Source organism: Labrus mixtus, chromosome 13 (genome assembly GCF_963584025.1).
Source record: "Labrus mixtus chromosome 13, fLabMix1.1, whole genome shotgun sequence".
Lineage (NCBI taxonomy): Eukaryota > Metazoa > Chordata > Actinopteri > Labriformes > Labridae > Labrus > Labrus mixtus.
In genome coordinates this window covers 19396464-19468552 of record NC_083624.1, presented here as the reverse complement: position 1 = coordinate 19468552, position 72089 = coordinate 19396464, and the positions used below count along the sequence as shown (strand labels likewise).

Sequence of the window (72089 nt, the reverse complement as noted above, 5' to 3'; positions counted from 1 at the left end):
GCCTGTGATGTCGCAGGTTATAGCCCGAGTTCTTCCACCTGAACAGAGCATGAGCTGGGTGCTGTTTGTCCTTGAGGATGCTCTGTGCTTTTCCTCTGCAGCGCTGTGTGTACAGTGTGTCCATGGAGGGGAGGTTGGAGCCAGTGATTCTCTCTGCAGTCTTTAGGACTCGTTGAAGCGATTTCCTCTCAGACAGTGTGGTGTTTCCGAACCACACAGTGATTCCACTGGTGAGGATGCTTTCAACGAGTCCTCTGTAGGCCTGGGTGAGGGGCTGACGTTTAAGTCCAGTCTTCTTCAGCAGCCTGATGAAGTAGAGCCGCTGCTGTGCTTTCTTCACTGTTTTAGCAGTGTTTTGGGCCCAGCTCAGGTTTTCCGCGATGTGAAGACCAAGGAACTTGTACCTGTCAGCCCGCTCCACCACAGTCCCCTTGATGGTGAGAGGCTGCAGAGGGGGGGCTTTCCTCCTGAAGTCCAGAATTAACTCCTTTGTCTTGTCTATGTTCAAAACTAAGTTGTTGTCCTCTCCATAGACAGTGCCTTTGTGGACCAGCTCCCTGTAAGAGGACTCATCCCTCCCTCTGATGAGGCCAAGGATGGTCGTGTCGTCTGCATATTTAATGATGATGCTGTTATTGTCCTGGGGGGAGACGCAGTCATATGTGTACAGTGAGAAAAGTTTTGGGCTGAGGCAGCAGCCCTGGGGGGGTTCCTGTGCTGACTGTGAGCTCAGCAGAGACCTTTGTTCCCATCCTCACCTCCTGGATCCTGGACTTCCCTGTCTATAAGGAAGTCCAGGATCCAGTTGCAGGTGGGTGTCGGTACTCCAAGGTCTGCCAGCTTCCCAATCAGCTTCATTGGCTGAATGGTGTTAAAAGCTGTAATCCAAAAAGAGGAGACGTGCGTACGTGTTGTTAGTGTCCAGATGTTCCAGTGTGGAGTGCAGTGCCAGGGCCACCGCGTCGTCCATTGATCTGTTGGTGCGGTAAGCAAACTGTAGGGGGTCTACAGTGTCTGGAATCACAGAGTTGATGGAGTGAAGGACCAGCTTCTCCAGACACTTAATGGCCACCGGCATGAATGCCACTGGCCTGAAGTCATTCATTGTGGTTGTATGTGGTTTCTTAGGGACTGGAACTATGACAGATGATTTAAAGGTGCGTGGGACGGTTTCCTGCCTGAGAGAGGTGTTGAAGATATCTGTGTACACCTCTGCCAGTTGTTCAGCACAGGCTTTTAGGACTCTTGGTGCCATCCCATCAGGGCCTGCAGCCTTGTGGGGGTTCACCTTCTTCAGAGCCCGAAGGACCTGTGCCTGTGTTACCTGTAGTGCGGTCTCCTCTGGGTTATGGGGGGACTTTGTAGGGGTGTCGCTGTTCTGTCTGTCGAATCTGCCATAGAAACTGTTCAGTGTGTCTGGTAGGGTGAAGTCACAAACTTCAACTCTGTTTGTGTTACTTCTGTAGTTGGAGATGGACTATATTCCCTGCCACATACTCCTTGTGTTGTTGTCCATGTAGCAGCTTTCAAGTTTTTGGGAGTATGTTCTTTTGGCAGCTCTGATGGACTTTTGTAGCTTGTACCGAGCATGCTTGTACTCCACGGTGTCCCCTGACTTGAAAGCTGCACACCGGCTCCTGATCTTCATGCGTATATCTGCATTGAACCAGGGCTTTTGATTAGGAAACACACAAATGGTCCGGGAGGGAATACAAACAGAGGTGCACCAATCTATATAGCTGCTTAAGGTGTCCGTGTACTCATCAATGTTTGTTGTGGCTTCCTTAAAAATATTCATGTCTGTGGCCTCTAAGCAGCCCTGCAGTTCTGCCAGTGCAAAGTCAGTCCACATCTTCACAGTTCTGACTGTGACTGGGTTTGCTTTCAGCTTTGTGGTTTAAGTAGGCTGTAGCAAGACTGCTAGGTGGTCAGACTTTCCAAAGTGAGGTTTGGGGACAGCAGCATAAGCATTTTTGATGTTACTGTAGCAGTGATCCAATGTGTTGTTACCCCTGGTGGGGAAGTTAATGAACTGGTGGAGTTTGGGGATACTTTTCCGGAGGTTACAGTGATTAAAATCCCCTGAGATAATAAAAGCAGCATCTGGGTATGGGTTCTCATGTCTAGAGATCATGTCGTGCAGTTCTTCGAGTGCGTTATCCGCAGTCCGCAGCCTTGCGGTAGGCTCTGAAGAGCGTGTAGCCTGCCGGTGTTATGGCTTCATCGGGAGTCCTGTCTCCGAGCCACGTTTCACAGAAACACAGCACAGAGCAGTCCTGGATGTACCTCTGCGTAGCCATCCTACTGAGAAGGTCGTCCACTTTATTTCCAAGCGACTGGACGTTGGCGAGAAGTATAACCGGGAGGGTTAGCCTACCCTTGCTAACCAGGTGTCGGAGTCTTCGCTCAGCCTCGCCTCCGTGTCGGTCTCGGGGTGCCAAGCAAACCCCTGGCTGCGGCCTGGCCCTGCGTTGTTCCGGCATGAAGGTGTAGCTCCGGGAAGGAGTCGAGCAGTTTGGCGTTAAAATGTCCTTTGTGACTCATCTCACCAAGCTGTATCAGTGTCGCCCGATCATACTTGACACTGGCCCTAACGTACCGCACATTAAACGAAAGAAAAGAAAACAATAACACGAAAACTACGAAAAACTTGACTCGGAGAGCTACGCTATGTCGCCCACAGGGGAGCGCCATCTTGGAAGCGGAGTGGAAATGTGAGTGTGGCTGGTTGTCTGTCTCTATATGTCACCCCTGTGATTGGCTGGTGACCATTACAGGGTGTACTCCATGTCTTGCCCAATGACAGGTAGGATCGGCTCAAGCCCCCCACGACCCCGTAGAGGAAAAGCGGTAGATAGGAACACGTCACATGTTATGCCGTTAATAGAGATTAGGGTTAAAATAACAGAGATGACTGGTAAGGATCGCAGAGATGATCAGTTTCAGTATAAATTGAAGGGAAACACAAACACTGTCTTCCTGGAATAAAGTCTGACTCAGCAAGTTCTCCAACGGGACATCTGTTTACGTTAAAGTGACAAAGCCCACAGGCGATGTAGTAAATATGATTAATGATAATTATTCATTAACTGCTGTCCATCTGGAGCAGATCATGTGTCCACAGATGGGGGAGGTTGGACTCTGACACGGGACGCTGCTGTTCATTTTCTTTGTGCTGATATTAACTGGATGAAACAAAATGTCCACCTTAAAGTCTGACTAAACTAAATGCCAACTAACTGAACTGATGGAAGGCGTGCTTAACGTTCCAGTTGGAGTCCATGACAGATAGAAATAGTCTGGAAAGGATGGGTATAGTGTTTTTTTAGTTAACAATGTTTGTGGTTTCTCTTCAAGCTTGTCAGCATTCAAGTGCTCTGGTCAGATTTAAAGCTACAAACGCCTTAGGGAATGCAGGGTGTATATTAATACTTAGACATTTCGATGATCTAACGTTAACTTTAGCTAGCTAAGTTGGCTTTGGAGTCCCATTGATGGCGGTCTCCATGCTGGAAATGCTTTCTCACCCTAACTTTCAGTCAACCTAACGACAGGCTGAGAGCTGGAGCTGAGGTGGGTTTTAAGCCTCTTAAACCGTTACACCGCGCCCGCCTGTCAATCAGGTCAGCTTTGCCTTATTGTGAATAACTCTTATCCTTCATCAAATCCAAACGGATGAGTCATCAAAACATTCACCCCCCCTACAGTGTGTCCCAATTTGGTTTGGCACAAGACATCAAAAGCATCATGACCTGGCTGTAAACATGTTAGTTTCTGCTGTAAAAACAGGCTTTTTGAATGGGTGTGTATGTGACTGCATGTGCTTCTGCAGTCACCTTCAATCGGACATTCAATGAATTGCAGCATTTCACACTTCAGCATTGGCTTAATTTTTCAACATCGGAGGTTGCCGCTGCTTTGGAAGGTCGCTCATGTGCTCATAACTTGTAATTACGGTAAAGTACGATATTTCCGAGGAGCACATGAAGGTAGCATTTTACCTCAACAAGTTCCGCCCGCCATGACGGACACAAACAAGCTAGCAGAAGTTCACAAAACTAGCAAACAAGCTAGCCTTTTTCTTACAACTGTAACTGCTGGCCAGGAGGATAAAGTCGCAGATTTATTTTCCACACGTTTCCTAGATTAAATCCGATGAAATGCTGAAGTTATTTGGCAAAGAAAAACCTACACCTGAGCTTAGTTTGGTGCAGAAAACATCATCTTTTGAGAGGAGCTTCAACTCCCGGATTTACAAGTGATAGGCTACCTGTGGCTGACAGCCAGGTTCAAGCATCACAGAGTAAGTCATTTAAAGTCTATCTGGCCGCCGTGCCACCTAACTTAACTCTGCTGCTTCTTCGGTTTAGTTCAAGTTTATGTATAATTAGATTCAAGAATAACCCCTGGTATAGGACTCTAGATTACCCTCCGGAGAGGGAATAAGTGTGAACTCCCCCCGTTTGTTTTTTTGTGGTAACTCATTCTCTATGCTGTTTTATTGATGCATTGCTGAGGCTGGACAAAGAGTCCTAATTTGTGTTTCAGAGGTTGAATTGTCAAAAGTAACGTTTGCAGTGCTGTAGGAGAGGGTAGCCTACAGTAAGCTTGGCAGGTCGATTGCTTTCTTCCAGTGAGGTAGGAGGTCTCAGAGGGGTCAGGTGGGGTCAGGCGGGGGGCCCAGGGTTAAGGGTCACAATGTGCTGCTGGTGGCTGCAGACTGAGTGCCAAAGAAAACCTAAAGTTGATATTTTTCTTTCTTATAAGCAGAGCGTAGAGGCGCTGCTTGCACGCTCCGGAGACGGACTGAGGCGCTCGCTGTGGAAACACAATCATTGACTTGAGTGGTAGCGATCGGCGCCGTAGTGCTCGGTGCTGACAGACCGCGGTGCACATGGAGTATGTGGAAATTGAGAGTCAATCTATGCTTTCAGTTTTGCTAGAGTGTGTGTGTGTGTGTGTGTGTGTGTGTGTGTGTGTTGATCAATGCTGAATTATCAATAATTCATCAGCAGCAGAGGAGGATCCTATAAAACTCATTTAGATTGATTAAAGCTTGGACGGGCACGATGAAAAACAGGATTAATGTTTGAATAATGAATACACAATAACTGCTCTGATGTATTTTTAATTTTTAATGTGCTTCAGATCAACACAGACAACTCATGTTGCAGGTTTGAAGTGTATTGAGTGTATAACATGAGTTATCATGATACTTTAGTGAGCATGTCATATCTGTATGTCTGTATTAGCTGCTCGTCGACAGCTGCCTCATCGATAGTTTATGTTATTTTGTGACTTACGTGTTTCAGATAGTTAACGGATTCAATGTTATTTTGTAACACTTAATGTCAAAGTCGAGTCATCACATCAGAAACAGTGGTATCAGTTCCTTTAATGCGACCAGCTTCCATTTACAGAAACACTAATTTAACCTCCGGGAACAAAGGAGCTGCTGGTCTACCTCTGCACGTCTGAAAATATTTAGAGAACTTCAGGAGGACTTCCCCTGAAATCCTCCTGACCTGGTTGTTCACACATGCACCTCACAGCAGGAGACTATGCCTGGGGGGAGGGGGAGGGGGGGGGGGGGTGGGACTTGACGTAAAACAATCAACGTGGAAATAGCAGACGAAGCAACAGGGTCCTCTATACGACGCTATAATGAGAATATTTGTCTTCCTATCAATGCTATGTGTAGTTGAACAGAATCACAATCTGATCTAAAGAGTGGAGAAGAACATACTGGAGAACAGGAAACATAATGCAGCAGGTTCATTAGAGCACAGAGATGGTAGAGGTGGCGTGCAGACAGTCTATGGTTGTGCAGCGATCACAGAGAATAAACGTCACCACCCCCTCCCACTCGCTCCAGGTGAATTCTCCTGATTATATCCTGCTGCGTTCTCACATCAGCTCACTCTGACTTTCTGCAGAATAAATACGAGGAGGCTGGAGGAGAAACTCCGGGTGAAGAGAGAAACATTCAGCTGGTTGTGTTCACACATGAAGCTCAGCATGGAAATATCAGGAGTTTAGTGCGAGTGTGAACGCAGCTTTAGAATAACAATCTGAGGCTGTCGGTGACTAAAACAACAACTTTTAGTGGACGTACAGAACTTTGATCGAGGTGAGGTTGTCGCCATTGGAGCCTGTTTCAGAAGAGAAGATTTCTACTGGAGACATTTCAGAACTTTTTGGTTCTTTTAGTCGTTTAAACTGAAAAATACAAAAAAAAAGACCCAATAGTTTAAAACTGTCAGAATTATGATTAATCGTGCCGCCCTAATGAAGTCTGATCTTCTCGCCTGTCAAAGAGATCACAAAGGCAGTGAGGAGTCTGTACATATAAGACGCACATACACATGCACACACACACACACACACACACACACACACACACACATGCACACACACACACACACACACACACACACACACACACACACATGCACACACACACACACACACACACACACACACACACACACACACACATGCACACACACACACACACACACACACACACACACACACACACGCACACACACACACACACACACACACACACACACACACACACACACACACACACACACACACACGCACACACATGCACACACACACACCCTGGATCAGCTGAGGTGAATGCGCTGCACGGCCGAGCATGAATATATATGAGGTTATAAATAATTCAGGCAGGATTTAGCACATGACGTGCACTTTCTGTCAAATCCAAATGAGTGTGACTTCAAAGCGGCTGATCTTAAATTGCTTCATTATTCAGCCTGAAACACGTCGTCTGTCAAACACCAGATTACATCGCTCCGAAAACATTTTCATGATAAGACATTTAAGAAGCCGACGGATTGAAGAGATCTGGAGGACAGACTGTTTGACTTTGAGACCAAAATCTCTGTCAACCTTTTAGTTCTTCAACACAAACATGTAAGAGGCACTTCTGTTAGGAGTCTGATTTCTAATATTATCCACCAGGAGGCTGTCAATCAAAACAATAACTAAAGATGACGTTGAGGCTGGCAGGGTAATCACGGGAGTGATTCTCTCTCCCCCGATGAAAACGACCTCCGAGTTGACCGTAGTCAAGACGACCGAGCGAAAACGACCTAAGGAAGACAATACGTTAACAGACGAGCTAATGTATCCGAGTATTATTTACCAGATGTTGAGAGCCCTCTGCACACTTCTCAACCAATCAATCATTATTTGTACAGCACCAATTTACAACAAGTGTTATCTGGAGACGCTTTACAAAACCGCATATGTGATAATATGCAGGAAGGATTTCGCCTTTGTATTCCTCGTGTTCCTGTTGTCCTCACTTCCTGGACGTCAGAGCAGGTCGTGCATGAATGAGGATGGCGGTGGTTGTGGGGTCGACACAGTCTGATCGTAGTGGCTGGGCGTCGGGCGGTGGATGGGACAACACAGTCTGCTCATTCAAACATCAGACCCTGAAATGTCCAGGGGATTCCCTGATCACTTCTGGGCGATGTCGGGACAAGGCGTCCTGTGTTTGATGTTCATGCTGTTGACTCCGTTGACAGCGTTTCTGAATATGCTTTGATACGATTCTGCTCTTTATATCTAAATTATCTAAGAATGGTAACAGCTTGCTGAGGAGAACACGAGGCAGACTAACAATCTAAAACTGCTGAAAGTACGAGATAGTCACTCAAACTGCAAACAAACAAACAAATAAATGTTTGGTGGTGTATGTTCTGCTTCAGGCACAAACTGTAAACAAAGTATGAAAATGGAGTTTGGACATCGTTTCAGTTTGAAGACGTGTGTTTGGTTCGTCCCTCCTTCAGATCGTCTCTCCTGTGAGGAGCTTCCAGACGCCTCGGGGGAAAGATGACTCAGACTCCCTCCCTCCCCCTCCACAGTCACAGCGGGGGGTCTTTGATAAAGTATGAAAGCTCTGAATCAGCTTCCAACTGGAGCATCACAATCTCTGACAGTTTTGAGAACGCATGCAGTCAGGAATCAGGACAGAAAGACATTTTATTGGACTGTAAGTGCTGCAGAAATATCTGGAGGTTATGAGCCAATCCTACAGTGAGGGAATACATCTATATTAGCTCAACAAAGTGCTGGATGGTACTTTATTCCTGCTCTTGCTGTTATCTCCTCCTCTGCACGGCTCTCTTAATTGAAAAATATTCTGATTTGACTGACCCTCGGGGAACAAGTGAGTGAACTGTCTGATAATACCAACCCCCCCCTCAGGGTTTCTCCACGAGACAGGAAACATCTGTATCTGTTTCTTACTCCTGCAGCCAGTGATGAGGGCTAAATTACCCCGTGCATGTGAAACCCTGCGTCTGCCTGTGGCTCCTGCTGCTGAAGTGATAGTGAGTTATTAGATTAACGTGGTGGAACATGTAATTTGCGGTCCAGGGCAGCACTCAGACAGGAGACTCGATCCATTTAGCATTAGCTCCAATCAGATTAGCTCTGCATGCTGCACGTCAGGCTGCACGGCTCTGATGTTATGGGCTGTTCCACTACAACAACTTGTGTCATGTCATCACCTCCTGTCTGATAGACTCGATCCAGTGGTTGCATCAACGTAAATGTCGTTTCTTTTGAAATATCCTCCTCTCATTGCAGGATGACCATTTGCCAAGAGAAACAGGCCGCCTTAGATTGAGTTTATGACCTCACTCCAAACGACCGAGATCACTGAGCTCCAACTCCAGAGAACTCTCAGGGTTTTATTCCCACTTTGGACATTTGGCTGAAGGATGCTGTCACTCAGATCAGAGGGGGGAGCAATGTGCCTGCAGGTGTGAAACGGTTCACCTTCACCAAACCCGAGTGTTCAGCCTGACAGGTTCACCTGTCCACAGTCTGCATTCAGAACTAATCCTGAAAATTCTAATTATAAAAACCGACCTCGTTCCTGCTGTGCTCCGTCGGCTGACAGAGTGAAATTAAACCTAATTAGGAAAGTGATCATTTTAAAAACTTTATTTTATTTGCATTTAAATCGATTAATTAAACATGTCAGATGTCATATTACTCGTTATGTTTTCATCTTTTAAAGACCAAATATGGAAACAGACTTTATTATTTAAGGGTTAATGAACATTTTGACTTTTAAACCATCTATGAAAAAGTTGATCATCATTCTGATGTCCACAGTGACGGCTTCATAGGGAGATATATCATAGACCGTATAGGAGGAGTGGACGTAGCTTCTGTCTTATGTCCAGCAGGGGGGGACTCCACAGGCTCTAACAAGAAGTCCATGATCCGACTCGTCGTAGTCAAACTATAGTTTTTGTTCTCTTTAGTTTCAAGTCTTCTTCAACACAGCTTGACGTCCATTTAGTAAATTATGGTCCGAGTCAAAGAGACCAGAAAGAGGGGGAAGTGAGAAGTGAGAAGCTAGCACCATGATGAACCCTTGTGCCCCTCACAAACATTACTGACAGCGCTAAATGCTAAAACTTAGTCTCTAAAGCTGGAGTCACAAGAAGGGATTTCCCAGCAGCCTCATTTCTGACATTAGTGATTCTGAATCCGACTAGTGAGGATGATGTTTAACCATTTAGTCGACTAAACGCACACATCCCTCCCCATCACCTCTTCAACACGGTTTAGTCGTATTTCACATAGAGACTACTTAACCTGACACACACACACACACACACACACACACACACACACACACACAGACTGTGATCATACTCAGGTCACTCTCAACCATTAACAGCTTTTTGGATTCTCCTTCAGTCTGATTAAACTGAATATCCTGACACACACACAGAGTAATGACATATTTATTAGAACTCTTTCACATCTGTTCGTGTCTGTGAAAATGGAGAAGCAGCTGTTTCATAGGGTAAAGAAAATGTTGCAGTGACTTTTCAGTTTTGAAGAAATAACCAAAAAAGTGACGACACACTTTCTGCTGTCCAAACCGAGGAGATGAAGGTAAAGAAGCGGAGGAGTGTGACGGCAGGAAAAAAGAAAGCGGAGAACTAATTCTACTTAATCTGCCTCACCTGCTGCTGAGGAGACAAACTGCCAAACAGCTTAAAGCAAAGACAGAGTGTGTGTGAGGAGAGAGACGGCCGAGTGGAAACAGCTGAGATCAAAAGGGAGGAGAGGTGCCAACTAAGAGGGTTGGTGAGGGGAGAGAGGATGGAGGTCAGGAGAGGTGACTGAGAGAAGGAGGGATGAAGAGAGGGATGCTTAAAGACCATTTACTGTTTTTTGCAAGCATGAAAGTCTTAAGTCTCTTTTCTTTCACCTTGTAGACTTTCTTCAAAGAAAGTGGAACACAAACTTGAAGCCTAAAGTCCTTTACCGTCATTTATAAGTTGGTTGATAAGAGGTTGCATGCACGTACAAGGGCCTGAATGATTTATAACTTTGTGCCATAGAGACACTGACTGTATGAATGTTTGAAGCCTGAGTGACGTCCCCCGTCTGTTCCTGCAGGGGGCGCTGGAGTCCCATTGATGACGGTCTCCATGATGGTAACGCTGCTCTCCGGACACAAGAGACCTGCTGTCTCTACCATGCATTCTTTTAAAAACTTGCCTTCGGAGAAAGGCTTGCTAGCCTTTGCTAATTTGAATGCCAGCAAAAAACTTGCCTTGGTAGTTGACTCTTGAATCGCAGTTTGTTGGTGAAAAAAATGTTGCTGAGTCTGTAAATTATCCTTCAACCTCTGAGCCGCAGCCGCCCGTTCTTGCGTGGACTGCTTGTTAGCGTAGTTAGCATGCTTCGTTGCAAAGTGACGGCTGATATTGTACTCTTTGAAAACTGCGACAGTTTCTTGGCATATCAGGCATACAGACTTTGATCGGACTTCAGTGAAAAAATATTTAGTTGTCCACTCCGTATTAAACACTCGGCACTCACTGTCCACTTTTCTTTTCTTTGATCCGCTTGTTTTTCCAGAAGGGCTCATACAGGTTCATAGGTCAAAGCGAAAAAGTGAAGAAGGGAATAATACACCACACTCTGAAGTGCGCCATCTATTGGGGAAACGCGGGCATTACAGGGGAAAACGAACGAGGTTTAATTATAATAAAATTTAATTTAATAATAATATAATTTGGACAAGTTCGGCGGGCCGGATTAAAAAGCCCAACGGGCCATATATGGCCCGCGGGCCGTAGTTTGCCCATGCCTGGTCTAAACGCAGAAACATGATGACAAAGTTTGAACTTCTGCTTCACATCAACAAGAACTTTTAGCCCTCTGATATCTTTTTGAGGACTTTGGTCTTTATTAGTTTTAACTTGAAGTAAAATGTCCAAAGTAAATCACTTCTGCCCAATCCAAAGGCATGAAGAAGAATAGATATGCAAAGCAAAGAAAAGCTCTATATGCCAGTTTCTTTGTTTTACCTTCTCGTTAAACATTCAGTGATAACATTTTACTGTTGAAGCATCTTTCAGGACATCAGCTGCTGTACATGCAAACATGATGAACAAGATGTTCTAAGTTTCAGAACAGAACAAAGAGCTTTTGACAGGGAGGAGCTCTGCTTCTTTTTCTTCATGAACTGACTTCATCCTTCATGGCGATCATTCAGGAAGGGAAAGGAGAGACGTCATAGGAGGAGATGTAATATATGTGATTAAAGAACAGATGTTGAACACTGAATGGAATCCTTATGGTTTCCTCTCTGCATCATTTTCTGTCTGATCCTCATATTTCTAAAATGTGCGTCTCTCAGAGGACTCGGAGCGGCTCAGTGACGACTTGAGCGTCCGCAGGTTTGCTCAGGTTGATCAGGATGCCGTTGCCATGAGAGCGCGTTTCTTCCACATGTGGTCTTCTGACTCATACCTGCAGGCAGCATGAGTCAGGGCAGCAGAGGAGAAAGAGAGAGAGGTATGATTGTGCTTTTAGCGAGGCACTGAGCTCATTGTGTGCAGAGCAGGGACATTATTTTAAATACAGGGAGCAGCCGTGTGAGACTCAGAGGCCTGAAAGTCACAACACGTTCATTCCACCGTAGGGAAAGGACAAGTATGTTTTAGCATGACTGAACTCCAGATACATAACGGCAGCCTGGTTTAAAGCTCAAATCATCTCAATGTGGTGAGTTCAGCGTGCTCAAACGACTTCAGCAGCCACAACATTTCAGTTCCATGTAAATCCTTTAGGATGTGATGGAAAGAGTGATTCACATCCTCAGAGCTCAGCAGACACATCTGCAGCATCTGTGCGATGTTATCACGTCAATATGAATCAAATCTCCGAGGATTGATTCTAAATCATTCCTGTAACAATTAGTTACGTTGTTTTACCTTGAAGTAATGCAGGCACCTCTCGCTGTAATCCTGTACGCTCTGTGCTTATATTTCATTATGGCAATCATTTTTTTAATGTGATAAAATCAGATCCTGTCTTTAATCCTTTTTCATTTCTTTCCTCTTTTCTGTTCTTGATTTGCCATCTGGGGCTGCGTTCATCATCAACATCATGCCGTACCACAGACTGTAAATATGAATGTTTGAAGTCTGAGTGACGTCATCCGTTTGTTCCTGCAGGGAGCGCTGGAGTTCCATCGATGGCGGTCTCCATGCTGGAAATGCTGTCTCAGTCTAACTTTCAGTCAACCTAACGACAGGCTGAGAGCTGGAGCTGAGGCGGGTTTTAAACCTCCTGACAAACCGTACTGTCGATCAGGTCAGCTACATGCTAACTATGGATAACACGTATCGTTCATAAAATGAAAACTGAGCTGTTTAAAAAAAATTCACCCCCCGTACAGTGTGTGTTGATCGAGACATGACCTAATCAGACTTATTTGTTTTTTGAACCAGGCTGTAAACATGTTCATCTCTGCTGTAAAAACAGGCTTTTTAGAATGGGTGTGTATGTGACTTCCTGTGCTTCTGCAGCCAGCCTCTAGTGGACACTTGAGGAACTGCAGGATTTTACACTTCACCATCAGCTTCATTTTACAACACAGGAGGTTGCCACTTGTGACATACACACATTTGAAGGCGTCTGATTGGTGTGACATAATTGGTGGGCGGCAGTCGCTCAGTCTGTCGGGACTTGGTTCAAGTCCTGCTGCAGACCAAAGTATGAAAGTCGGTCTGGTTGCTCGAGAGGTACAGCTCACTTCTCAAGTACGGCCGAGGTGCCCAAACCCCCCACCAGCTCTGGCGCTCTCCACGTGTTGCACCCCCACCCCACCCCCACTCTGACATCTCTCCATTAATTCACAGGTTCTGCCGCTGAAATGGTTATTGATTATTATGGTTTGATGCGTTACATACTGCAGCGGTCTCGGCCTCGCTCTGCTGTGTACTCCAGCTAGAACAAAGAGGTCTAAATATTTTGCCTCTTACATCATTGGTAGAAAAGCTGACACAGTCTTCAGTTCTTCCTGGACTTTAACTTCTTGGAATGATGTTTCTGAAGCAGGAGGAACAGAACAGCAGATTTCTGAGGACATAGTTCAGCAATAACTGCGGTTTCTTTTTCACTATACATGTAATTCAGACGGATCCAGATAAGGTTGGAAATCATCAAATTCCCCTTCAGGTTAGAGCGTTTTTAATTAGAGATGAGAGCTGGGACCTCCTGGTGGTGTCATGGAGGCCTCACGCAGACGATCCTCAGAGACAGATTGTTCCCTCTGATGTCTTAAAGATTCATCTCTCCCCTCTTTGAAGCCTCTTCACTCAAACTTCTGAGCCCCTCTTCCCTTAATGTGGAGAAAAGAGACGATCTTATCCGAGAGCATTTCTCCTCCCTGTTCCTCTCTGACCCTCGTCGTTTTTCACTAAAGGCTGATAACTCGGGGAGGATTTATCGTCAGAGGAATATCTGTGTTCAAACTGTGACAAACACTTCTGCAGAGCTAAACAATAAGAGACAGAAAATCTGATCCTGAGAGAGAAGTTTTCCTCGAGTTAACTTTCTGTGCAGTAATCAGCTAACCGTCTTATCTGCTCCTTCATATCCAAACTGATGAGACTGTCTGAGAGCTACAGTTCTGCCCCCTTCTGCACAAAATACTGAAGTCCTTAAAAATCAGTTTCTACGGTCTGCGTTCAAACACTCAGAAAGAGAGAGGTGACACTGCTGACCCTTCCAAACCTTCGACGGCTCCGTCAGACTGTCACAAATCTCTATGCCGCCATCAGAGGTCAGTGTGTTTCATAACCATCATCTTTACGTTGCCTGAAACTTCATCAAGTCAGGAGAAAAATGCAAAAAAAAAAAAAGCACAGTAACTTTATCCCAAAGTGCAGTCGTCATGACTTTAGACTCGTGTTGAGCAATAATATGCTGCAAGTATTTAAGAATGTGTTCATCTTACACACAACAAAACAAAAGTTAGTTCCTGCAAAACAAACAGAACAAAACATCCAACGAGTTTAATTCATAAATCTAATCAGTCGATGTTCCAGAGCTGACATCCGATCAGAGCTCTCATCTGAAGAATCAGAACAGTATTTTTAGATTTAGATTTCTTTCTTCGCTCACAGAGAACATGTGCTGTGAGGCCGAGCAGACAGATGTGTGTCAGCTGTGAGCTATTACTGGACCCTCAGGGAAGTGAGGCTGGCTGGTCTCCTCAGAAACACACTAATGTGTTCGGCATGTCCCCACAGTTATTACATAAGACAAACAGATCAACACAAGGATTTCTGCATCACTTGTGTGTTTCACAATGTGGCCAGCGACCTTTTCGTTTGATTCCCTCTCTCCCGCCCCCCTCCTGGTGAAGGCTCAGGTGTGTGTTCACTTAACGACTTCAGGATCGGAGGGACAACACTCCAACTTGTAATTTTCTGCCTCATTGAAAGCGTTCAAAGTCTCCCATGTTGATTAAGATGATGCAAAGATTCCCTGCAGCTCAAACTCTTCACTCTTTCTTCAGAGAGTCTCATTTGCGTCCTGATGAGCACATGGTCTCTCCAGCAGCACAGGACTGATTCACAGTGATTCACATTTAAAGAGGAGTTCGGTGCAGTGATGCTGTAAATATGCAGCGTCTCGTCCCGTCTCAGATTTCCTGCTAAATTAATTAAAGAATACCAGGAGGCAGAATCTGATCCACACCAGAGACCCTCAGGCCCGAGTGTTTGTGTCTATTTTTAAATTCTGATTACATTTAGATTTGATCCACTTGAAAGATTCATATTCATCTCAGTTTATTTAATAAAATAATAACAGGAGCGATGACGATGACAACACCACCAGACGACCAAGACGCCATCTTTCAGAAATTATAACACAACACCACCATCTCATGACGACAACGAAGACAACACCATCTTTGACGATGATACAAAGAAGGAGGAAGACGCCATCTTTGACAATGATGATGATGATGAGGAGGAGGAAGATGCCATTTTTCAAAAACACCACCATTTCGAGACTACCAACAGTTACAGTATTCAATGACAAGGACGCCATCTTTCAAAGACAACAACATCACCTCCATCTTTTGCAACAATGACCATGACCACAACTTCATTGACGTATTCTATTGATGATGACTATCAAGCCGTTGATGATTTTCTTATTTGTAGAGTTATGACGGGGGGGGAACTCACTGAACGTGGTGCTAGCAGACATGTTAGCACAGCGGCGGTTAGGTCAGCGGGACAGGAAACAGTACCTGTGCAAAATCTGCATCTGCTCCATTGCTTGTAAATTCCCACCCGGAGGATTATGGGGAATCATCTCAACAGGAATCTATCTGTAACAACGTAAAGTCTTGCACTGTGTGAAAACAACAAAACACCTCTGGATGTGCGGAGGTCGGACTTTACAACGATACAAATCGGTGATCCACAGGACGACCTTTGTTTTGAGGCTCGGCTAATTTCCATTTTCACCCGTGAGTGTGTGATTTGTTGCTCATTGATTCTTTATTTAGGCTCATTTAGTATTCATTGAGGTTTAACAATGCTCCTGCTGACACCCCATCAATAAGCCGGCCTAATGGAAGCAGCCAGGCACAAACATAACAATGAAACATGGAGGTGTTTAGTGGAGGACGCCACGGAGGAACAAGAAGGAGCTCAAGTCCACAAGAGTTTCCTCCGTTTTTACAGCGTTACCTCTGTGGATCCATTCAGTCTGTGCTTTCATTAAACGCTCTCCCCACAAAGTAAAAGAGAATTGATTAGTGATATGAAACATGGCGGTATCCTGTCGTGCTTAATGAGCGAGACGTGATGATGATGAACACGCTGGTGGAGGAGCTCTTTGTCCCGATGGCTGAATTTGGCTTTACAAAGAGACAGAAAGTTAGCGGTGTAGAGGATCAGCTCGGGTCCTTCTGCTGACACGGACTCGTGTGTCAGCTGAGAGGATTTCTCCGTCATTAGAGCGCCGCGTCAGTGACGAGTCTCAGCTGCATTAAAGTCTTAAACGTGGTGTCGTCTCTCGGATCCTGCTGCTAGTTGACTCATCTCTCTGTGACTCAGTCTTTGCACATTTCTTTCTGGGTAATTCCTCTGTCTACATAAGTTTATATCTGAAGGTGCTGAAGGCGGTTATTAAGCGAGTGTTATTGAAACCTCTCATACGTACTCTGTGTTTGTATCAATGAAGACAGAACACTGATTTACCGGATCTCTGGAAACCCGAGGCTGCCAGGTGGATCCTCCATTGAGAATAGACTCAACGCATTTTCAGAGCAGAGAGGAGAGGAGAGGAGTTGCACTTCTGGTACTGACCGCGGCGGCTGCATTGGAAACACAAGCATTGACTAGAGATGGCACGATCAGCTTTGGACTGTAGAGACCACAGACTGAGTCAGCGAGCTGAAGGTTAGCCCTGCGCTTACTCGCCACATCATCAAATTCCAAACAGCCGCCAGGTTCACATGAAAGAGTCGATGTATGAATATGATGTGACTTCACTTTCAATCATTTACATCCTGTCGTCTGGTCCCAGTGCTGCACTTGAAACCCCCCATCACCACCCCAGCATCCACCTGCAGGCTCCGACTGGGGGGAGGGTTAAGCCATGATGTCATCACTCCTCCATTTCTGAACTTCAAATGAACCTACATGTGACGAGGTCAGGCCTAGACCCCAAACTCAAACTACGTTCAGCTGCTGCAATAAATATTTCAAATATGCAAAGTGAGTCGTCTGACTGAAGTGATTTTTATGCGTTCAGCATTCAGGACTCCAGGAGACCTGCAGAGCTGAACAGCATCTTAAATCTGCTTTTAGAGCTGTAGTTGTTTTGTTGTTTTTCTATTCTTCACTCGACAGTGATAGAAAGTCCAGTTAGAAACAGAAGTCCAGTTTTTCATCTCCCTACACAAACCTCATATGCATCTGAAGTCTGAGCTGCTGGATGAAAGGACGTGTTCAGATCACTTCTACCTCACTTTACGAGAACTCTTAAAATGAACATTAAATCAGGGAGGCACACTGAAGCTCTTCAGCAGAAGCAGCTCACTGACAGAGCCTGAAAAAAACAGCAAATAAAATCCAAATGTTGGGTCAATATTCACAAACTGTTTCTCTGTAGCAGAGACTGAACCTACGTCACACTGGAGGAGGACTCATCCTCAGAGCAAACAGTCGCACTGTACACTCCGCCCTAATACAGACGTGTGTGTTGTGTGTAGAGGAGTGTGTTCCCGTCACTGAGGTAGATGTGTGGTCAGCGTTTCCACTGACCGACTGCTGTGATTGGCCGAGACTTCAGGCTGCAGCGTGAAGTATAAGTCATGTTAATGCACACACACTTTGAACATATATGAACATAAAATCGAGTGAATGCAGCAGAGACGCTGATGAGGAGACAATATATTCTGCAGAGCTCGACTGAGGTAAAGGTCAAGCTTTGAATCCCTGTGAAGTCTAGAAAATACTTTTCTGGGTCTTCCAGGGTCTGCAGGATTCACACTGGTGACATGTCATGTCTGCCTTGATTCCCTGAGCTTAATTAGGAGCAACAATAGTCACCTGTGCTGGCTGCAGCAATCAGCCACAGGTGAATGAGTTCCCCAAATCAGGTCTCCCATAAAGGGAAGGAGAGTCCATTTCTCAGTTTGCTCTCCAAAGGACAAGACCTGTTCCACCTTTCTTTGACAAGTGCGTCCACACTTGATTTATTGTTTAAATGATACATCCTCTGTTTACTGAGCCTGTTATTGAACATTATTTTGTTAACGAGGCAAATAATTAATTGTCATATTTTGTCTCCGAAACAGGAAAAACCACTTGACAAATGAAGGAAAAAACCTGTGCTAATAAAAACCTTGAAGTGGAATCATTCTCGCTGCCTTCATTCCCATGCCTCAACTCAACTTTTGATGTCAATGAGCTTCAGCCCTCAACATTTAGGTTACTCCTAAAACACACACTGTTATCACGTGGTGTATTTATCTGCTCCATTCCTCTAATTTATTTGACTGCATGGCTGCCAAACTACGATACACGCACAGAAAATATCTACTTCTTAAGGATGATCCACGTTTCAAGATTCCCTTGACAATTTAAACATGGTGACCATTGTTCTCTTAAGTTCCACTAAGGCTGTGTTTACATGTCAATAATGTCATTTTGTTGTGGTTTTGCTGTGGCATTTTGGGTGTCTGAAAACAGATTATTTTGAAAACTGGTTGCAAACATTTTACCGGCACCGTCTCGTTGCCATGTGAACTGGAAATCCGATGCCCCTGTATACATGCACATTAATGTTCCAGTCATTATCCATGCACGAGTATGTGGACTACAACAACAATGGCTGACTCCAGCGTTCTGTTGACTGTCAATTACTCCCAGTTGACATTGTCTCAATGTTCTCTCTGTAGTTTAGGGTCACTCTGAGTAACAGAGTAGCTGACCTGGCAGGGCTTGGGAGTACTTCAGCTGTTTCCTTTCATGGGGTGCTGCTGTATTTAGCTACTGTTAGCTAGAAGCTAATGTTAGCATCAGATCACTTCCTAGTCTCTGATCGTGCTACACAGACCTGCTAACACTTTCTCCTGCGAACCTTCCGACTGGTAATTTCTCCAGATTATCTCCCTATTTCATATCGATACCAATCAAATGGGTGCTAAATATTTAGCGTGCAGCTCAAAGCACCACTGTGTCCCTCTGCAGCTTGTTGCTAGTTCGACTGCAGAGTTTTAAAATACACAAAGATGGATCCACTCTCTGTCCATGCACACCTCCCATTGAGGAAGTCACAGTGTGAGCGTCTCTTCAAACTGCATCGTCTGGTGATGAAATGTAAAAATAAATGCTGTTTAGATTGTGTCATCAACAAAATAGGAGACAGTTGTGCTGCTAAAAGCAGTTTAGTCTCTGCAGGTTGTCTGTGTGATGTGTGAGGAGACGAGCAGTAATAGGAAGCTGCTTCTTCTACTTCTTCTGCAGCTCGGTGTATTAATGACTCTAATGTACCTTTGTGAAATAGGAGATGGTGCTGATTAACAAGGAGAGGGGAGGAAGTGACTGTGGCGGTGTCGTCGGCCTTTTTAAGAGAAATGAATCATCAAACTCTGCAGAGGGATGAATGGAATAATGGAGCTGTGTTTTTGGTCTCCATGTTACAGTGGCCAGGAGGTGTTGGACAATAACCATCTCAAACAGTCTGCAGAAGGTCTGTAGTTCAGAGTTTTTGTGTCGGGGTAAACCCCATATCCACAATTTCCTCAGAACATTTCCTTATTTTGTATTTTTTGACTCGTTTTGAGAAACAAAGACAACTTTCAAGACATCGAATCCCTTGAGAAATGTTGTGGATAAAACTACTAGATAATTTATTTCGGTGTGATACGTGATGTCCTTTATTTTTTAATCTTCTGGGGGTTTTAATTTATCATTCAGTTTTTGGATTTCACCCTGTACTCCTGTGTTCTCGTGGAAGCTCTCATGGTCGGGGGTTCGATACCCAGCTCCTGCAGCCACATGAGCGATGTGTCCTCGGGCAAGACACTTACCCAAGTCTTTCAAATAAGAGCCAATCAGAAGGCAGAGGTTGTCCTGGGGGACCCTCAGCTCGCTCTGCATGCAGAGCTTAGACTTCAGACGTGTGGACTGTTGGTCTTTGTGTTTCTTATCTCACTGACGTCCATCATGAAGAAATCGTTTAAGTTTTATGTATGTATTTATGTTTGTGCTGTTTTTACAATGTGTGTTGCCTTTATGGACTTCTGGTGCAAACCAAATTCCCCCTCAGGGACAATGAAGATGTTCCAATCTCACATTTTGCATTCTTCATTTTATCCATCGAGGCTTTGGAGGAAACTGGAACGCCTCGGGCTGAAGAATTCCTCCAACAATGAGAGCATGTAATCCCTCAGAGAACGTTAGAATATGAAAATCAACAGTAGAGTCGTGAGATTTCCCCTAAAGGCATAATGGAACTAAAAACTCTCTGCTTCTCCTTTCCCCTCGTCTTTGCTGAGTACACACGCTGCTTCTCAAAGAGCGTCTCTGTGTCCCTGCATGCGACTGATTCTCCTGCAGGATTTTGGTGTGTCTGTGTGCAGGACAGAAGACAAACAGCTGCTGCCTCTTTATCTCCTCCTCCTCCTGCTGACTCTGAATCTTTATCTCTGTTGTCTATCTATTGCTAAATTATCTTCACGCCTTCGTTCCTGCTTATCTCTGTTCCCTCTCCTGCTGTTACAAAGGCAGGTCAGCGTGTCTCTCCTGGATTCTTATCTTTTCAAATCACTTAGAAGAAGGAGGCAGCCTGCAGCTCCAAACAGCAGATATCAAGGATCCTAACAATTCTATAATCAAACCCAGCTGTTGAGACTTTCTCTAACAGCTGTAGAATTTGAATATATTGTGCTGTACAATATAACTGTCTACATGTTTTTATTTGATAGTGGAGGAGTTTAGGCGACCTTCCTACCTGTGAAGGATGAGCTGAATATGCTACAGAGCTCACCCACTGAGTGACACACCAAGCATCTGTGGCGTCGCCTCACGTCTTGGCCAAAAAGTTGCACTTGAACACACCGCAAAGACCACAGCCGACGGCCAACCACAACGTATGTTCTGCAGTGAGAGGAAATAACTCTCCATGCCAGCAGGTGGCGGTAGTCCGTTGTAATGATACGAGAAGACCATTTTCACACCGCTGTCGGTCAACACCTGTATTATAGGTAGCCTACTAATGGAGAGTAATGTCTGATAAAAAGTTTCAAATGGCGCTGGCGTTGTCAGCCCTTGGTCTTCTAGTGGAAAAATAAAAGAAGAGGCAGAGGCAAACAATAAGGAGAAACCGCACTAATGGGTGAAAGCATGGATACTACAGCGGCATGCTCAAGGGGCTTTTCAGAACCTGTGTCAAGAGCTGGAGATAAATGAAACCTCCCAACAGCCAATCAAAGCGATTACGCTCAACGACCAGAAAAAAGGCTGATGGGTAGTGACGGATGGCCGACGATCTCCTTGGTGTGTCAGGGCCTTAAGACTCACCGTGTCCACCTGGCGTTTTATTCCAAGAACACTAGCTGTGTGCTCAGGAGCTCTTGCATGAAGCGCTTGTCTCTATGACAACAGTCTGTTGACAACGGCTCCTCGAGCAAAAGACAATTTTGTCTGCTGTTTGCGCCTGAGTCCTTCATGTTAACGCGAGTGGAGAGGGGTTGGAGGCTTCAGGATGGAGGAGGTGTGGCCAAACAGCAGTTTGCTTTGGTTTCATGCTGGAGCTCAAGGGCGCCATCTACTGGATCAAAAAGTCACACCGTCTTCCTTTAATCCTGGTGACATGACAGAGGGAAGACTAATGATCCGTTATTTCTTTTAAACATTTATCCGGCTGTGAGTGATCTCGTTTCCCTCGTACATAATCATTCTTTATGGATACTTAGAAATGTTAACATGTCTATGAATACAATCTCGACTCAAACTGTCGCAGAAAATGACGACAAATGATGATTGTTCTGTGTAAAAATACATCAGAGACTTAAAGTGTCCGATGTGATTGAAACTGATGAATGAAACAGGATCAGACTCTTCCTCTCTCTCTCTCCATCAGACGGGTAATTACTGTCTCCCTCGCTCACTCTCAGAGTCTCTGAGTGTCTCTTATTCTCTCCATCATTTACCGAATCTCTCCTCTCTCTGTCTGACTGTCCGTCATCCTCTCTCCCGTTCTGTCTCTATGTTTCTATGTGTTTCCTGTCTGTCCTCGTTTTACAGCGTCAGCAGGAAGAAGGACTTTAAAGATCCTCTCAGAAATATTTTACAGACTGAGAACTCAGCTGAGGTCTTACTCTGTTAGGATAAACCCGGTAACTTGGCCTATTCTATGTTGCCACTTTGGGAATTCCAGGCTTCGTCTATGAGTCCAGGTTTTTTTGTTTTGTTTGTTGTATTTGGATCACATAAGAAGATACGGCTGGTTTCAAAAACAAGTTCATGGGTGTGGGTCGTCTGTCAAGTAGCGTCCAACTTTAAATCGTTTCAAACCGCGTCTTTACCTTTCATCATGTTTCTCTCCGTTATTATTTCCATTTGAACTTTCTGTTGCATAACAGAATAATTCAATGTTTAAATAGAAGAAGAGCGATGATTTCTGTTCCATCAGAGCGCACACATAACATCCATTAAGCCGGTCGGAGAGAGAGTGAGGCTTGCTGAAATAAAACCAGCCGCAGACAAAGAGAGGGAACGTTCATAACCTTCATTGTGATTTCCGTTAACAGTTTTTTTTTTGCTTCACTGAAGGTCTTTTGTCTGATGATGGATTTTTATTTTAGCCGCTGTTCTCGAGCAGAAAACTGCTTTTTATTCACATGAAAATGAAATGAAAGGGAAATGTCAGCGGAAGCAAAAAATCAACATCAGAGCATTTTGTCGCTGGAGCAACGTCTCCTGTCGGCTGCTTCTGGATTAAATGCTCAAAGACAAAGCTCAGTTTTCACAGCAGCTTTGCTCTGCAGTACATGAAGCATCAACACGTTCTCTACAGCTGACAGAAACCACAACTCATATTAAACTCTCCGCTCTGCTGCTCGCAGCTCGTCTCTTCAGTTACGCAGAGTTTAATACTCCGCCATTGTGAAACCATCACTCTTTAAACACTCATGTTCTGAAGGTATATGTAGAATTGAATGAGTACTGTTTACAATCAAATATCTAAATTAATTAAAAATGGACTAAACCTTTTTTGTGTATATTTTATTGTTGAGTTCTTACATTACCTCAAATATTTCCAACAGTTATCAAAGACAGAGAAATCCTCTGTCTTTGTAATGTATCCTTAATCACACCCATTGAGTCAAACACGATAACTGGCAGCTGTAGACCAACAACTCCCATAAGTGGAGTCCTGTGTATTTGAAGAGAGAGATGTAGGGGCGCCGCTGGTCTAGTGGTTAGTGCACGCGTCCTATGTGCAAAGGCTGTAGTCCTTAAAGAGGGCGGCCCGGGTTCAAGTCTGACCTCTGGCTCCTTTCTGGCATCTCTCTCCCTGATTCCTGACTCTATCCACTGTCCTGTCTCTAAATATAGAAAACAAACCTTTAAAAAAGAGAGAGAGTGATGTAACAGATGTTTGTGGTTCTAAAAATCCACTTCCTCTGTAACTAAACGGTCTACCTCTGCAGGGATCCTCCATCAGACCCTCAGAATAACAATCTGCGCCGGTCGGAGGTACAGGAAGAATCAATCAGTGATCAATCGAGGATTACGTTACAGCCTGATTCACCGCTGCAGGCTGAAGACGTCTACTGCGTCTGACTCATTTAGACGTCAAGCCAATATGGAAGAAGCAGAATTGCCCTTTAAGGAGAGCGATCAAGCAGAGCGAACGGGACTCACAGATTCAGCAGAACAGAGAGCGGGGATGCAATGAATGAACGCTGAGAGAGAGAGCGAGCCAATACGGTTCAAGGGAGAGAGAGCGAGAGCAGAGGAGATCCCAGAGAGAGAGAGAGAGAGAGAGAGGCAGCGTGAGGGGAAATCATTCAGCTCCTGATCTTCAGCGAGGACTCTACAACTTACAGACTCTCCGTGGAAACCTAAAAATTCCCCTTTCCCCTCCTCAGTGTGCTCATGGTTTACAGAAGAAACGAGGGATCTCCTCCTCCTCCTCCTCTTCCTCCTCCTCTTCTTCTTCTTCTTCTCTTTGTATGTTTTCTCTTTCAGCAGGCACCTGAAACCTGCAGATTTCAGGAGCTGAAGGAACACTGACCCTGCTTTTGAGTGTGTTTGGAGTGTGACGGACATTTTCCAAAGAGGAAGAAATGTAAGGAGTATTTAAAGATCTCTGGAGGGTGGACATTGTTTCTGGATGACGGGAACATGGAGGAATGTTTTTAGCCCAAAACTGGACTTTTTAAATCTCTGAACAGATGTGAGGGGAGAGTTGGTGCGAGTAACTCACACGCATGTCAGATATGATAATGTTCATCATCAATCTCTGTCGTCCGCCGACACACTTGCACAGGTGCAGGGGTGACTCGAGACAAGACGACAAGGACACTCGGGGACTGTCACACACGTTTTTTAACACGCACTCACAGGAATGACATCTGTGCAGGTATGTAGCGTCCGCTTTGTCGTTTTTGATGCAGAGAAGCTCTCAAACTCTGAGGCAGAAGCAGTCAAACGGAGCCAAGTTTGAGACTTTTACGGATGAAAATGTAAAGATTTGTGCTGCTCTTCTTCTTCTCTTCTCGGCTGTTCGCATCATGAAAGATTAAAGGAGGCTATGACTTCAGATTTTTAAAGATGTAAGACTTCACGTGGATCTTTTGTTTTTTAACACGAGCGCCGCTCTGAGAGGACACCAAGGATGAGAAACCTTCAACGGTTTCCCCCGTCGCTCCGGCTTCAAGTGGATTCTAAGATCAGACGATGAGAGGTTTTGTTTTTAAAATGACTGAAGACATGTGAGCTCCAGCGTTTGCAGCGGGATACTTTTCTTCTTTGTTTTCAAAGTGCTGCAAACATGGACGTTTTATTTCCATCCACTCAGCTTTGTCCTTCGAGGCTGAATAGCTGCTCTTCTTGTCGCGCTGAATTCAGCAGAGTGCTATTTTAGTTTCCTGTTGGGACATCCTCATCTGTTGAGTATTTTATTAGCCACAAAGGCTCCAGAGTTTCCTCTGAGACGCTGGAGTAAATAACCGAAGACGCTCTCTTCACCTGAGTGATAAACGGGGTTTTCTTTTTGGTTTTCTCTCTCTCGAGGGGGGGTGGTGGAAAGATGAGTCGGTGTTCCTCGTTCTTCCTCCACTCTGACCCATTTTGCAGGCTGCGGTCCTGAGGTAGTCTGTGAAGGGGGTACCGCTTTGACACCATGAACTTTCATGGTTCCAACGTGTCCCGCTTGATCTCCAACACCGCCCGAGCCGCTCTGGAGTCCAACACCTGGCCGCCACGTGGACTCGAGGAAATCACCCAGTGGATCAATAACTCGGGTTGTCACGGGAGCGACGCGCAGTTGGGAAACTGGTCTCGCAGAGGAGTTTACGGCATGTCTCCGTGCCGTCCCGCCCAGCAGGTGGCGGTGGAGAAGAACTGGGCGGCACTGCTGATTCTGCTCGTCATCGCCGTCACGGTCATGGGTAACATCCTGGTGATCCTCGCCGTGTCTCTGGAGAAGAAGCTGCAGAATGCCACCAACTATTTCCTGATGTCTCTGGCGGTCGCTGATATGCTCCTGGGCATCCTGGTCATGCCGGTCTCCATGGTGACCATTCTCTACGGTAAGCAGCGAGTGACACTTCTGTGGGGTTTTGGGAGTTGACATTTGGTGTGACTGGAGAGTGAATGCAAACAAACCCCAGCTGCTGCGTGTTGAGGCTTTATTCCTGTTGGATCTGACACTTCCTGTTTGTCATGTTGTGTCAGTTCAGATCACGTTTGGATGTTTAGAGTCAGGTGAGACGGACGGAGAGCAGCAGGGAGGAAGGTTGTTGTTGATGGAGGAATGAAAGGAGGCAGAGGATGATGACTGAACTTTATGAATGCTGAGTTTATAGATCCTGTGGAGACACGTAACCCGGCTTTATTTCTACATTCTTAAACATGTCGTATCATGTTGGTAAACAGAAGGATTCAGCACGCAACATAAAGAACATCACTGCATGTGGAGGTCAAAAAATCTTCTGAGTCTTGTCTTGAATCGTCTGTGTTTTTTAAAGTGGGGGGGGGGGTCTGGGCCCTACTTTCAAGGGGCTGTCGCGGAAACTTGGAGGGAAGAGGGAGTGAAATGGAACAAAAATAAAAAACATTATTTTTGACAAATAAATTGTGAGTTTGCACTTGAACACACCGAAAAGACTGCAGCCGACGGCCAACCACCACGTACGTTCTGCCCATACGTGAGAGGAAATAACTCTCCATGCAGTAGTCCGTTGTTATGATACGAGAAGACTGTTTTCACACTGCTGTCGGTCACCACTCGTATTATAGGTAGAAAGAGTAGAGCACCGCTTGTCACGATGAGCCAGCAGACGTAAAGTACAGCTTTACTATATGAAGTAAGAACTGACATGAAGTGACCACATGTGTTCTTGTTCATGAGGTTGATCTTTTTTTTTCATCGTTCCCGAGCCGTTGCAAGAGGGGGTCCCCGTCTGAGGTTAATGGGGGTCCTTGGCGTCGCAGAGTTTGGGAACCCCCGGTCTAACTGAAGTTCAATCTTTGCAACTTTATGCTCCTACATTTCCGAGGGAAATGTTCTTCTGTCCTGCTCTACATGTTTGATCAAATAAGGGTGAGTGCAGACCCCTCGTAGCGCTGACACAAACGGTTCAAGCTCCTCCCCCCGCTAGGCGCTACAGATCACTGTACGCCAAAATAACCCAACATAAGAACTGATTCTTTCCTCAGGATGTCACCGTGATGAACGCTGAACAGTCAGACCTGTCGCTGTGAAGTAACCCTGAAATTATTTAAACATTTTATTAAAATTTTTATGGTCCATCACTTGACTGAACCCACCTGATGGACCTTTGACCTTTCATCAGGAGGTTTAATATAGGTTGTTGATGTCGGCTCCACCTGCTGCTCTCTACTGCACAGACTCTCCCGCCTGTCACAGGAGGAGGAGGTGAAGGCGCGGTGTCCATCTTTATTTACAGGCCATGATGAGCACCAAGGTCAGACAGAATTTCACCACCTGGGAAGTTCAATTTCTGTACAAAGATTGATGTTAGTACATCAGGTTTTCGTGGCGATATTTCCATCTGAACTTTAGAGTGTGGACTTTTGGACGGCAGGAAAATAAATCAGTGAAGTTATATTTGCAGTGAGGCGCTGCAGCTGACTCTGAGCTGTGCTGTCCTCCTGCTTCAGGTGGACGCTGTTCATTCTCCTCTCAGACAGCGCCCTCATTTTCTCTGTTTTATCTGTGTGCCAGTGTCACACACACACACACACACACACACACACACCACAGATAAGAAACCTTCCTCCGTCCTCCTCTGCCTGTTTGCAGCTGATCCTCACTTTCCTCCTCCTCTTGTCTTCCCCCCCGTGTGTGTGTGTGTGTGTGTGTGTGTGTGTGTGTGTGTGTGTGTGTGTGTGTGTGTGTGTGTGTGTGTGTGTGTGTGTGTGTGTGTGTGTGTGTGTGTGTGTGTGTGTGCGTGTAAATGTCACGATCCGCCGTGCTCAGAAGCAGCTTTAAGCCCTAAGTAGAAAATTAATTTGCATAAGAACGAGAGCTGAAAATGAGTCGGAGGAAAGAGCGCTTCTTAAAGAACGACCTGCACAGCTGATTACTCGTCCTCCTTGCTCTTTAATGAGCAGACAATAGAAGTCATTAGCCACGCCGACGCCAAGAACAAACACACACGCCGCAATTATTTCCTGCCACCATGTTTCACGTTCATTCAGTGAGTCAGAGAGCAAACAGAGCGGTCTGTGAAGGTGAGGGGGAGCCGTGAAGATACCACAGAGCCGAGGCCTCACACGGCGCTCCTCAGATCATAATCGATATCAGAAATATGATGAAATCAGACGCGCTGACTCATGGAGTCATAATGATAACTACAAAGGTGATCATTGAAGTTACCTTAAAGGCAGGGTTGGTAATGTTCAAAAACTAGCATTCCCTCAGTGCTCCGTCTAAAGCCACCCCCCCTCTGTGCTCGGGCCACAGAGTCAGAACATCAGACCTCGTTAGCTTGTTGTACAAAGTGGAGCTAGCGTAGCGTTACTAATATACACATCATGATTGAAATGTTGACCTCTGACCTGTGTCACCGCCAGAGAAAAACTCACCACTAGCCTTTTATTGACGAGCCTCTGAGTTTTGTGATTTCAGTCCACACAAAACACCACCTTCAAAATAAAAGCACCACATGTTTAATGTTGATAAGGAGGAAACTGAATTTCACAGAGCAGAGAAGTAAATATCCAACAGATGCCGTGTGGACAGCGAGCGTCCGATGCTGCGCAATGCAACGCCATATCAAACTCTCGTGTGCTGTTAGGACGCGGTGTTAGACTTTCTTTAGCAGCTCTGAGTAAAAAAAAGCAATCAGTTAAATAAAAAGTAATCTCCAGCCTCGTGTATGAAAACTTGAATGGATCTCAGAAGAAAAGAAACCCAAGGTGACTTTCTTTAGAGTGATAACCACGGTAGAGTTTCCGTCCTTTTCTTGTCGTTTCCTTTTCCTCTTGTGTCCTCTGAATTTTCGCTCAGCGTGTTTAAGCACTCAGAGCGTGGAGCAGCAGGAGTTAAAATTTCCTGAGTCCTTTTCTTCTGAGTTTTATTGGAACATGAGGAGAACTGAAGAGTGCAGAAAGCTTTCAAAGGCTGTGAAATATTAAGTGAATTCCTCCACGCTGAGAGGAGCGATGAACAGAGTTTTTGATGGAAACATGTGACACTGACACGTGGATGAATCTCCCGTGATGTCACATTGTAACCACAGAAATGTTCATTTTACGACTTCAGAGCTGGAAATGTTCTTTCTTTCATCCGTCTGGTCGAAACTCAAACGTCTTCACAGCTCTGCGTTTATCTTTACATAAGGTTCAGACGTTAATGTTCCCAGAGGATCAACCCTTAGAGAACCAGTAATCCTGATTACTCCCTTTAGCGCCATCTTCAGGTTGTTACTTTCAACCAAGAGTGGGCGCTATTGAGCAAAGCACGGTGTAAGTTGTGTTTTCTCTCAGCTCCTCCACCCTCGCTAAACTGAAAGGGGATATATTATGAAAAATCCCCTTTGACTGTGTTTCTGAACATATATTTGGGTAACCTGAGAGTCTACAGACCCACAAAATGTGAAATAAACCCATCCAGTCCTTTGTTTGTGGTCTGCATAAGTCTGACAACACAAATGCTTTGTTTCAAATGTGCTCTCCTTGTGATGTCACAGTGGGATTCTGGTATAAAAAAAATCCCCTCCCCTCTCCTGGTATCTCCATCCATGGACTCCACCCCCAGCCTAGAGCAAAACTTTTGCACAGGTCCGCCATTTTTATTCTCGCTACAGAGGAGTGACGTCTACCGGGAAAACTCAGGGGGGGCTCATTGCATTTAAAGAGACACACACACTAAAACGGAGTGTTCTGAGAGAGCTGGTTTATACAGGGTCACAAACCTCCTCTGGTACTTGATTCATGTTATATTTTGACCAAAGCACTGCACAGATGTTTCATTTAGACCGCAGGGGACTGTTTGAAAAGGTGGAAGAGGGGGATAATATGTCCTCTTTAAGCAATAAACTTGTGTTTTTTGCTCTCTTGTGCAATAATCAGATTTGCATTCCAGTTTGACTCACAGCGTCAATACTTCATGACTCCTCACAGTGGCGCTAAAGACATGGACGAGGGTAACGTGATCAGAAGTTAATCGGAGAAAGATGACAATGACAGCGGGATAAAGTCAGTGTAGCTCATGTCTCGATCGACACACACTGTACGGGGGGGGTGAATGTTTTGATGACTCATCAGTTTTGATTTGATGAAGGATGAGAGTTATTCACAATAAGGCGTGTAGCTGACCTGATTGACAGGAGGGCGCAGTGTAACAGTTTGTCAGGAGGCTTAAAACCCGCCTCAGCTCCAGCTCTCAGCCTGTCGTTAGGTTGACTGAAAGTTAGACTGAGACAGAATTTTCAGCATGGAGACCGCCATCGATGGGACTCCAGCGCCCCCTGCAGGAACAGACGGGTGACGTCACTCAGGCTTCAAACATTCATATTTACAGACTATGATAATGACCACAGTCTTATTGCCCCACTGTGTAAGTAAAGCCCCTCAGCGCTGTTAGCGTAGCTGCTCACAGTCGTTTTTTTTTAGGTTTATGAATCATTTTCTGACATTGAGGGGTTTCTTTGTGAGAACATAAAGGGGTTTCTCTGTTAGAGCTAAGACCTCAGGGACCTACTTTCTCTTCCATGATGCTTCATCACATATTAAAACCTCACTCGGATCCCATCATGAGTGCTGCTGTCAGGGTTGTTCTCCTCTGAGTCACAGTTATGAGGATGCACGCTCATACATCTGTGCGGTGAGCTTGTTAAACAGTCGCTAACATGCCGTATGCTGGCGTATGTTTTGGCTGATGTGTAGCTCTCGTCTGGCCTCTTTGGCTCGAAGCCCAGTCATGATTCACAGATCCAGTTCTCCTCTTTAAATTTATCTGACTGAAAACAAACATTTCAGGTGTCTTGGGAAATTTAGATTTAGCCCTGCACTGTGGCTGTCAGGACACAGAGCTTTTTTTCCATCTATTATACAAGAAAAAAACAGGAGTGAAATACTATCACTGCTGTAGTTTCAGTGTCTGTCTCCTCGTCTCTGCTTTGTTCTTGTCGTGCGTCCACCGAGGACGAGCTGTCACAGTAAACCTGACACTGAGGCGTCTCCTGACACCACTGATGTAAAGAGCATAAATACGGGCTTCACGTCATTGGAATAGTAGGAAATGTACAGTTTAGAATAAATGTTTGATAAATCATCATCCCGACAGATTGTTTGGAGCCTTGTCGTGTTTAAGTTGTTTGTACCTTTACCCATCGTAGCAGCTTGAAGCATGATGGTTCACTTCCATGGGGAAGCCTCTCTGCAGTTTGTTAAGCTGCGGCTCAGAGCGATGAGCAGCAGATCTGCATTCAGGCAGACTCCTTCATTTTTATTGCATTTGTTATTTGCAAAATTCAACAGTTATCCGAGGCAGAGGAGCAGAAATCATCTCACACATTCAGTTTACAGTTCCTGCAGCGTGCATGGGTAAAAGTTCAGAACCTGAAGAATCATTTAAGACTGAGCTCATAAATAAAATGCTGCTGATGTTATTTATTGTGTTGGAAGGTGAGCAGGTAGATCAGTTGCTGAGTCAGGGATAAACAAAGTGACTGTTTCCCATCTGTTTGAAGGTCTGGGAAAGATCTTCTTTTAGTTAAAGGTAAAGAAAATAATTAATCTTAAAGGAGCAACATGTAACTCTGACCCCTAGTGTTTGAAATGGGTACTGCAGTCTAAATGTTAAACATTGTAGAGAGCTGTCTCCCCCCGCCCCCTCCTCTCTAGAGTCAATGCTCACGCAGGTCGCCATGTGGTGGAGACTGAAGCTTCAGTGTTTATCCAGCTCTGCATCGGTCTGTAAACCTTTCTGTGTTCTAACCTCTCTCCATTTTTCAAAAGCATCTCCAATATTGATCCTAGTTTGAGCACGTTTCTGCTCGTGGAGCTTATTAGAAACATGCAGAGGCTTTTTAGGTCGGGTACAATCACTTCTATCTGAACCACTTCTCTTGCCCGCTTCCATCACTGCAACACCTGTTGGTTTGACCTGATAACTGGTCTCATATCTGGCAAACCGAGGAGCGTCCAAAACGGCCGTGTGGGGGTGCCTTAAAACCGTCTACCTTCTCTGGTCCAAACAAATCCAGAGCATTCAGGACCAGAATCTAAAGTTAGAAGGAGGACATACTGGCTGCTGCATTGTTGTCAGAGAAGCCAGCACTTCAACACTCTGGTTTATATTGAAGTACAGTGATAGTATATTTTATTTAGTCAAACCGTTCCTGTAAAGATCTTCAGCTCATGAAGAAGATATCTGTGAAGCGTCTCCACAGGAGCTGTCCGTTCAGCACCACTAAACAAGCCAGAACAAACCCTGATGTAGAAACTAAAGGATCATTTCATACAAACAAAGAGGATTGTTGTTGTTCTGCTCACAAAGATGTCTCCTGGTCGACGCCTGTCTACAGCGTACAGAAACTTGTTCTGGTTCTTCAGACACTTCTTTAGTTTGTCTGCAAGCTTCAGTCATTAAAAACTACAAACTATCCAACGTCAGGCGCCCAGGACTTCTATTGTTGTTGCTTGTTAAATGTGTGTTTTGATTTCTGTTGTTGATATCGCTAGTGTTGTAGTACTCGAAATCGGTCCTGGTCTCCAGACCACTTTCTGAAGGTTTTGTCACTGAATCTAAAGCATTTTGACTCGATCTTGTCCTGGTCTCAGACTGGGCGGACTCTGGATTCTAAATCAGGACCACCACTGATTGGCTATTTATCCCAGTTATGGCCACAACCTTCCCGGTGTTACGGTCTAAGTGAGTGACACGCCCCCTAAACACAAGATGAGGATTTTTTTCAGTGATATTTATGGTCTTGGTCTCCGTCTCAGTCTCGCCCTGCCTTGGTCTTGGTCTTGGTCTTGACTCGGTCTCGATCCCTATATGTCTTGGTCTTGTCTTGGTCTCAAAGCACTCTGGTCTTGGGTATGTCTTGGTCTTGGTTAGTGTGCTCTTGACTACAGTAGATATCTGGGTGAGTGACTCTGCACATGTGCACTTGAGACACACAGTAGGCGGAGCTTTGAAACGTTTCGATTCTTTCTAATAAATTGATGCTGCTTAGCAAGATAGTTTAACATTCTGTCACCGTGACAACCGTAATATCAGTCTACTTGGCCTGCTGCAGGGTCGTCTTTTACCGTTTCTTTTATTTGTTTCCTGTTTTTTTTTGCCTTTTCTTTGACTGGATTTTCGCTCTTTTTCCAGTTCTGACAATCTTTCAGACTTTCTCCTTCTTTCCAGGTGACATCTTTGTGTTTCTGATCTCAGCTCAGTATCACAGGATGATCTTGTTCCTAATTCTCCTTTGTTCTCAAACCCTGTTTACCGATTCCCCGTCTCATTCCTGCTGAAAGTGTGGAGTCAATATGTATGTGTTTGCATCTTCTAAGTCTCCGTCTTGTTCTGCGTCGACCTTCACTCGTTCTCCATCACTTATCGTCTGTCCGCCTGTGTTTGATTGACACTTTGAGACGTTGTCTGCAGGAGAAAACAAACACGTTAAGTGGTTAAAGTGACCCGGACATGAGCGTGTCTGTCTGTTGTGCACTCGCAAACCTCTTCACACCCGAACAACCCAACAAGCTGAGAGCCGGGTTCGCTCTTTTGTGACGCAGTTGCCTGGTGATCAATGCAGTAAAGCCTCTCAGTCTTTTTTTGCTCTTTGGGTTTCCAGAGGCAACGGGGGAAAAACAGAGGTCGTGGGAACACAGTATTCCCCCCCCCCCCCCCGCGCTCGGTGGAAGCTTGCCGAGTTGGTTTCCTGGCTCTGATCTCACCTCTGCTGTTTACAGGCACAAAAATAACTTAATGTCGTATCGATTTTCATGAAGTTTGGGTTCAAATTCTCATTTCCCCGTCCTATTTAAGCTTTTGAGGTCTGTCAGCCGGGTAATGTCTTTTCTGTCCTTTTCCTTTGAAGACCGCAGCGTCCATCCATCACCGCCTCGCTCGCTCTCTCTCTCTGCCTCAGTTTGTATGACAGACAGGAAACAAACACTTCTGCTGCAGATCCCTCCAGCCTCAGCCTCGTTCTTTGGAGCTGTGCAGGATAAGATTCACTTTGAAGATCAGACCCTGTTCCTTCTCCTCTGATTCTCCCTCAAACCAAATCCACATCTTTCAAGTTTAAAACTCAAGTTCATCTTGGAGTTAGGAACAATTGATCTCGGATTAAGCAACAAAAAAAAATCCATAATTGTATTGAAGTATTTTAGATTGACTCTTTACTAGAGCTTAGAGCGGGCCCCAAACATCCAGCGTGACCTGAGCCGATGCATGTTCTCTCCAAGCCCTGCCCTTCCTGTTCGTCTTTTTCTTTGGCTGTGTTTATGTACCCAAGCCCGACTGACGGTTTAGTAAATTACAGGTTGTAAGAACGACAGCAGTCTGATCAGATGAGCTCTTCATGAGTGCAACATGGAAGCAAATGATCGAACAACATATCAGAGTTATTAGGAACCCCCAAAAAACATGTTCATAAACGTTCATGAACTGCTCGTCTGGCGTTCTGTTTGGCGTTTCTAGGCCGTGATTCATCAGTGTGATTGAACTGGCACAATGAGCGGTTGGTCTCTGTGGTTCTGTGTCTCGTCGTGTGATGTTGCGTCTGCTCCAGAGCGTGTCTGCCCACCAGCGGGCTTTCCGATCTCCCACCTTTCCCCTTTCAGACTGTTCGCTGCCGAACCTGCTGCTTCCCGGACCACGTCTCCTGTCAGCTGCTACTTGGTGCCGCTGCCCTGGGTTGGAGTTTTATGTGAGCGTGGGTGTCCTACTCCCATCACAGAGGAGAGAGAGGGGGATCCTGGCCTGACCCGGCTCCAGATCACATGCTGGGTTTGGCCGGGTCGGTCTCGGGCTGTGGCTGTGGCAGTGACTCTAACCTCTACTCTATAAAAACATAAACCTTTAGAACTTGAAGTTTCTGGTCTTACATAACACCCAGCTTTGGTACTCCTTATGCAACAGGAGCTTTAATGTCAGTGAAATAAAGTGAATCATGACTTTATTGGGCAATTTGGTTGCAGATGCTGCCGCTGATGTAAAAGTCTCTATTTTGAATCTGAGCACAGCGGGAGAAATGTGTTTGAAAAGACATTTGCTGCTGTTAGGTGGCAACACAATCAGTGAACTGTACGTGGTGAGCCAAGAGGAAATTGTCATTTCAGACGATATTAAATCTCTGCTGTGGCCGTTTGGGGACAGTTATGGACGCAGTTTTTCTTCTTCCTCTCTTCGCCCTCCTGATTGTGTGACGTTACAGTAGTGCTGAAGTCTTTACAAAGAAGCTGATTGTACTTTCAACTTTCGATTCCTTTAAAGGTTTTTTCAGTGACTTAAAGAACGTCTAAAACTCGACAAGAACAGCCGAGCTCTGCACAAAGCTGGAACGCTGCAGACTACGAATGAATCTCTTCTAGACCAAACAGTCCAAAGGCGGACTGAAGGCCCCTAGAGGCAGAGATGCACATTACAACAACGTCCTCCTCTTCCTCCTCGTCCTCCTCTTCCTCCTTCTCCTCCTCCTGCTCCTCGTCGTCGTCGTCGTCGTCCTCTTCCTCCTCGTTCTCCTCCCCTTCCTCCTCTCTCAGTTAGTTATTTTATTGAGTCATTTAAACAGGACCATTGGTCTGGAGATGTCAGGTGACATAACGTCTTTAGAAATCAGCTGTTGTTTGTTGTCAGTCTGCAGAGAGGAAACAAAGAGGGGATGGAGCTCTCCTCTCATCATGAACACACGAAGGACACATTCCTCTTTAACGATGAATCTTCACATCTCTGTCCTTTGAGTGAAGGGCCGGGTCAGCTTTGACAAATGATCTGAACAAAGGAGACAAATTTACCTAATAGAGATGACCCCTGATGACCCTTCTTCAGTGACGAGTGAGAAAATTGTTAGTGAATGAGCATTTTCAGCCGATACAGACAAAAGTCATCCGAATGCTAAAAACAGACAGAGCTACTCTTATGGCAGTTTTCTTTCTCCTGACCCGAAATGCAGAACACAGATGCTGTATCATTTTTGAATGATTCATTTTTATGCCTCTATTGTAGAGAGACAGTGTGGGTTACCCAAGTGGCAACGTCTGGTGATGAAAAATGAAGCCATGGCAGAAGCTCAAAATCCTGCAGGTCGAGTGTTAGTGTAACGGTTTGTCAGGAGGCTCAAAACCCGCCTCAGCTCCAGCTCTCAGCCTGTCGTTAGGTTGACTGAAAGTTAGGCTGAGACCGCATTTCCAGCATGGACACCGCCATCTATGGGACTCCAGTGCCCCCCTGTATGAACAAGCAGGGGACATCAAAGCGATTACATGGTAAGTAATTGTGAAACGGTTCAATCAATAACTAAACAAACGAGGCTAAATGGTTAAAAGGTCACATGTGGCTGAAGAAATGATTCTTTGTCTTCTTCAGATTCTGTGAACTCCTCAGACTCTGGATTATTTAGGCTTTAATAATCTCTGCTCATGTTTTACTCTGACTAAGTAGGGCGGGTTAAACGAGTCCACTACAACAATGAGTCACTGCTCAGACTCTGGCTCTGCTGTCGACTCGACGAGGCTGTCGACCGCCCGGAGCTAAAATAACCTCTTAATTCCTCTTTTCAGAAGAAGGGATGAAGAAAGGATGTGGGCAGAGGAGGGTGAACACAGAGGAGAGAGAGGAGAATGAAAAATAGACGGCCTGCGTTGTGCTCATCTATTTGTGCTCAGCTGCACGAGATAGAGGAGATTTCTCTGCTGGTGTTTCTCCCTGAGCTGCAGAGCTGAGGACAAAGCAGGCAGACAGATCATGCTCCTCCTCGTCCTCTTTCTTGTGCTCTTCCTTGTCTTCCTCGTCCTCCTGCTCCTCGTTCTTGTCCTCATAGTCAAATTCTCCATGTCTTCTTCCTCCTCATTGTCCCAGTCCTCCTACTTTTCGTCCTTATCTTTCTCTTAGTCCTTCTCCTCTTGTGCTCGTCCTCATCCTCACCCCCTACTTCTCATCCTTCTCGTTCCTGTCCTCCTTCTCCTCCTCCTCCCCATCTCTTCCTCCTCCTCGTCCTCTTCCTCCTCGTCCTCCTCCTCTCTTCCTCTTCCTCCTTCTCCTCTTCCTCCTCCTTTCTTCCTCCTCCTCTCTTCCTCTTCCTCCTCCTCCTTCTCCTCCTCCTCTCTTCCTCTTCCTCCTCCCCCTCCTCCTCCCTCTCCTCCTCCTTCTCCTCCTCCTCCTCTCTTCCTCCTCCTCTCCTCCTTCTCCTCCTCTCTTCCTCCTCCTCTCCTCCTCCTTCTCCTCCTCTCTTCCTCTTCCTCCTCCTCCTCCTCCTCTCTTCCTCTTCCTCCTCCTCGTCCTCCTTTTCTTCCTCCTCCTCCTCCTCTCTTCCTCCTCCTCCTCCTCTCTTCCTCTTCCTCCTCCTCGTCCTCCTCGTCCTCCTCCTCCTCCTCCACCTCCTGAACAAAAATTAAACCGATGCAAACCAAAGGGCAGAGCCATTATGAGGCTGAGCGGCCCGGATGTCAGACAACACTGCTTAAGGTCGACACGTGCACGCTAAAGGTCACCAAGAGGTCGCATGATAGTAAAAACATGAGCTCACACTGATATCACCGTTTGTTATCTTTACATGTGGAAGAAGAAAAGTGAATTTAATGGTGAAAAGTTTAAATAAATACACTAACATGACTGACACAAAGTAAGAAATGACATTAACCCTTTGAACCCTGCAACAGAATATTCCACCATATCTATAAGGCTGCTGCCCAGTGGACCAGGGGTTCCCACACTAAAGTGCTGGAGACTGAGGACCCCCCACTTACCCTGGAGGTGTTTAAAGTGTTGTAATGTGTGTGTGTGTGTGTGTGTGTGTGTGTGTGTGTGTGTGTGTGTGTGTCTGATCTGACTGTGTGTTCATAACCAAGGTCCAAACCTTTACATGTGCACAACAGATTTCCTCCGGCTAATTAAACGTTTATGTAAATCTCTTCTGTTTGGTTTCTGTTTCTGTTTTTCTGAGTTTGTGTGAATTTGACACTTGATTTTTGTGTTTGCTGTTACTGAAATTGTTTCTTCTTTTTGCAGCATGCTCATTCTTTTGCAGAGCATTTCTGTCTTAGTATTTATTTTACAGATAACTGAGGGATAAATCCGTCTCCTGCGTGTAACTACGACCCTTACAGCCTCATGAAATGCACATTCCAGCTGTTTCTGAAACTTCTTCCTCCTCCTTCAGTCTCTCTTATGAAGACACTTAGCTAACGCTAACCTGCTCTCTCTGTGTTTCCGAGAAACATTATCTATTCCCTGAGTGACACTGATATCATCTCGTCTTGTTTATGTGAGCTGAAACAAAGCCAGAGGAAACTGATGTCATCAGGCGAGACAGACACTTGACAGAGAACCAACTCAACCTTTTATCGACACAATAATGTAATGAAAGGAGAGACGATGAGCTGTCAGGACGTTACCGAGGCGGAAACATGAAATATATGTTGGACCTCACCTTCTCTTGACGTCAATAGCGCCTTTCTGAAAAGCTGAAAGATTTTCAACTCTAAGCACTCTGAGCACAAAAAAGGTGCTTGGAAAATGGGAATTTGTAGGGACGACACAGTTCGATGGTGGAGGCCGGGCATCAGGTGGCGGTTGTTGGTATGACACAGTTCGATGGTGGTGGCTTGGCGTCAGGCGGCGGTTGTTGGTATGACACAGTCCGATGGTGGTGGCTTGGCGTCAGGCGGCGGTTGTTGGTATGACACAGTCCGATGGTGACCATGAGAACATCACATTTTCATAACACTCACGAGCTTCAGATATGAATTAGATTTACATGAATGGTGAAGCGTGCATTTTAAATGAAGAGACCTCAGAGGATGTGTGAAAAACTCTGATGCAGCGTTTTTATGAAGCGGTCAGTGTGGGAGGACAACATTAATCAGAGCCGCTCTCTGTGTCAGAACGCTGCTGTTGTGTCTGCACACAGCTCACAGTGTCCTGATTACACTCATCACAGCTTCTATTTGTGCAATTACATTAACACACACACACAGAGTGGGCGGGCGACGCTACACTCACTCCAGACTTAGAGAGAAACGAGGCAGGTTTCTCATGTCTTAGGGTTATGTAATATGTAGAAACATGAAGCTTCAAATGTCTTCATGTCATGACATTCAGTCAGAGGAAATCACTGATGAAACGACAAAGTGTGTTTTTAGAGAGGATCCATTCAGAGAAAACATTGAACAGTGTGTTCTCCTCTTAACTTCATTATTTCAGGGTCCTAGAATCATCACTTTGTTCAATTGTTTTGATCAAAGCCATGCTGATTGTTGTTTTTACAATGTATCCACTTCATAGTGTTGAACAGTGAACCCTGAGGAGCTGAAGCAGCACTGACTCACTGAAGGGTTGTGACTGCTGCATTCTGGGAATTATGCTTTTCCTTAATAAGATATATTTTTTTACGAATTAAAATGATACACTGGCAGTCTGGGCTCATTAGGGCCGAAGGAGCGTGTGTGAGGTCAGGCTCCGTCTGCGCTCATCTCCTCCCCAGCGTGCTCAAACATGATCGTGGGTCTGAGTCCTCCTGTAGTAAACGTTGGCCTGTGGTGGTTGGCCTCCCTGTGTGTGACGTTGTGTTTGTGTGTCAGCACCAGCCTGCACTCACACTGCTCCAGGACTAACGGGGTCTGAGCACGGTTACCTCGTAATGACGTAATACAACACAGGCATGACTTTACGAGTCAAGCTGGACAGAATAAAAAATAACATTGCACGTGATGAGACATCTCTCAAAACACAACCACAAATATTTGGCTAAAATATTTTTGTGTTCTGAAGTCAAGTTTAGCTTTTAAATGTTGTGTTGTTATAGGTACAGTATGTCACTGAGCTTTGACCTTCAGGGCCACCGTAGAGGACCAGTCGTGTTTCTATCATATTAAATATAATTGTTGAGTGAACGTTATGATCCTGAACAATGGTTCAGTGTGTTTTTGCACGACTGACTCCATCATCTCTTCAAGATGTAAGAACTCACAGCAGACGAGAAACAGACATCGAGCGTCAGATTGATTCAAAGCTCCGAGACTTCCTCTGCAGATCTTTATTCCTCCTTCTGTCATTAACCATCCCAGAGCATTAGCATTCAGCAGTCAATCCCATGAGTCTTAGCCTTTGGTTAACCATCATAGCTGCTGAAGTGGAGAGCAACAACATACAAGCTGAGCGTTGGATTCAAAGAGATTTGAAGCTTCACACTGAAAGAAAACAGCGAGACGAGACGGAGGGTGGGAAATCTAAAGAGCAGAGAGAGAGAGCGACTCACAAAGAGCAGACGGCAGGAGCCTGAGAGACTCATCTGAGGGATTAATAACCCAGAGCAGCTCGTGTCAATGTGGCGATGATGTGTCCCGCTCACGCTGGTTTTATGTCAAACACTGATCCCTGAAAGTCCCGACTGAGTCAGACGTGACACGAGGGGAATGGAAATCATTTCCTCTCCTGTCTCACACCTCTCAACTCTTCACGAGAAGAGAAAGAACACGAAGTGGTCAGACTCGGTGTCGAGAGAATCCCTGCTTCCTTTTCCTTCTGCTGAGTGATGTGAGGTTCAGCAGAGGAAGCTGCAGGTGCTCCACGACTTTAAACTGCCCATAACGAGGAGGCCCCGCCCACTCAGTAAAGACTGAGATTCATTTTGAGGCTTTTTGCTTTTATCTGATAGGACAGTTTCAGGGTCTCCAATTAACCAGACCAGCGTGTCCCTGGACTGTTGGGGGGAGAGAATCTGCAGACCCCACACAGAGAGGCTCCGTCCGACCGGGGGATCAAACCGCTAACCACTGAACCACCATGCAGCCCAGAGTCACAGGGTACGCCTTCAAGTTATCTTCTAAGCCCTGAAACTTTCCTCAACAGTTTGTTTCTCACAGCTCCTTTAATAAGACCTCCTCATGGAGTTAAACTTCATCCATGTCCCCGCCTTAGTCTTCCTGTCTTTGCTTTGTCTCGTTCTCACTGCTAAAATCTCAGCTCCCGAGAACGTTAAGTTTTTAATGATCGTCTTTGTGTCTACCTGTCGCTGTTGGGACGTTTGTCTTCAGTCCGATGTGAGCAGACGGCGCTCTGACTCTCTCTCTCCTGTCTCCTCTGCAGAGCTCTCGAGATCTAACTCGAGCACCTTATTTTATATTTTATCACCACAAACACACTCAAGAAATAATGAGCAGCCCTTCACATCGAGCTGAGAGTGTGTGTGTGTCGTCTCTGCAGGGCGCCGTCGCTCTCAGAGACTAAGCATTAAGAACATGTTTTCAGATGAGCTTCTTCTGTCATGATTCCTGTAGAATTCAGTCCGGCGTATACTACTGTAGAAAAGTTGTGCTGAATGTCACCTGATTGTCGGGCACGACCTGAGAGGTCACCTTGTACGGTTGAAATCAGGACGGAGCGTTCACAACTGTCAATAGAAAACAGTGTGTTTCAGTTGTCCCGTATGCAATAGGCTACACACATCAGCAAATGCTCTGTCTCCGTCTCGCTCTCTCTCTCTGTCTCTCTCTCTCTCACACGCTCGACCTAAATATATAACATGGCACAAATTCCCAGAACCAGTCGGAAACAGCTGATTGTGTGTGTCTTCCTCTCAACTCCTCTTTTCTCTCCCTCCATAATTCTGTCTTCTTCTCGTTCATTAAATTTTTCTCTCTCTCTCTCTCTCTCCCTCTCTCTCTCTCTCTCTCTCTCTATCTCTCTCTGAGTGTTGTCATCCTCCCGGGAGCTAATTTTCCTCCTTCTTCTGTCAGTTATTTTAAATGATGCACACACTCGGCCATGAAGAGGCCGTCCCTGAGACTCCTCGTTGTTTTTTTTACCTGTAATGGAAAATATTCAGAGTTCTGTTCTTCATAATCAGGACTGATCAACAATTTTTTAAAATAAGAGTCTCTCTCCTCTGAAACAGCTTTGAGGTCTCCCTCACAGGTGTTTGAGCTCACCTGGCTGATTAGACACCTGTTACTCAGGTGAAGGAGATTAAAGTTATCATAAATATAATCATGAATCTGTAGGGACTGTTGACCAGGGTTTCTTAATAATATCTGCCCTAAATGAGTCCAGAGTGTAGCCAGCTTATCACTCCACATCTTCTATGAACATCTCTCCATCTGAGCGTGATGACGTCTGTGAGAGGAACACATTGGAGCTAAGATTACAGCGACAGTTTCAGAGCACGGCGTCTGCAGCAGCAGGAGAGCGAGCACAGAGGCACGTCTCAGTGGGTCCTCGGGGAGCTTTTTGGTGGGTTTGTCTTTGTGTGTGTGCGTGCTGAAAGAGCGAGATAATTCAGTCTGGTTCCAGGTTCCAGGTCAGCACCATTACAGGTTGTTCAGCCCACAATGTGACACTTTATCAGTCGGCGATGGCGGATTCTCCTCGCTCTTTGTGCTTCTCGACGGGGGAACTGAAATTAACGGAGCAGCCGCAGAGAAACGTTGCTGCTGGAGTTTTTCTTTGGAGCAGAAACAACAAACCTGTGCTAATGCTCGTCTCACAACACTAACTCTGAATGGATTTTCTCTCATGAATGCAGACGAATGAGTTAATTTAGTCCGAGTATTTGTTTGTTGGCGGCATGTTTAATCCGACATGGTGGAGCCACTCTGACAATCAAAACATTTTAGGATCATTTTATGTAAAGTTGGTGCTTTTTTTTAAAGCTTTTTCAATCAACAGTTTCAAACTGCACGAAGCTTCAGTTGAAAAGCTGAAAGTTTTGAAATGTTGTGCATAAAATGAAGACAAACAAAGTTCATCAAGTTTTTTCAGAATCATTTCCACCGCAGGATTTTGAAACAGGAACCTTTAGAGGAACTCAGAGTGTTTTCAGTGATCAGATTTGATCCCCCAATAAGTCACAACACACAGGGTGAATTTAAAGTGTGCATCTTCCATAATTCACACACAGGCATGGATCGTTTCTCTGATGGTGAGTCGGCCTGTCACAGCTCAGGACCTTAAAGACAACACAGTGCAGGTAGCAGACTGAGGGCTCGATCACAGAGACGCGTCGCTGGAAAAGTGTCGCAGCACTCGTCCATGTCACTTGTGGCCGAAGCAGCCGATCTAATCGAGTAGGAGGCGTTAGCTCCCGCTCCTCCCGCCACGGCCAGAGCTCTACGTTTTCTCGAAACAATTTTTTCCCACGTATTTGATTTGATTGTTCGTACGCAGCCACAGGTGCTCCCGGCTGTTTAATTCCACAGATGAGCTCAGGTGTTTTTGGAGCGGGCGAGCAGAGGGCGACACGTCTCTCTGTGATCGGACTCTGATGGTGACAAAGATATAATTCTACAATTCATTTAGCAGACGCTTTTATCCAAAGCGACATACATCAGAGAGTAAGTACAACTCATATTCATACACCGCCACCGCCACACCGCCACCCAATCAGCGGGAGTAAAGCGGCGTTAAGTATCTAGGCGGGGTGGATGAGCTGGTTTTACTTTTCACATGAAAGAGTGCCCGAGCAGTCTGGGATTCAGTGGGCACCTTTCCAGCTACCAGACCACTTTCCAGACTTAGTGCACACCGGGACTTGAATTGATCCCTCCAGTTCCCAACCAGAGTCTGAAGTCCCAACCCTAACCCCTCAAGCCATAGCACCAGCAGGTCAAAACTTTTAAATCCTCGCTGATTTAAAAACATTTGAATCTTTTGAAGTTTCTCTGATCGTTTGTGAAACGGCGTCTGATTTCAGCGTGTTCTCCTCGACTTCAAATGAAGATATTCTGGTCGTTACGGTGAGATCATCCAAGTGAGAGCTTTCTGGGAAAATACATTTAAGACTGAAAATAAACTGGAGTGCAGGAGAAGAGGAGGTAAAGGCACAGAGGAGAGAGACTGAAAGGTATTCACACATGTAGATGAAGGTGAAAGAGACGGAGACGGGAGGACAAAAAAACAATTTGAGTGATGATGGACGATGAAATAAAAAGAGGAAATCACAGAACAGGAACGATGGTGAGGATGAGGAGTGTGGCGGTGACCATGGCGACATGGAGCGGAGCAGATGAGTCATCTTCTCTGAAATAGTCAAATCTTCGATCAGGTTGTCCCTCACCTGTCGTTTGGAGGGTATGAATGAGGGGGGGGGGGGGGGGCGTGAATCCCCCTCAGCCCCAACACGATGAAGATGATCCGTCTCTAATCCTCTCAGCTCGGGGTCTATTTTTATCGGCGCCCTCGGGGGATTCTGAGGAAGCTGTGACACCAGAAAAAATCTCCACAATGGAGCCTTTTTAAAATCTCTATCTCGGACTTTGAGTCAGATTTTGGCTTCACGCTTATCAACAGATTTAAAGTCTTCCTGTTGGTTGGAACTTACGTGACCTGAAGCTGCTTCTCTGAGACGCACAAAGAAAAGTGTAAAGACTAAATATACGGCAGGAGCTCAGTCTGAACCGGAGGGTCGCAGGTTCATGTCCCGGTGCGGACCATAATATGGAACTTGAGGTGCCAGGTTACTTCCTGAGTACTGCCGAGGTACCTTTGAGCAAGGCACTGAACCCCCCAACTGCTCTGGTGCAACTCCATAGCAGCCCCACTCTGTCATAGAATAGAATAGAAGAGAATAGAAAAGCTTTATTTGTCATTGTACAAGTACAACGAAATTCAGTCAGTGCAAAGAAACCTTTACAAAGGTAAACAATGAGTTGCTGCTCTCATGCACGCCGCCATCTTGGAAAACCTCTCCATTAATGCATGTACCCACGTCCTGTTTGTGCATGTGTGTGAGTCAGGCCTATATGTGTGTGAGAAGCAGGTCTCTAAAATAACAGAGTGCAAACCAGAATTTCCCTCAGGGATTAATAAAGATTAATAATAATCAAACAGTGTAATGTAGTGGTTGAAAGGAAGTACTCTCTTTCTTGCTCTTGAAAGGATAAGCTATTTCTCAAAAAACAAACTTGACAAGTTTTGGAATGTGTGAACTATTTTTTACAACTTCCTGGAGGGTAATGAGGTTTGGACTGATTGTCAGTAGGGCTGCTATGTTTTTATTTTTATTATTATAATTTCTTTCTTTGCTTTTATTTCCCCTTTTTTTTTAGTTTTCATATGGTGCGTATTGTTTTGCTATACACTGTTTATGCTTTACTATAAAAGACGATAAAGGGATGGTTAAAAAAATCAAAAATCAAACAGCGTCATGTAAATCCTTTCCCCTTGGTGTAATTTATTAAATGTGTGTATTTCAGATTCCCTGCTGGCTGTAAAGCAAATTGCCCCTCGGGGATAATAAATTGACCTTGAACCAGATGCTGGATTTATTATTTGACACTATTTTCCACGTGATGAGTGTGCTGATGTTACAGCAGGCCCTGAGGGTTAACGTGGATATGATTCATGGAGATGGAAAGGGTTAATATATGATGGTGTGTGTGTGTGTGTGTGTGTGTGTGTGTGTGTGTGTGTGTGTTTGTGGCCACCGTATAAAAGTTCAACCTTCCTAATCTTTACTGTCACGTCATGGTTTCTCCACGTTTTTCTACTCCAGATGTTTGAAAAGTGTGTTTGCAGACTTTGACCATCAGGGGGGTCAAAGTGTCGCTGCTTACATTCAGACCTCCTCAGTCGGGTTTAAAACGCTCTGCAGCGTTCTTCTTTTGTGTGTTACTCTGTTATTCTCCTTGTGAGTCTTCAGACCGCCTCGTGTAAGTCTTAACTTCTATAAATAAACCTGCGTCAGCTTGATCTGTCGGTGATAAAACCCTCTCTGCTCCGGTTCACGTCCATATTCACCGTTATTATTTAAAGTCGTATTTGTTGTCAGCTGATCGCCTTCAGGATCATTTTCTGGAAATATTCTTAGAGATGGCTGCTGCAGGCCGGAGCAGCTTGGAGGCCATGAGGGAGGCGTGTTTGTGTGTGTGTGTGTGTGTGTGTGTGTGTTTGTGTGTGTGTGTTTGTGTGTGTTTGTGTGTGTGTTTGTGTTTGTGTGTGTGTGTGTGTGTGTGTTTGTGTGTGTGTGTTTGTGTGTGTGTGTGTGTGTGTGTGTGTGTGTGTGTGTGTGTGTGTGTGTGTGTGTGTGTGTGTGTGTGTGTGTTTGTGTGTGTGTGTGTGTTTGTGTGTGTTTGTGTGTGTGTTTGTGTTTGTGTGTGTGTGTGTGTGTGTGTTTGTGTGTGTGTGTTTGTGTGTGTGTGTGTGTGTGTGTTTGTGTGTGTGTGTGTGTGTGTGTGTGTTTGTGTGTGTGTGTGTGTGTGTGTGTGCACCTCCAGTCAGACGTCGGTTTTGTGAGGCGTGTTTAAAGCCTGCGGCCATGTGGTGTCATGTGTATGACCAGTGGGCGCGCACTGTAGCTGTTCCCACTCAATGTTCTTGAAGCCAAAATATGCCGCTTAGGGGCGCTTCCATCTTGCGATTTTGACGTCATTTGGAGCCAGAGTCTGTGCAGTAGGGTCCGGGGGCAGGAGCCCTGGTAAAACGCCCCGCCCATTTAGCGTATTGCCCTGATGACTTACGCAGCCCAGCTACGCTGAAAACGCTCTGCCGGTCTACGATGAAGAAATGCGTAAGTACAACAAACAACCGTATTCAAAGTCTAATATTTAAACACACTGTGTTTTAAAAAATCCCGCTATTTTGATCATTATTGAAAATATGTGGGCTGCTGGGTTCTCTGTTTTTAACGAAATCGTTCTATATTTAAGCTAGGTTAGCACCACAGACCGTAGACTACAGGTGGTAAGATATGTTGTATTTTGTTAGAAACTGATAGTCTGTAATGTGATTCATGTCTGCTTTTCTAATATATTTAAGTGAACAGTAAATCAATTGTTTTTTGTATCTTCATTTAGGCAAAGAAGAGATAAAAGCAGCTGGTCTGACATCTTCCACAGAGGTGTAAGTTAAAATCATCTGTTAAAAGTTATATATCTTGTGATTGTTTTGAAGTTTCATAAGAGGATTGTAAAAACAAGCTATTGTTAACAATACAGTCTTCTAAAATAAAAATCACACTGAGTCATACACCAGCTAAATGTTAAATAGAAAGGTGATGTTTTCTTTTCCATTTTACAATCAACAGAAACTAAAAATGACTAATTTCAACCTTCATCTGCACACCTGTTACAGAGGTCAGGCTGGGGTCGCTTAGTTTGAAGGAACCTCCTCCTTCTTTCACCTGTGCTTGGACTAAGAGCTGTGCCAGACGCCCTGCTCATCCAATGTGGTAGAAATGACCTTACACCAGCAGCTCTCCCAGATGAAGAGTCCTCTCTGCCATCACCCAGAGGAGCTGATCGACGTCTGCACAACTGAAGAAGATGGACAGAGTCTGGTGCTTTGTGACAGTGAACAGTGAGAAGGCTACCATAGTCATCCTCAGAGAAAACACAGAGATCCTGGTCAATATTTAATTTATTTTGCCCTGTGTTTGAAAGGCCAGATGCTGGAGGGTTGTGTTGGATTTGCTCTTCCATCATATTTTAACAGTCAAACAATCATCCAGGATCTTTATACTTTATTTGATTTTTGTTGGGATTTCTTTGTTAAATTATTTTTTATACTTTCTCCTATGTCCCAGCAATTGGACCTGATGGTCTCCCTTACTTATTTTCCACATGGTTAATGAAGCCAGGGGTTGTTTATTGAATTTCTTTTTTTCATAAAATGTTTAAATAAACTTTTTTAAAAACTCACATGACTGTCTCTGATTAACTGGAGCACGACAAAGTGTTGGTCACAGTAAAATAATTTAGCAGTTAAGTTTATAGCTCACAATTGAAAAGGCCTCGAACTGACATTAATTTCTTCTTGACCAACAACAGCTAAGACAACAGCAAAGCTAACAGACGAGCTCAGCTTGTCACAGCCAGTCTCGTCTGAGATAAATGGCCTTCAAACTTATTTAATATTAAACATTTAAAGCCAATAAACATAGCAAGATACGCATGAGATTCCATTTCAATTTATTCAATCACAGACTTGTCAAACAGTCTGGCATGTTGTGCTACTGTTTTCAAGAGTTAATAACTGAAGAGAAGAACTCCATCGAGAGAGGACAGGAAACGCTCAGGAGACAAGTCCTCCATGTTGTCAGGGGTTGCTGATGGATCTGAATCTGAAGGCATCTTCTGTAATAAAGAAAAACAATCATGGAGTCAAATGTAAAGTATAATGAATTTTACTGCGATGTTTATGCTTCAGACCTGAAATCAGATCTGTCCTCAGGTTCTGCTAAACTTCAGGTTCTAAAGTTTGCTTTTAAGACATGAGAACTATTTATGAGGAAAAACAAAATATATAATAAGACAGGATGAATCCAATAATATGATGAGCTTCATGAATTTATGTTTTAAGACAAGTGTTCCTGCCACTTTCTATTGAAGATTATTTTAAACTGTCATCGCATGGGCCAGCCTGATAAATTAAACTAATGTTAAATATTCTCATATAATCAGACAGCCAATTTGTGTGCAGAACCTCACCGGAGCTGGAATCAGAGTCTGGACTGTTGTTTCCTTTGGGCATTGATTTCCTTGAAAACAGAAAGAAGAACAATTTAAACATGAACTAGACTTCTTGCAGAACCACAGAGGCTGTTAAAATCTTCTGCTAGTCTTCCTTACATTTTAAGAAAGATTATAAATTGTTACTAAAATGACTTTGATGCTGATAGCGGTTACAATAACACGGTCCAATCATATGAGAGATAATTTTACCTTTGAGTCCTATGTGAAGACGTCTCTTCAGAATCAGCACTGCAAAGACAAGATGATGGTGTCCACCTTCACAACCTGCTGCTTCAGTCTGGCTGCATCATGGTCACCTACAGGAACACCACAGAAATGCAATAAAAGTACTTCACTTTATTTATCAGAGGATGTACTGTATGCAAAGTAGAATTTTTTTTAGCTGTAATTCCTCAAAAAGATTTGAGACTGCTTTGTTATTTGAGAGCACAGATTGTTTCTTTTCCCTTCTCTCTGTTTGCCTGTACATGACCTCTTAGTGCTGTAAAAGATGCTACAGTAAATCCTGGATCAGCTGTGCGGATGGTGTGACTGTGTGGTAAAGCTTTATTAAAGTTGTCACGCACGTACTCATATGCCTTTGGAGAGTAAAAGTGCAGTGTGGTGGCAAACTGCTTATAAAATATAAAATAGTATTTTATTGGTGAGGTGCCCCAATCAAAGCGTCCTACAGAGTAGCAGCAGCGGGCTGTAGAGGGAGGAGACGAGCGCATTATAGAGAGGAGCACACCAGAGGGGGCGAGCTGGGGGAGAGACGAGAGACCCGAGAAAAAGGAAATTCCCAGTTTAAAATATAATGTTGGTGAAAAGAGGGAAATAGGACGACATACATGTCAATGTTGAAATTCTTTTGAATGCAGAGGCTGCGGATGTTCAGTTTTCTTTGGCTATAAAAAGGCAACAATAGGCTGTAGTTTAATCATGGTGTTTCTCTTTGTTAACGATTATTGAAGCGAAATAAAAAATAAATGCATGACATTTAAAACATATTAACATGTGTGGGGAAGAACGCGATCTTTATGCCTTCTTTTATTGTACCTATGTCTCCTCCTAACTAACATAACAGCAGCATGTTGTGTGTAACACTGGTCTCCTGTTTTAACACCTTCCTTTCAAAGGTGTTAAAACACAGACACAGTCACAATCACCGCAGGTTTTGTCAATTTTTAGTACAAATTCTCAATGAGCGTCATTAAATTTACAATATGATCAACTTGTTACTGTTGAATTAGTAGTGTGTGGAAGACAATGCAGAATATTTATCACGTTTAAGCAGCATGATGCTCGGTTAATATTACATTACACCACCGCAGGTTGTTGATGTTCACGTTTCAGTTAGTCTCTTAAATCAGTAACAATTATATTAAATCAGATCTTACCTTTAGTTTTATCTGGATACATAGAGAAATATTCTACCCTCGTATATAGTCCTATGAATTTCAGCCTGCACGGTGAGCGGATGAAAGTAAAACCTGTTACTCTCGGTATAGCCCACTTATCACTCAGACTGTAAACATGTACACATTAGTAATGATGCAGGCCAGATTACAATTATTTGGCTTTGTTTTTGCCCTAGATACTTTTTTGAGACCTCACCAGACGTATTTATTTTTGCTGTAAAATAACTGTACAGTCAATGAACCTCATCTATGAGCGGATTTTATATTACGATTCTTGGTTTTAAATACAATTTAAATCACAATAATGATATAACAATATCAAGAAACATAGCATGTCAGTTATTAGGTTTGCTCATTTTAAAAAATAAAATAAAAAGATAAATCATGCCGGATAAGTAACCTAGCTTTACAACATTTCAGCTAACCTTAGACTGCTTATGTGTTAGCTAGCTAGATAACGACTTTAACCAATGACACATAAATCACACTTTTTTACTTACCGAAAAAACTGCAAAGATCCCTTAGCTCCCACAGGTCGGTTAGAACAGTTTACTGCAGAACAACTCATTTTGCCGACTCATTTTGTTCAAAAAACTGAACAGAAAAATTAAATGGCGTCTCGGCTTTCCTTCACTACGTAACTTTTGCTATTCACAAAGAGCTACGCAAGATCGGCGGCTGTCAATCATTGTCAAATATGACGTAAAATCCCGTTTTTCAACCTCAAATAACTTATTTAGAACAAACTTCACAGAAAAATGAGCACTTGAACACAATGTAGGGTGATAATAACTAATGATCACAGCAGAGTTTAGGTTTGGAAAAAAATTATGTGACGAGTATTTTAACTTTACAGTTTGACCCACATCCCGTCTGTTATCAGGAGGCGGTTTATGACCTATACTGCAGCCAGTCAGCAGGGGGAGCGCTAAAAATAAAAGCTTCACTAGACCGGGGACCTTGTCCCGTCCATTATTTTTACAGTCTATGGGTGCGTTCGAATTGTCCCTCCTATCTCCTTTCACTATCCACTTTACCTTAACACCGGAAGCATTTAAGTGATAAGAGCCGTTCGAATTCTCTAAAAGCTAAGGAAAGGTGGGTCAATGCTTCCTTTATAACCTCCTTTAGCATAGGATACACCATCCTTTACGAAAGGAGATGAGATATGACGCCCCACAATTCCTTGCGGCCGCAACATTTAAAGCGAGTCGCGCATCCGACTGTTCACGAACATTAACGATGATCGTAAAGTGACACAGATCATGTAAGGGATAAAAAGATAAGAGACATTTTTATCCAGATGATGTTTTATTAAACATATTTCATTCACTTAAGAATGCTTTGGGCAGTTGTACATTTGTATGCTTAAAACATTATGTGTAGGTTATATCTTACATAAATGTAACAATTAATTTCATATAATCATATTTATTTTGATGTTGATTTCTGAGTGGACAGGAATGTGATGGTTTCACTTTTCTTACTTGTAGCCTAGTAGCCTATATTTATTTTATTTCAATCCCAACCTTGTGGTAATTAGGATTATTTCACTGGTAAGAAGGCACAGGGGAAAGTTTTTTAGATGATCTTTTTGTAGTCCATTTTCAGAACATTGTAGTTTCACCACGGCAGACCCACGTCATTAACCTCCGCCGGCCCGTCGCATTTAATGACGTGGCCTAGTGGAAATGTGGTCGGATTGTAAGAGCAACGAGATCGCCTTTCCCTAAGTCCTTTATGAATTCTCCTAACATCTTTCCTTAACCTCATGACGTTTCCCCGGGGTTAAGGTAAAGTGGATAGTGAAAGGAGATAGGAGGGACAATTCGAACGCACCCTATGTGTATGACTCGCTGTGTTGATGTCTGTGTGATCAGCTGTGAGAAGCTGCAGAGACGCAACAAGTGCATGAAAAAGTCACTGCTGCACAATTAAAGATTTTCATACAACATGCAGAATAAAAAGAGTGTTTTTATCATCTGGTCACATGAGAGAGGTGGGTTACACTCTGTTATTGAGAGACATGCTGCTCACACACAAACACCTGAACCACACACACACACTGCTGTGTGCACAGGGAGCATGTTTGGGGGTTCAGTACTTTACTCAAGGGCACCTGGGCAGCACTCACCTCTCCAGACATCAGACCAACTTCCATATTTTGGTCTGCACCGAGACTGGAACGGGAGACCCTCCTGTCCGCAACACAAGCTCTTACAGACTGAGCTACTCCAGCTCTTTTTTTTCCCAGGAGATGACATTGAGTGATACATGGATGTGCGGCGACTCTGTTTGGGGGCTTTTGGTGAAGCATGCATTTAATCATCAAAGACTTCTTTCTCTGTGTTTCTGAAAAACAAACTGAGACGTGAAAATGGAGTCGGAGTGGAAAGGCGACAAAGATAAAGATTGTTAGCTGTGTTTGTATCCGTAAATCTGTTTGTGGAGACGGATAGAAAGCTCGGTGTTCAGAGGAGGATGTTTGATCAAACATTGGATGACAGACGATGTGTTCAACATCTTTTGCTTCTCACACCAAAGCAACACAAATCCAGAACTCTTCTTACTCCAGATTCTCAGAGGACTGTGCAGCGTTGCCTCTTTAAAGCTTTGTTAAACAAGCTCTGTGGGAACATGCTCACACTGTCCCTCTCCCTGCAGATTACAGCTGGCCCCTGCCCTCTGACCTCTGTCCCATCTGGATCTACCTGGATGTGCTGTTCTCCACGGCGTCCATCATGCACCTGTGCGCCATCTCTCTGGATCGATACATCGGCATCAGAAACCCGATCCACCACAGCCGCTTCAACTCCCACACCAAGGCCCGGCTCAAGATCATGGCTGTGTGGACCATCTCAGTGGGTGAGGACACACACACACACACACACACCACACACACACACACACACACACACACACACACACACACACACACACCTTTTGATTAACCGCACTCATTTTGTGAGATGCTCCCAGGAGTCCAAACCTCGTTTTTCCCAGATTAAAGACCTGTAAGGCCAATCTTGTTCATCTGCCTCCTCTCTATGAGGACTCTTTGGGGTCACCACATCATTAAACATCAGCTGCAGAAATGATGCTGGAGGAGCGTTTGGGCTCTGACCACGCTGCTGTGTTTGAGTGGAGCAGGAGTGGTCCTTATATTTTCATCCTTGGCAAAGCAGAGAGGGAGCTCAGAGGAGGTCTGTGGGTTTGTTTTGGTTTGAAGGCTGACCTGGTGCAGTCGTGATGATTCTTTATCACAACAAAATGAGCACACTGAGAATCCTTCGCTCCAAGGCTGCGGAATAAAGCAGTTTATTGTGTGTGGTCAAGGATGAAACTCACACAGACCTCTTTCTCTCTCATTCTTCAGTGAGTGCAGCAGAGAGCCACAAACACTTTATGGAAATAGAGCGAGCGCTAACATGCAGGTAGGAGGGCAGTCGTCGCTCTGGAGATGAAATGCCCCCCCTCGTTGAAAACACACGTGTGACGTTTTTTATGAGTTGGTATGACTGTGATGGAGGCGAGGGAACAATCAGCTCTGATAATTTGCTCCTGCCTGGCTGGCTGAGCTACAGCTGCTCCGGTCAATGGAGCTGATGAGCAGGAAATGTAATGACGGGGCTGCAGACGCCGGGCTGCAGATTAACTCTGGGAGGACGTTATTTACACTTGCTGGGTAAAGAATGAACAACAGTATGAAGGCGATAAATCTCAGGCTCGTCTCTCCTTATTGTTCAATTGGAGGAAAATGATTGAAAAGTTTCTCCTCTCCCAATTCATTTATTTTTCACGTTGTTACTCGATGTGACTTCACAGGAAGAAAGTGAGGAAGAGAAATGTAGGGCGGATGATTTTACCTCAAGGTGGCAGAGAGCTCAGCCGTCAGGTTTTAACGGATGAATGGAGAGCAGGAGGAGGAGGAACTCAACTGACTAAAATAACTAGGTTTCATACTGAGTGCAGGAGGAAAGACGAGCAGCTGTTTGCTCAAGAGAGCAAAGCAGATTTTTATTCAACTGGAGTTTCTCCGGCCAGACCCCTAGTATTTCTTCCGCAGAAAGTCAGAGTGAGCTGATGTCTGAACGCGGCAGCATATACTCTGGAGAATTCAACTCGAGCCAATGGGAAGAGAATGACGTTTATATACAGTGACTTCCTAAAGTGTCTACACACGACCACTATCTCCGTGCACGTAATTAATGTTATGTTATGTTTTCTGTTCGTCAGTATGTTGTTCTCCTCTCTTTTGTGGATGCTGTCATTCCATTGGACTACACATAGCATTGATATAAAGGCAAATATTCTCATTATAGCGTTGTGTAACAGACTCTATTGCTTCGGCCGCTACTTCCGCGTTGTTTATTTACGTCACGTCTTACCTCAGGAAATCCCCCGATCCCCCTCCCCTCTGACAGGGATAGTCCCCCGCTGTGAGGAGCACATGTGAAAGGCTAGGTCAGGAGAATCTCCGGTCCTCCTGGAATTATCTAGATATTATCCGGAGTGCATATGTGAAAACGGCTTTTAGACCACCTAAAACCAGGTCTAAAGTCTGAAGACTGTGATGCAGTATGTTCCAGATATTTAGAGGGCGAATAAGACAGATGGGAATACAACGACGAGTTCACAACGCACCTCCACCCAGCTTGTGCCCCACACAGTTTGCACCGGTGCAATCTGGAAAAAAAGCCCTGAAGTTGGGGAATCAGATAGCAGCTCTGCTCTCACGGTCTGAGTGTGTGCAGTCGTACAAGCAAAATATCAGAAAATGTCAGAAAATCAAACAGCAGCTGATCGGCCTGTGATCGGTAGTCTTGAGAAAACCTGCATAAAGTTAACACAAACTAAAAGAATTTCCCAAGGTACTACCTTTGTTTCAGTAGTTGTTGTGACATTTGGCTCTAAACCTTTTCATGGACAGAAAACTTTAAAACATCTGTGAACAGAAAGTCAACGAAGACCCTTTGAGAGATCTGATGAAAGAAAGATGGACAACGTCTTTCTAACCTTTAATGAAACATCCCGAGCAGACCGCAGCACCTCAGTGTGACACACTTTAATGATCTCTAATGTTCAAGAGAGAGAGAGGCCGACTGCTCATCAGACACATTAATGCTGCTTGTTTTTGTCCTGCCGTCGACCGCCTGCACACAAACAGCCACTCAGCCGCTCTTTGTGAAGTCCTCTTGAGCGCCACACACACGGGTCATTTATTATGTTCTCCATGAATATACCTGCCTGATGTTTTCTGCTGCGGCTCTGCAGACTCCACAGTGTGAGTGAGTCATTCACCGACAAAAACAAAGAGCTCATTATGCTTCATCCATTTCATGATTAATAAAGGACGTGAAAGCTATAGAGAAAGCAGCGTGTGCACTCACTGTGAAGTATGGAGCCACATTAGTCCAGTTTAATCATGTTCCTCTCTTCAGTTTGTGCAGAACTTCAGATGTTTGTTATGAACAGGGGCATAAATATTACAAGTTTGCAACAGATTTTCAAATATAGCACAGACAGTGATGCATTATCGGTAGTTTGTGGCCTTAACTGCTCCGTCGGACAACACATGCCCTGCTCCACTGGATCCGTTTCTGGAGTGTGAGCAGTGCAGACATGATCAGCTGTATGCACATCACAGGAGAACGACAAGATCACAGCAGAACTACAAGATCACAGAAGAACTACAAGATCTTGTCTGACTTCCTGTCCACTGAGCTCATAAATAAAATGCTGCTGATGTTATTTATTGTGTTGGAAGGTAAGCAGATTGCTGAGTCATTGCTGTCTGTTTGAAGGTGTAGTCTGGGAAAGATCTTCTTTTAGTTAAAGGTAAAGAAAATAATTAATCTTAAAGGAGCAACATGTAACTCTGACCCCTAGTGTTTAAAATGTGTACTGCAGTCCCAACTCTAAACATTGTAGAGAGCTGTCTCTCCCTGTCCCCTCCTCTCTAGAGTCGATGCTCACACAGGTTGCCATGTGGTGGACACTGAAGCTTCAGTGTTTATCCAGCTCTGCATCGGTCTGTAAACCTTTCTGCGTTCTAACCTCCCTCCATTTTTCAAAAGCATCTCCAATATTGATCCTAGTTTGAGCACGTTTCTGCTCGTGGAGCTTATTAGAAACATGCAGAGGCTTTTTAGGTCGGGTACAATCACTTCTATCTGAACCAGTTCTCTTCCATCACTGCAACACCTGTTGGTTTGACCTGATAACTGCTCTCATATCTGACAAACAGAGGGGCGTCCAAAAGGGCCGTTTGGGGGTGTCTTAAAACCGCCTACCTTCTCTGGTCCAAACAAATCCAGAGCATTCAGGACCAGAATCTAAAGTTAGAAGGAGGACATACTGGCTGCTGCATTGTTGTCAGAGAAGCCAGCACTTCAACATAGCATGTTTCCTTAATGTCTGATCTTATAGTAAGGTACCTTTATCATTTCACTCTCTACACATCTTACTGATTGGACCTTTTATATGTCCGTCAGATTTGTTTGGAAACCACCCCGGCGTCCACTAATAGTTTAAAGTGTGACTCTGTGGAGATCTTTCTCCCCTAACCCCCCGGTGTGTACGAGCAGACTTTAAGGTCGCAGAATGAGAATTAAAGAGGATCCATTCTCCATGTTAGAAGTCAGCGGACCATAACATAGAATTGGAAGCTGTGTACTTTAGTGCTTTATGTAGTTACATAATGTTGTAAAGATGACGAGCACACAGCTGCCTCCCTGAGCTCTCCTGGGGGACTCTCACTGTGGACGAGTTCTCTGAACAGTCCCAAGAGCATCTAACAGAAAACAGCTCGTGTTGTCACATCTGATGACGAGTAAACAAAACTCAACAGCGTCCGCCTGCCACAGAAAATAACCTTCACTGACTCAAAGATAAGCACACTATGGGTTCACACGCAGACTCAAAGGGAGCTTTAAAAAGGGGGTAAAAGGTTTAATGAAGTCCAAGGTCCGGTGCACAGTGAGGCAGAAACAGTCCAAATAAATCCAGAGGAGGAGGCTAAAGGCCGGGTCACAAATCGGGCAGAGATCAAACACACTAAGACCTGGTCCACACGTAGTCAGGTATTTTGAAAACTGAGATTTTCCTCCTCTTTTACAAATAACATCCCCCCAGGGGCCCTGGTGGCACAGTGGTTAGAGCACGTGCCACATGTATGGAGGTTCAAATTCGACCTGTGGCTCCTTTCCCGCACGTCATTCCCCACTCTCTCTCTCTCTCTCTCTCTCTCTCCCTGATTTCCGACTCTATTCACTGTACTATCTATACAATAAAGGCTCCAAAAAGCTCGAAAATAAATCCTAAAATAAATAAATAAATGTAAAAAAAATAATACCGTCCACACGCTCAGTTCTCAAAACCATCTTGGTACACATGGAAACGCAAAAAAACGCTGTCATGAGCACGCCAAGTCAACAGCGATGCCCTTGACATACCATAATGTTCTCGCCATTCCTCTGCAATTTACAAAGTTGTCCAAAAAGTCCGACCAGGTCTCGTCCTAAACCACAGACGTTGCTGGCGGGGTTTGTGAGGTCAGAGTGTCGTATGAAGCAGCAGTGACCGCCGTTGTCCATTTTGGCGTCTCTACTCGCCAACATAGCGGGAGAGTCAGGAGCTTTTACAGTGGTCTACAGTGGTGTGTACAAAAGGTCAAAACGAACAGAAAAAACGGCATTTTCAAAGATACCCGCCTACGTGTGGACGAGGCCTGAGGCTAAAAGAAAACCGCTAGGACGAGTAAGATGAGGGAAACACACTGGGAATAAACACTCAGACAATCAGGGGTTAACGAGGGCGAGGGTAATCACGAGCTGACACATGAGGCGGGAACATGAGGAGCAGGATCTGAAAACACAGCTCTGAGACGAGGGTGAGTAAGAACTACAAAATAAAAGATGGACGTCCACTGAGCCTGACAGTTAGATTTCCCGCTTCACATTTAGACGGAACAAGTCAGACGAACACAGCGTCACGAAAACGTTCACATCAGACCTCCGTCAGCTACTCGACCTTCTGTCCTCTGCTTGTTTTCCTCTGAAGCTTTATTGACTCTGAATCCCTCAGAGTGAGATGTCGGTGTTTGAGGCGCTCCGAGTCGTCCCCCGGCTCGCTGCTTACCTCCTGTCGCCTCTCTTCATTATCTCCGCCGTTCTGCTCCGAGCGTCTAATGAGCACGTCTCAGAGATAATTCGGCTTCCTTCCTCCTCCTGATCAGAAACACGATAAGCGCAGGTCTCTCATTATTTACAGACTGTTGAATGAAGCAGGCCGTCGTTGATCTGTTTAACTGTCACAGCGTCAGATCCAGATGTTCTGTTAAACATCCTTCATGAAGGTATAACTTCTAATCTTTTAATCTCACCTGTTGTCTGTTTGGAGTCCATTTGGATTTCAGATTTATGTTTTTTTAGTCTTTAAGTGTAAATCCAGACAATGCTCTGCAAACCTGCCAGGTCACAAGAAAACAACCAGACAACACATTCAACTACTTCATGCTTTTTATTAACAGATGGATTTCATGCAAATATGTGAAATCATGTTCATTTAGCAGACGCTTTTATTCAAACCATGATCATCAGAGAGTAAGAACAACACAAGCAAGGATCAAGAGAGGAGGAGACAACTTCAGGAAGTGCAAACAAACCGCTTTTAGTCTGATCGGACACAAAGGTGCTGACACGAAGTGACCAGAGGCAGAGCACAGGTGTTGACAGGAAGTGACCAGAGGCAGAGCAGTAGGAGCAGCAGTAGCAGACGTAGTCGTAGTAGTAGCAGCACGGCGGCCATGTTGCCATGACATCCCGCTCAGGGTGTGAAGCTCAGACGATTCCGTTGTGTCTTCCTGATATGTTCCAGGTTTGAATCATGTTAATGTCATATATCTAAGCAACTGTCTTGATGAGAAAGTTCTCAGATGATGATACTGAAAATCCAGAGACATAAAGGGACATATTACGAGTTAAATAAACATATTTAATAACCTGTTAGCCACGGCTAACATTAGCATCCAGACACTTCACAGTCAACATTAACGTTTTAGAATCACAGATACGATAGGAAAGACGTTTCACATTTTCAACATCTGGGCTTCCCACCCTGAGCGTGATTTTCTGAATTCTCTCTGGTAGAAAAAAAGAAGATCGATTTCGATCTCATGTTTTTGTGAACCCCCTAGCGCCCCCTGGTGACCCCCCTCTGCTCTAAGACACTGAGGAGGAGCGGGGAGAAAGAATAGTCTTTGTTCTTGTATAAGTTTGAACAGTTTCTGTCCTCAGGCCTGAGGTCGTGATCAGCTTCATGTTTTCACTGAAATATGATTGGATTCCTTTTTCAACGCCGGTTTGCTCGCCTCTCCCACACACGCTCTGATTGGTTGTTGCTTCTTCTGCAGTTTTTTACATGCATAGAAAAAATAACTGGAGGCTTAAGCTAAAAAAAAATCTCTGAGGTGATGCAACCGAAGCTGAAGCTGCACCGAGTCGACAGCAGCGTGAGAGGGTTGAATAACGTGAAGTCATCGTGGCGAGCAGCAGGTCCCGCCCTCAGGCATCATCACAGCCGGCCAAACACGCCTCAGCAGCACGCTACGCTCTGTCGCCGCCCACGAGAGCAATGAGATTATGTCAGGCATTACTACTCTGGGTTAAGTTTTAATTTCTCACACACACACCGCCTTCGTTTTCTCCCCGGGTTCATCAGAGAAAGACGATGCAGAAGGAGCGTGATGGTAGCGTTTAGTCGAGCCTGTTCATGTTTGTGGTCACGCTCTGATCTGACTAGATGTAGTGCTGTACACACACGCTGCACAGAGGAGAGGGGGAGTACACACACACACGCACACACACGCATGAATGCATGCGCCCTAAATTACATAATCCAAAATAATATATTCATGCAAATACTTTTTATTCAGCCTAAATTATCGTTAATTAACGTTTCTCTGCACTGTCCACACACACACATGCACACACACACACACACACACACACACACACATGCACACACATGAACACACACACACACACACACACACACACACACACACACACACACACACATACACACACACACACACACACACATGCACACACATGAACACACACACACACACACACACACACACACACATACACACACACACACACACATACACACACACACACACACACACACATACACACACACACACACACACACACACACACACACACACACACACATACACACACACACACATGCACACACATGCACACACACACACACACACACACACACACACACACACACACACACACATACACACACACACACATACACACACACACACACACACACACACATACACACACTCCCTGCTGCTCGTCGTTAACTCAGTTAACACAGTTTGTGTCTGTAGCATCTAAAACTCGGCTAATGAAACATTTTTACTAGTTTGATTTTCTTATTAAACTTCCTGTCTCGGTTTAGGGTTCAATATCACGTCCAGTTTGATGCATCAGGACTTCAGTCTTATTGAATGGGCCCTGTTTTTTTTACATACTGTGAGTCTAAAAGGGGACACAGCAAGTTTCAGAAGAAAGGAGTCACTGCTTGAGTCATTGATATCAGTTGTGGTTTCAGTAGTTTAGTGGTTTTAGTAATCATGACAGATTGTTGGGAAAAGGCAGAAAAGGAGGAGGGGGGATCGGGGGATGGGATGAGTGAGACGGCTGTAACTCTTCATGTTCACATGTGAAACTCTATGGAAGCCCATTTCCGCCAGTTAAAAAAATAAAAATGAATTTTTAATTTTTTTATTTTTTTTTGCCCATATTAAGTCAAAATTATGAGATAAAAAGTCAAAATTATGAGATAAAAAGTCATAATTATGAGATAGTTGAAAGGAAGAAAACTTACTAAAGACAAAGCAGTAGCTTTACTTTGGTGTGAGCTCTAGCTGCTGTTTAATATGATATGGATTGTGAGTACATTGAGACTTACTTTAAACGTGGTTATACCACAAATGAAATATTATCTTTGCTAGCGGATTCGCATGGGATAGTGCTAAGCAAACGCACCCTTGAAAGGACTTTAAGGAAGAAGCAGCTCTGGCGAAGAAAGAATAAAACTGATGTGGCTGAGGTGGCAACCTTTATTGAGAATCAACTGGAAACATCTGGTCAGTGCCATGTACAAATGTTGGTTACATGGGATTGTGACTGACAGAGAAACAGTTTGAGTATTGCTGCAGTTATTTGATGGTGAAGGTGTTGATGTCAGGTCAAGAAACAGACTGCGGAGGCGTGTTTACCACAGCTGTGGTCCAAACTATGTTTGGCATATTGATGGCTATGACAAGCTTAAGCCATTTGGAATTGCAATCAGTGGATCCATTGATGGTTTTTCCAGGAAGATGATTTGGCTTGACGCTTACAAAACAAACAATGACCCAAAGGTCATCGCTGGCTACTATATGGATGCTGTGATCAATGCTGGTGGTTGCCCTGCCAGAATCAGACTTGACTTGGGGACAGAAAATGGCCATATGGCTGAAATGCAGCAGTTTTTGCATTTTTCTGAGAACCAAGCTGAAACAGACAGTGTAACCTTTGGTCCAAGCACTGGAAACCAGCGGATAGAACGATGGTGGTTAACCTTGAGAAGTGAATGTGTCCAGTTTTGGATTGACCTGTTTGACAAACTGAGAGAAGATGGCTACTTCTCAGACAACTTCTTGGACAAGTCCTTGATCCGGTTTTGCTTTCTTCAAACAATACAGGTAAGTGACACATTAAAATATTGCCCAATTATATTTTTAAGAGACACAAATGACCATGTGTGATATAGTCATTGCCTTTATGGTGTATGTAGACTAAAAAATACTAATTTTTTTGTTTTGTGGTTAACAAAGAAATCATGATGGTTGGGGTAATTATCAAATGAATTCATATCATATAATATACAGATACTGTATATAAAATAATTTTAGAATTGTATGATAAATGACATCACATGATGATGTCAAAGATAGGTTTTTGGACATTTTGATAGCTGTTATATTATGCCTGCAACAGTAGTTGCAGTGCAAAAAAATACAATTTACTGGTATTCATATTATTGTGCGAGCCCCCTGTATCACAAGCAAGGACAAATCCCACAGATAAAAACCAACCATGGGTCAGGACTACTAGCCAGGGCAGTAATTACTAATGGCTTATATTTTATGCACTGACTAAATATGATGTGCCTTCTAGGAAGAACTTGATGAGGTTGTTCTGACTTGGAATAACCACAGAGTCCGTCAAGTCCACAACTCACGCTCACCTCATGGACGTCCCTCCATATTGCATGCAGTCCCTCAACTGTACGGAGGCAGGGATTGTTTGCATCATGTGGATATGGAGAAGATTCAAATCTGCCTTGAAGAGTGTGTGTTCAAGGACTTCCCATGTGATGAAGATGTGTTCCACATCTGTGTGGACCTAATGTCAGAGTATAATCTGAATTTGACCAATGATGTGTTTGAAACAGTTAACCTGTACATCAGACTTAGGCAGCTGATCAACAATGAACTGGACCTAGATGATTAACTTTCCCATAGGCCTGTGTCACTTTGTATATTCCCCTTTTTATGTTTTTCTCACAAACACAGTTTTCTTACATGTGTTTTGACCTGGGAGGAATGCTAATGTAATTGTAGTTACCTAAGAAATGTTAAAGATATACAAACTATGTTCAGTGCATAAAGTTCTTTGTTGAACTGACATTGACTACTTGTAAGAAGTGAGTAAAAACGCAAATTCACACATTTAGAAACATTTTTTTTATTAAAACATTTCTATTTCACAGTATACAAAACTGCTATGTTTTTATTTTAACTACAATGTAATCTAACTTATACAGCAGATAGTATATAGCAGTAACAAAGTTATTGGCTTATGGAACAGTTGAGAATGCCTTGCTCTCTTTTGATAACCAGCAATAACAGCACCTGAAAAAATAGTGCTTGAGATGTGAAATGACAGGAGTATTAAATCAAAGGTACCTGTTTTGTTATAAAGAAATAACTTACATAAATGTGCTGGAAAAACTCTAAACTGAAAATAATGAATGTACCAAGAAAATAACACAAATATTTCATTTGATAATGATTTTTTATCATAAGCTAATGTTTTTTAAATTAAAACAAATATGTGCATTTGGAACAAAAAAAGGTTATGCAAACATGACATATAATGACATTACCCTGTCGTATCAATGAAAAAAGTATAAGTAGGTAAACTTATGCAAGATGCAAGCTCTCTAATGTATCGACAATTGAAGTGAAACTTGAGTGAAGCTTAAAGTGGGGATTTCCCAAAAATAAGACGGAGGCTTGTTGTTCTGTGTTTGTGTTATGGAGCCAAGGTACAATAAGATGAACAAATGCTTTCAAGCTTCAAAAAACACCAGTTGTGAATGTGTCAAAGAGAGCACAAATGGTTAAGTTCCTCCATTTTTCTCTCTCATCAAAAATTACCATTGACATTAGAACAAGAAATTTATGTTATAACCGTAATATGTTGTCTGAAATAACTAATTTGTTGGTGAAGTCTACACCATCAATCTTAAACATCGTACTTAATAAAGGTATTCACAGTACTCGGCATTGAAACATACTTCTTTAAACTTCTTAAATTGAAAGCAATGATGAACAACTTAAAAGTGGCAGCAGAAGAATGTTGAAAGCATGTTAAAGGACCACTAGGTAGAATTTAGGGAGATTTATAGTCAGAAATCAAATGTTATTATTGTTTAATCATCAGAAACTAAGGATTGTTGTGTCTTCTTTTGTTGTATTCTATTGGTTGCCAGTGAGCAACCTCACCACAAGGTGTCACTAATTTCTACACACTGGTCTTTTAAAACTGTGATACTAAAGTAAGGTAAAACATGGTATCTGTAGTTATTACTTTAATACCCAAATTTCATCTCAAAACCTACAAACCTAATCCTGAGCCTCTGAGGTCAGTCAAGCACATTTGGGCTGAAATCTTTTTATCTTAGATAATGTCCATTACCCACACACTGCTTTCTAGGACTTTGTTCATTTCATGTCGAAACTCTGGGTAGCTGTCATAACTGACTGGCAACTCCAAGAAACAGCCACATGTATGAGCAACAGGTCTTCTCTGAAATCCCTGAAGTTGTGAGAAGGTGACAGTGATGCTCTTGCCTGTGAACAAGTCTGATCCAGTGCAAAATCTGAGGAAAAAGGAGAGGTGCTGGGTGTCTGACTCTCTAAGATATGTGCTTACATACTTAACGATTTGTTTCTCCTTGGCATTCTGGGTACTGGGGTAAATAATTGATCTCATGATCTTTTGTGATGTTGGTTGTAGCTCTTCATAGATTGCTGAAATCCCTTTGAACTCTGATCTAATGGGTCTGAGCATTTTCTTCCAATGTTTAATCACAAAAGAAGGCTCCTGAATCAGTTTTTGGTGAGCAAGCTCCTTCAAGAGTTGCTCAATGTTATCTGCTGTTGGAAGGCACCGGCAGTTGTGAATATCCATAATTTCCAACAGTTCTTCCTGGTCAACATCTTCAAAATGTAAACGACATGATTCAAGGATCACTCGCTCAGACTCTGACACATACTTGAAAAAGATGCCCACAATATCACTCTCCACAAAGCCCAAAAGAGCTTGTTCCAACAGCACGGGTGCAAGTTTTACAGGAAGGTACTTCTCTTTTTTCCAGCCAAATGTGATAATTCGTCCTACATTTTCCCATTCTTGTTCACGAAAATCATGACGTAGGTATGGCACTTTGAAGACATTTCCCAAAGTGCACTGCTCGTAGAAGTCATTCCAAAATTCTGACAGGACATCCCTCAAAACACCTCCATCATCCACAGCTTTTTCAAGCATTCCATCTGGTAGGATAACTTGAAAGTAAAGGTTATCCTCCATGATTCTTTCCTCCGAAAAAACTTGAATAAGTTCTTTAAGAATCTGTCCACGATGAAGAACAACAATTTTCTTTAGCCCTTCTCTCTGACGGGCTTGTTCCTGTCCTATATCCGTGGAAGGAGGCAAAGGTGGTTCCTGAGGCAATGTATCATCAAGACTGGAGTACTCACTTACATAGACGCTTTGTGTGGGGAAAGTTACAATGTCACTATCCTCTAAGACATCCAAATTAAGTAATGTTTCATGTTCAGGGAAACTACGTAAATCAGTTGGGTCAACCGTGGTGTAGAGAAGGGACACACTCTCACTTCTTGCATCTGTAAATACTGTGCTGTTTCCAACGAAAATTATATCTGGGGTATTTATCTCCACATCTGTTGCTTCTGCTGGAGAGCTGTGATGGTTATCAGATCTAACATGTGTGTTTTCACCTTCTGTGGTTGCATCACTATCTTCCTCCTCCAGATGTATGTCTTGCTTCTTGGTTGTTAAATAGAAACGTAAGAGAGGTAACTTTGTCTTTTCATACAGTTCCCCAACTGTAATAGTATCATCCAATGGATGCTGCTGAAAATCGGTCAAATCAATGTCAAAATCAGTAAGGGTACCCTCTGCATTTTTTCCATCTGGAAAAAACAAGTGCAGAGCCTTTTCTAGTAAGTTCTTTTTTTTACTTTCCTTTGAGACACTCTCTTTTCTGGTCCCTCCACCCTTTTTGGTGCGTACCTGCACAAATCCTCCTTCTCTGAAATGCTTCCATCCTATCTCAATTTTTCTCTGATTCTTTTGGGCGTTCTTTGGGATAGTGTGATGTTCTCTTTCAGGCACATGATCACCCTTGCTTCTTGATAGTTTTCCTCTAAACCGCTCAAAAACCTTCATCTTGAGACTCCTTGGTTCGTTTTCCTTGCGTCTGCAGTATCCAAAAACAGCCAGCCGATCACCATATGATGGCAGATAATCCCTTAGCTGTTCATCTGTCATGAGGTTTATGACACTGGTATCAATCTAAAAGGGAGAAATATTTAATTAATTATTTGGTAAAGTGCTTTCAATTATAATAATGAACAACCTGCATAAAGCCAAACATATTTGTGAAGCTGATCTCAACTTTTGTTTTTTAATATTAATATATGATTCAGTTCCTATATAAGTACCTTCTCCTGTTCCATTCGCTGTATGTCTTCCTCAGGCACATGCCTGGACCTTAAGTAGTCACTGAGCTCATCCATCTTGTTACAGTTCAAAAACCCTCTGCACCTATGTTAAATAGAATTAAAGCTCAAACATTATAACTTTAAATACATAAAATCTCTGACAGTTCTTTTCTACCAAAATATTTTCCTTTGTAGTTTTGGTTTTTAAGCATCTTTCCAGTCAATGTTTAGATAATATATATAGATATAGATATTTAACTGATGTACATATGTTTGATTTTTAACTTATTTTTATTTTTTATAATTATATTCCTGTTTCCTGTTTTCTTGAGCTGTTGTAATGAAAAAAATTCCCCCATGGGGGATCAATAAAGTTTATCTTTATCTTTATAAGCAAAAACCTTTTGTTTTACAATGAAGAAAGGGAGCAGTCTCATTTTGTGTTTCATGTTTCTAGTAGTGTTTTTAAAAAATAAGTCACCTGATCAAAACCTGACCCATGATGCTATTACAAACTCACTACTTAAAATGGGTAAGAGGGCATAATCACTCCATTTGATTTAATGTGAAGCAGCTTATGACAGCACTGATTGATCAAGTAAGCCTACCTTAAAAAAAACTATAGCTTGTAATAACATGCATAGCTGAATGTTGAATCAGTTATCAATAAAATACAGAAGCCTTGCAGGGACTACAATGCCAGCTGGATCACATGACTTTATTATCTCATAATTTCGACTTTTTATCTCATAATTATGACTTAATATGTGCAAAAAAAAAATCTCAATAAAGCCAAGTTTTCATTTTTATCTTTTTAAGTGGCGGAAATGGGCTTCCATAGAAACTCTGAGTGTGGAGTCGGTTTCTCTTTAAGACTGATTTAAACTCTGTTGTGTATGTCCAGTGTTGTTTGTTCAGCGTCAACACAACACACATTGATTCACAGCAGAGGAAACATTTTGGCACCTAAACCACGATCATTACAAACCATTTCCTGCGACATGTTTTACACTTCTCTGCTTGATGGAGCCTGAAGAAGACAAACACCTGCGTCAGTCAGCGCTGATGCGTCAGACTTCCTGCTGAGGGTTTTAACCTGAGAGGTGATCACAGGAAGAGTGGAAACTGGAGACGGATACAGACTGAGACTGAAGATGGATTTTAACCTCTGTACGCACAGGGCAGGTTTAATAACTTCCAGAAACTAGAGAATATCTGTGTTTTCATAAACTTCTGTTGGAGAGTTCAGAGAGATTCAGATCAGTGAAAACATAAAAACACAGACTACAGCATCAATGGTGCATTCGAGTGTTCAAAGCTGCAGCTGAATAAAATAAAATAAACGTTGCATATTAGCTGTACAATCTCTGTTTGCTCTTCTTCTGTGTTTGCTGCATGTCCCTCCTGAATCCAAAATTACCCCAAGAAACTTCTCTCCACTCCTATATTTTTAATTGCAATAAAGTCAGACTTTCACGATGTGTTTGCTGCTCTCATATCGCGATAATGAGTAAATCGAGTTTAATTTCACAGCCCTACTCCGAACTGGTCGAGCGTCTGTGTGACTGTTCTCACTCGACACAACACAGCTGACCACATAACTGGTGAAAACATTTATTAGAAGTTACATGTTTGTTTAAAGCTGCTCCAATCGTTCCCGCTCAGTCTGTTATGAAAACGTTAGTGCTGCTGTCACGATTGTAGATCTCTCCGTAGAGCGTGAAACTAGGACCAGAATAACAAATAAAAGTTGGTTTCTGTCACCTGAACCTTACAGTGTGTCACACTGAGTCGGTCCAGCAGGTTTTCTGTCAAAGCGTCCACACTTAATGAGAATGATCTGTCTTTGACCTCCTCTGCTCCAGACGGGCCGCCACAATTTCTGTCCACCCTCGCTGTGTCTGTCAAACTCAGACCTGCTCCCCCTCCTCCTCCTCGCTCCTTCCCTCCTGTTTGTGATGAGCAGGTAATGAGACCGCGGCGTGAAGAAGACTGCTGACTTTATCACCTCCTACCTGCCTACTTTTTACACCTGTCCTACACACCTCCAAACTTTTTGGGTCCATTTTGGGTTATTATTAGCTTCATCTGGACGTGTGACTGCAGAGCAGACAGAAAAATCAAGCGTATATAAGGATATAGACTGCGTGGTTCATCACCATCAGGTGACCTGCACAGAAAACAATAACACAATCTGAACGTGTGCAGTGAGCGCAGGTGAGCGCAGGTGAGAGGTTCATACCGTCAGAGCTCACACCGAGCCCTCAGAGGACACTTCACTTTCCTCCCACATGGTGACAGACAGATAAATGGAAAAATGCAGTTTGACTTAATGGAAACTTTGACACATGGAAAGTGAAGAGCTGGATCAAATATCTGAACTTCTCTGGTGACTGACTGCACCGCCTGCGTCTTCTGTTGGAGACCAGCGGAGAAAAGAGAGTCGACAGGACTTTAAATCTTTGGAACATTTGATGTTGATGAAAGCTTTTTGTTCTGCAGGAGAATGAAAGCATTATTGTATCAAAGCTGACTGCAACATTTCAGCTCGATTTAGAGTCGATTGTTGAGTCGTACGACTAGTTTGGTAATTAAACGTGGATACTAGCATTGATCATTGTTTTGTAAAATACAAAGTTGATGTCATGGACACAGGTTTCCAGCCGTGGCTCTTTTGCAGCCCCAGTCATTTTGAAGCTCCGCCCTGTAAAGTGTCGTTTTTGTAAGTTGGAAAACTTTACATAAAGCCGGGGCTGCACTGTATGATTCCAGATAATAAGGACCTCATATTTGAGTCGTACGACTCATTCTGAAGTCTGTCGCACATCATCAGTCGTGCAGTGTACTCTGAGGCACGACGGCCGATCATGGTCCGATCAGCGGCTCCCGACCGGTCGGATGGTTCTCCGTTATGTTTGAAATGTTGGTTGTACAACTGCACACATTTGCACCGTGAGCGCAGAGCCATGAGAAGATCACTCGGGGACTTTTTTTCCTGATTGTGTCTGCACAAAAAAACGACAGTCTGAAATCACCATGGCAACAGCAGGCATGCCTGTTTAATCTGTCTTCCCCTTCCTATCATGAAAGAAACATTGGCAGGAAATATCTGCAGACCTCCAGCTGACACCGTTTGTATTTAAAGCACTCTATAAATAAAGTTGACCTCAACCTTTGAATTTATTTATTAACTGCAGCGACTTCCTGGAATATGACGCTCTAATGCCTTCAAGTCCATTTGTTATATAATGTCTGCAAACTAAATACACAGAACGTCAGAACAGAATTACTGTCAGTGTTTCATTAATAACATCAGAAGGTTATTTTTGTATGAATGTAATTATTGCAGCATAATAAAGTCATGTAATAAATGGAAACTTCTTGGTGCCAGCTGAAAAACAAAACAGGATTATTATTGGTGCACAATTGACAATTTGTTTGCTTTCTGATTAATCAGCTGACTCACCAATTAGAGAGCCCCCTCTCATAGCAACCGTTGCCGGGCTACTTCCTTTTTAGACAAAATTTCTCTTGGGCAGAGTCTTCTCAGTGCGCCGCGATGAAATTGTGACCTTAATTTAGTTACTAAACCGGGTTAAAGATGCTCGGGGCGTCTGCAGGAGTGACTTAATAACCACATATTTTAGGTTTCTGTTCCTCCATGGATCTGAAGCATTTATCTCGCAGTGACGTCGCTGTGATTGTCAGATTGTGCTCATAACTCTCAGCTGCGTATTGAAGGATCTGTTAAAGACATTTAGAGGATGTTTCAGACCTCTGGTTCCAGAGATGGTCACTCACAGAGGTGAGTCAGGAGAGGTGAGACGGCGAGCAGTGACGGGAGGACAGCTAACGGTAGACGACATCACTAGCATCAGACATGGATCATATTTTAAATGTAGAGATTTAAAGTTCTCCTCATGCACCCTAATCTATCTCTGTCCTGATTCTGTCACTGAGGACGAGCTGAGAAAAGAATCTGATCAATTAGATAAAAATAAAAGTCGTCATATATCGAGGTATTTTCAATTGTTTCAAACTGGAAGGAGCCCGGAGATAAGAGATTTAGTCTAACCTAGTAACAGTAACCAAGGAGGGAGGGGCTTGAAGAAGGGTCAATCGTACTCAGATAAAATTATGGCAGTGTAAGAGTGTAACCTGAAGACATCTTTCTAAGTCCTCTCTGTCTTCATAGCTGCATGTTTGTCTTCATATTTCAGGTAAATAAATATTATATCAATGTCATCCTGTTGTTCGGAGTTTGGCTTCACTGTTTTCATTCGTCTCTGACTTTGACACTTGTTGCTTCTTTAAAGGTGACTCTGAAAGTAATCTTTTTTTTTTTTTCACCAGCTGTTTCCTGTTTTCAATCTCACACAAACAAACGTGTAAACCTGAGACTTCCTGCTCACCTGTGTGTGTCCTTCTCTCTGCAGGGATCTCCATGCCCATCCCCGTGCTGGGGCTCAGGGATCACTCCAAGGTGTTCAAAGATGGCAGCTGCCTGCTGACAGATAACAACTTTGTGCTGGTCGGCTCCTTCGTGGCGTTCTTCGTGCCGCTCACCATCATGGTCGTCACCTACTTCCTGACCATCAAAGCGCTGCAGAACGAGGCCACCCTCTGTTTGGACCAGCTGGTCCCGCGGCCCAAATGGAGCACGACGTTCACGCTGAGCTTCTTACCTCAGACCTCGCTGTCCTCTGAGAAACTCTTCAGACGCTCTATAAGCCGCGAGGCCGGCGGCAGAGGTAGCAGCGGCGGACTGAGCGCCGCCCGAGGGAGTGTCACCGGCTCGTTGTTTGGACGCCGCACCATGCAGTCCATTAGCAACGAGCAGAAGGCGTCTAAAGTACTTGGGGTTGTGTTTTTCCTCTTTGTGGTCATGTGGTGTCCGTTCTTCATCACCAACGTGCTCGTGGTGGTGTGTGACCCCGCCGTGTGCGAGCCAGGGCTCATGGGAGGCCTGCTGAACGTTTTTGTGTGGGTGGGATATTTGTCCTCGGCGGTCAATCCTCTGGTCTACACACTGTTTAACAAAACTTACAGAGCGGCGTTCCTCAGATATGTTCGATGTCAGTACACACCGGAGAAAAAACCTCTGCAGCTCATTCTGGTGAACACTATCCCGCCACTCGCTTACAGCTCAACGCAGCTGCCCCTCGGCGACCTGGGGAGGCTGAGAAACGGAGTGAAGGACTTTTCTTTACCCGCACAGGAAACAGAGAAATGTAAGCAGGACAAAAAACAAGGCGAGAAGGACGAGAGCTGCGTGTGAGCTGACTGAAACTGACCTGAAGCCCTGCCTCAAGGCTCAGTTTAAGGAGAGGTTTAAACGTCATTTTGAAGTTTGAGGTTTGAAGTCGAAGTGCCAAAGACAAAGTGCCTCTCGGCCAGGATTTAAGAAACGCTGAGTTCCCAGCCCTAAAAATATAGTCTTCATCCAGCATCTGATCCTTATCTACACCGGCTTAAGTTCTTTATTACAACAAAACAATTATGAGTCCGTCCCTCCTCACAAGTTAATCTCAGTCAATGTTTAATGGATTCCAAACCTCAAAGTCCAGATGTGTTTCAACCAAAAGTGAAGCAAACAGGCTATCAGACTGGGACTTGATACTGATCCTAGTTAACAGGTATTTGAAACAGCGACAGTTTGCATGTTGTGTTTTACGAACTTCAGTACAAATGGTCCTGCAAGGCAAATAGTTTGCTTCAATTTTGGTCTAAACACAACTCAAGTCTTTGGTTTGGTATGTTTCCACGCCGTCAATCAATTAAATTACTCTTTTAGAATAGAATGGATTAGAAAGTCTTCATTGGCATCGTATGAATGTACAGCAGAATTAGAAATGCTTCACCTTAAAATGCACAACATACAGATGAATTTATTTTTCTCTTAGATATTATCATTGTTTGTATCTTTGAGCCTGAATAAGATGAGAGGGGGTTCAAAAACAGGGATAGTCTATATGATCACTAATGCCCAAATGTCCAAACCAACGATGGACCATTTTGTAAACAAAAGAAAGGACGCAAAAGTTTTTAGATCCTTCATTTCATTTTTAACAGATGCTCAGCTGCAGTGACCTCGGCTCACCTCAACTCATAAATCCGATGGCCTTCACCTCCCATCACCTAGCAGGTGGATCAGGAGGGATTAGACTGGATTTCCAGTCACATTATCAGATGCTGATGTCTGAGAGGGAGATCCACGATGAGCCCTACGCTCCGGGACTCCAGACTCCCGTAGAGGACGGATAAAACTGCCCAAATAAGAAGGAGAGGTTCCTGCTGCTTCTGTATCTTCTGCTGGAGATTAACGGGAGAATAAAT

The 72089-nt window shown here is 44.0% G+C and overlaps 2 protein-coding genes and 2 long non-coding RNA genes across 4 annotated transcripts; 3 read left to right on the top strand and 1 right to left on the bottom strand.

Moving 5' to 3' along the window:
* Positions 1 to 23856: 23856 nt before the first annotated feature.
* htr2aa (5-hydroxytryptamine (serotonin) receptor 2A, genome duplicate a) lies at positions 23857 to 71249 on the top strand. Its single transcript, XM_061054074.1, has 3 exons — positions 23857 to 25672; positions 52307 to 52507; positions 70190 to 71249. Exons 1-3 carry the CDS (start codon positions 25264 to 25266, stop codon positions 71029 to 71031), a joined length of 1452 nt encoding a protein of 483 aa, XP_060910057.1. The 5' UTR covers positions 23857 to 25263; the 3' UTR covers positions 71032 to 71249.
* Positions 46050 to 47128, top strand: LOC132987184 (uncharacterized). The gene is made up of 3 exons (XR_009675584.1): positions 46050 to 46279; positions 46566 to 46609; positions 46843 to 47128. It is a non-coding gene; the product is annotated as an uncharacterized LOC132987184 (long non-coding RNA).
* Positions 47216 to 50251, bottom strand: LOC132987183 (uncharacterized). The gene is made up of 4 exons (XR_009675583.1): positions 50143 to 50251; positions 48432 to 48538; positions 48198 to 48247; positions 47216 to 47843 (listed from the first exon to the last, which is right to left on the bottom strand). It is a non-coding gene; the product is annotated as an uncharacterized LOC132987183 (long non-coding RNA).
* LOC132987180 (uncharacterized) lies at positions 60844 to 62775 on the top strand. The gene is made up of 2 exons (XM_061054078.1): positions 60844 to 61421; positions 61897 to 62775. The coding sequence occupies exons 1-2, from the start codon at positions 61056 to 61058 to the stop codon at positions 62230 to 62232; spliced, it is 702 nt and encodes a 233-aa protein (XP_060910061.1). The 5' UTR covers positions 60844 to 61055; the 3' UTR covers positions 62233 to 62775.
* Positions 71250 to 72089: the final 840 nt, after the last annotated feature.

Excerpts from the sequence above, each read along its gene's own strand:
- htr2aa (XM_061054074.1), top strand. The coding sequence starts at position 25,264 with ATGAACTTTCATGGTTCCAACGTGTCCCGCTTGATCTCCAACACCGCC. Across the intron at positions 25,673-52,306 it reads CATGGTGACCATTCTCTACG|ATTACAGCTGGCCCCTGCCC; the intron begins GTAAGCAGCGAG and ends CTCTCCCTGCAG. Across the intron at positions 52,508-70,189 it reads TGTGTGGACCATCTCAGTGG|GGATCTCCATGCCCATCCCC; the intron begins GTGAGGACACAC and ends TTCTCTCTGCAG.
- LOC132987180 (XM_061054078.1), top strand. The coding sequence starts at position 61,056 with ATGATTTGGCTTGACGCTTACAAAACAAACAATGACCCAAAGGTCATC. Across the intron at positions 61,422-61,896 it reads GCTTTCTTCAAACAATACAG|GAAGAACTTGATGAGGTTGT; the intron begins GTAAGTGACACA and ends TGTGCCTTCTAG.